Here is a 64,450-nt window from a genome sequence, read left to right on the forward strand (position 1 = left end):
ATTGCATGTCCTGTACTGAATGGAGGGGAACTAGCACCTTGTGGGATTTGGAGATTATACTTCTGTCAATGCAGTCTAAAACAGGATTTGCCATTTTTGTAGCCACATCACACTGTTGGCTGATAGTCAGATTGTGATCCATGACAATTCCAAGATCCTTCTTGCTTGTAGTATTGCTGAGCCAGGTATCCCTCATTTCGTAACTACAGTATATGTTTGGTTTCTCTCTCCTAGGCCCAGTACTTTGCACTTTCATTCTGTTGTTTTCAGACCAGTGCTGCAGCCTATCAAGATATTTTGAATTTTGTTCCTGTCTTCCGAGATTTTAGCTATTCTACCCAGTTTTGTGTCATCTGCAAATCTGATGAGCATTTCCTGCACTGACTCATCCAAATAATTAATAAAAATACAGTATTGAAGAGCACAGGGCCCAGGACTGAGCCTTGGGGTATCCCACTTGCTATCTCCTCCCAGTTGGAGAAGGAGCCACTAATCATCACCCTCTGAATATGATTCGGTAGCCAACTGTGTATCCAAGCTGACAGTTGTTCTATCCAGCCTACACCTAGTTAGCTTGCTGATCAGGATATCATGGGGCACTTTGTCAAAAGGCTTTGCTGAACTCAAGATATACAATGTCTCTACAGCATTCCCTCTGTCTATCAGGGAGGTTAGCTAATCAAAAAATGAGATCAGGTTAGTCTGGCGGGATTTGTTCTTGACAAATCTATATTGGCTTCTAGTTATTACTGCATTGTTTTCTTGGTGCTTGCATAGTGACTGCTTCATAATCTGCTCCTGAATTTTCCCTGGGATTGATATCAAGCTGATTGGCCGTAGTTCCCTTTTTTCCCATTTTTGAAGATGGGGACAAAATTAGCCCTCCTCCAATCGTCTGGCACCTCACTCATTTCTGAAGATTTCAAGAAAATAATGGACAGTGGTTCTGAGAGTTCTTCAGCCAGTTCCTTCAATACTCTTGAATGCAGTTCATCCGGCTCTTAAAATCTGAATTAATTCACAGTACTATGGTATTCCTTGACTATCTGTTTATCATTATCAGCTGCAACCTCGTCCCCCCCACCTGCACTTCACATTTATCTGGAGGGTCACAGTTTGTTCTTTGACAAAAGAATGAGCTTAAAATAGGAATGGAGCACTTTTGCCTTTTCTTTGTCATCTGTTACATTTTTCCATCTCCACTGAGTAGCTGAGCCACTTTTATCTTTTGCTATGAACATACCCAAAGAATGCTTTTTGTCTGCTTTTAGTGTCTCTAGCTAACCTCAGTTCATACTGACCTTTTGCCTTTCTAATGTCATCCCTGCAATTTCTTGCTACTTTTTTGTACTATTCTTTTATGGCCTGGGCTCTCTTTCACTTCCTATATGTGTTTTTTGTTTTGTTTTGTTGTTGTTTTCAGGTCCTCTCTAAGCTTTTTATGAAGCCACACTGGCCTTTTCCCCCCCTGTCTACAACCTGTTTTTCTTTTTCAATTTTCTAATTTTAGTTTTATATTTAGAATTTCCCGTTTTAGAACTCCCACCCTTTTTGGACTCCTTTTCCTCTTAGGATCATCTGCCACGGGACCTTACTTATCCTTTTTCTGAATTAATTAAAATTGTTTTTTTTTTAAATGCAGCGTATATATGTGGCTACGCTTTGCTTTGGTTTCTTTTGAAATCAAGAATTGTAGCAGAACATGGTCACTCTCACCCAGAGTTCCTCTTGTTGCCACTTCTTCCACCAAGTTATCTCTATCAGCTAGAATTAAGTCAACAATAGAAAGTCCTCTAGTGTCTCCATGTTTTGTAGGAGAAAATTATCAGCCAAATAAAACAAAGAATTTCTTGGAAGGGCCAAACTTGGGAGAATTTGCTTCCCAACAGATATCAGGATAACTGAAATCTCCTATCATCACTATGTCATGATTTGATTAAAAACAAATCTTTGCAATTTGTTTTTAAAAAGTTTCATCTGCATCTTCTCCTTTATTGGGCCGTTGGTAGTAGACTCCAACTACCGTGTTCCTTTTGTTTTTCACCCTCACTACTTTGATTCAGATGCTCTCAATGGGACAGCCAGTCTCTTCCTCCTGTATTTCTGTGCAGGAATGTATATTTTTGACATACAAGCATGGTAAAAAATATTGGCACCCTCACAATTCAGTCAGAAAATGCAACCATTCTCTCAGAAAATTATTGCAGTTGCAAATGTTTTGATACTCATGTGTTCATTTCTTTGGTTTGCGTTGGAACAACACAAAAACTCAGAGAAGAAAAGTCAAATCTGATACAATCCCACACAAAAACCCAAAAAATGCACTGGCCAAAATTATTGGCTCCAAAGCTCTTAGGTTTTCTTCCCAAAGCGTCAAAGACTGATGGGGTCTCTTCAAAGTTGTTCTTGGCTGTGTTGTTTGTTCCCACATGGATGAGAAGGAAAGGATACATGCCCGTGGGTTTTATGAATGATGGCACATCATTCTGTCACATCCCTAATCTGTGCTCCAGAGAGACAGCAGACCTGGTGTGTCCATGGATCTTCCCATCAGACATCAGTTTCCATCCCGCGCAGTAGGGAGTCTCCTATTACAATTACTCTTCTCTTCCTCTTTTTGTAAGATGTGGATTCAGTGTCTGAACTGAGCTGAGTTTCCGTCTCCCTTATGTACTCCTGCAAGGCCTCCTCTCTACCTTTGTCTGCTTGCTGTCTGACAGACTCCTCAAGAACTTGAAAGTGCTTCCACCAGTGAAGACAGTCTTCTCCTTCTTTGGCTTCTGTGACACTTTTCCATGGTTCTTCCTCCACTACGTTTGCTCTCTCCTCTCTCGGCATTCTCCTCCCCTGCCTTCTCTTGTTGCTTTTTCGCCTCCAGTGCCTCCATGGACTGCTGCTGCTACTCAAGAGCCCTGTCAATGTATAATTCATCTTCCCTTACAGCCTTCAGTGCAGCTGCTCACTGCTCCATTCTCTCACTTTTTCTTCTAACAATGCCAACAATTTACATGTGTTGGATGTGGATATTGTGCTACACTCAGGCACAAAGACAAACACTGCACAAGCTCTGTAGGTCTCCGCAACTGAAGCGCCTCTTCCCTCCATAATCCCCGTTACCTTTTTTTTTTTTTTTTTGCTTTCTTCTTTGTCTATTTCCTTTATTTTGTTAGCTTGAAGGTAGCTGGAAAAGTCCACTAATATAGAACTCTCTGCCTTGGTCTCCTTGGTCTCTCCTTTTCTTTTGTCCCTTCCTCCAGTAGACCTTTCCTTCCTACCATTCCTTCCTATCTCTCCTCCATCAAACTCCTATTAGCTGTTCCTGGCCATGAGCTCCCTGGGTCTGCCGCAGCTTTATTCCTCACCTGTGCAGTGTTAGGAGCCAGCAATCAGGACTAGATATGGGAGCAATTTAAAAAAAACCAATCATGATATTCATTAAAAATTTCTGATTAATTTAATATTAGTCCCTTTGTCAATTCCAGAGACCAAAGGGACAAATATTTCTCAATTTTTATCCGTTGCCCATAGGCAGAGAGGGAAGCCTTCCCTCTCTGCCTATGGCCTTCCCTCTCTGCCTATGGGCCCACCAAACAGCTGATCGTCACACCCATAGGCAGATAGGCCCCACACAGCTGCCTCTCTGCTGCCTTACCTTGGCCTCCACCATCACAGTGACCTCCACCCTCTGCCACCAGCTCAGCAAAGAGAAGCCTGCCATGGCGCAGGCCATCAAAGCGCAGGCTGCAACTGACAACTGCAAAGGCCGCAGCATTGCACTGATGGCGGCAGTGGCCTGGACGGCAGGCATGAAAGGTGGCTGCCATGGTAGGGAAGTGACAGGGGCAGTGGGAAGGGTCAACCTGTGGGGGTAGGGGCTCAGGGTATTTTTTAACACAGCCTCAATTTGTGGTTCATATGTTCATGGGTAGGAAATTCATGGTTCATGGTTTGTCAACTTTGATGGCCCATGAACCAGGATGAACCACCCATCTCTAATCAGGACACCCCACTTTCCTATTAAGATGAGCACACAGTAGTTGCTGTTAAGGACACCCCACTTCCTATTCAGGTGAGCACACGGCCTTTGCTAATAAGGACTCACCCCTTCTTATGGAGCTGAGCATATATGGCACGTGCTGTTAAGGACAACCCCCTTCCTCTTAAGCTAAGCACATGGCCATTGCAGGTAAGGAAACGAATGTATTCCTATTAAGATGAGCACACAGTACTTTTTGTTAAGGACACCACCACTTCCTGTTAAAGTGAGCACACTGCCCTTGCTGTTAGAGATATACCCCCTTCCTATGGAGCTGAGCACATGGCTCAGCTTAACAGGGAAAATTCTGGAACAAATTATAAAATGGCCACTATTCAAGCACTTAGAAAACAATGCAGTAATAACCAGAAGTGAACATGGATTTGGCAAGAACAAATCCTGCCAGACTAATCTGATCTCATTTTTTGATTGAGTAAACTCTCTGACAGACAGAGGGAATGCTGCAGGCATAGTATATCTTGACTTTAGCAAAACTTTTGACAAAGTGCCCGGTGATCTTCTGATCAGCAAGTTAACTAGGTGTGGGTTAGTTAGCTCAAGTCTCAGATACACAATTGGCTACAGAATTGTATTCAGAGGATAATTATTAATGGCTCCTTCTCCAATTGGAAGTATCCAGCCTTGCAATGAAATCTAGTATTTTGGAAGAGTGGATCAACATGATCCAATCTCCTTGTCTTAGTTTTAGAATAAGTGCAGCAATGACGTACTGGTGGTGACAGTAGGGGGTGGGTGGGATAACCAGGTGAGATTGAGCCTCTTGGGCTTCCTTAGTTTTCAGTAAGTGACTCAACAAAGATCAACAAAAAAGAGAGGGAAACGTGTAGTCCCTGTACGGAATCTGAAGGCAAGGGATGATGATGCCTTTATTAGACCACAAAGAATTCAAAACCAGAAGCTAGCTTTCAATCCCATGCAGATCTTCTTCAGACTACACCATAGATCTGTGGATTATTGAGAAACAAGCAAAAAAGTTCCGAAAATCAGAGCTAGCTTTCTGTGTTTTCTCAAAACTACCCAGAGACCTGTGGTGACCTACATATTGTTTATTGTTAAGTCACTTTCTCCCAGATAATTTCCCCTCTCCATCAAGAAAAGCTTTGTTCTTGGCTCTGGGATTGGACATTACTGAGCTGGCAAGAGGGGAAGCAGAGAGAGAAAGGTTTGGTGTTGTCCCCTCCTTCCCAAAACATTAAAAAGGGCAATACAGAAAGCACAAAAGATACTACATTCTTCTCATTTCTGATGTTCCCTCAAACTTTGGAGGAAATTGATAATTTACAAGGAGGATCCAAGGCATTTTATTGTCCAAAGCAAAAGACAAGAGGTGGCATTCCTCCCTTCCAAATTCAAAAGCTTGTAAGACAGACCATTGGCAATTTATTTTCAAGGCTAGTGTAAGGCAGAATTTTTCATTATCTCTGAGGTAGGGGCATACACACCACTTGCCTTTCATCTGGGAATACCAGGGAGTTCAGGCTTTCACTGCTACCTTTCCCACATCTACTTCCTCCTGAGTCACTGTGTGTACAATTTAGATGTCAGCTGATCCACAACACCCACCACAGCCTGGGAAAAAAATAATAATTTTTGGACTATCAGCTCCCAATCAGTGCCCTGGTGGCTGAGGGATGCTGGGAGTTGTATTACAGAAGAGTAACCATTCATTGCCTTTAAACCAATCACATTTTTCCTAGAAAAAAAATATAGTTGAGTGGAACATGCTCTTGTCTTGACCAAATATTTAAATTTTTCTAAAGATGCACCTAAGCTGGTAAAAAGGCAGGAAATGCTAGTTCAGGACAGGCTAATTCACATGTTTTCATTACAATTATATACTCAGCTACATGGGAGTAAATCCCTTTAAATTCAATTTAGTTTTTTTTCTGAAAATGCAGTATTGGGTTGCACTATGTGAGATATGCTAAGAATACAGATATAACCTGACTGCAAAGCCCAAATTATATCATACTTGCAACTGGAAGATGGAGACAAAATGAAACCTTCAGCTGTATCACAGCTGCATGTTCACTGTACATTTATACTTCATCACACCCAGCTTTCATTCCTTTGTGCAGATAATGGCATTTAAGATTTTAGTTCCCCAGCCTGTATTCCTAAGGATATGACCTTTAAACAGCAACAATTAAAAAAAAAAACCCTTTCCATTCACAAAATGGAAAATTCTATCTCCACAATCATATGTTGCTAACACAATGTTGCTGTACTTTTTCAATGGTAGAAAATACTTTCAATACACCTTTCTTTCCAGGATGGGGAATCTACATGATTAAACTGCAACTCCCAGCACCCCTCAACAGCATAGCCAATTGGGAGGACTCATATAAACTGTACTCCAGCAACATTTTCATGGCCACATGTTGCCCATGATGCTCACAGTTCTGCGCCTCCCTCAAATCAACTTAAAATATTCTAATCCTGTCTTTTCCCTTTAAAAGGGTCCAGGGTGGCTTACCATCATTAAAAGACAATATATAAAAACTAAATACAGTAATATGTAGATATTAAGAATCAAACAAATCCCACACTAAAAATGGTAAAGTAGAGCAACAAGGCACAACACTCCATTTAAAAACCTCTCTCAGACATGGCATAAAGTGGATGATGTCATCTGAAACAGTTATTTTTCAGGAGTCCCAACGGTTCAAAGGCTGCCTTGGCATCCCTTTTGTCCTGGAGATGCCATTGGGTACTCCAAGATGGGAGCTAGCTATAGGCTGTCACATTGGAATGGGCTTATATATCCTAAGAGGGCTTCCAAAGTGAGAGCATGGTTACACTAGGAGAATGAGTCGGTAACCGGATTGGGGTTTCTGAAATCAGGTTGAAGTCACGTGGTAGTAACATGGCCTAGAGGTGGAACGGTAGAAGCCCCAATCCAGCCATGCTGCCCTCTGAGAGCAAGGGAGGGTGAGATGGGGGGGGATCCTGGTTCACCTAACAAGGGCTCCCTCCAACCGTCCTCCTCCCACCACCACCAACCCATTCCTGCAGCTGCCTCTTTGCCCGTCCTGTGCAACATTCCCTCCCTCCCTTACTTCCATTTATTCAGTCCTCCACCTTTTCTGCAATCCAGGCAACCACCCCACATCCCTCCTGACTAGGTCAAATTATGCAGGGGATGGATAAAGTGGAGAGAGGGAAGCTCTTTTCCCTCTCACGCAATATCACCACCAGGGGACATCCACACAAATTGAGTGTTGGGAGAATGAGGACAGATAAAATAACATTTTTTACCCAGCATGTTGCTAGTCTGTGGAACTTCTTGCCACAGGATGTGATGATGGCATCTGGCCTAGATGCCTTTAAAAAGGGATTGGACAGATTCCTGGAGGAAAAGTCCATTGCAGGTTACAAGCCATGATGGGGATGCATAATCAGGCTTAGAAGGAAGGTCACTCAAAATGCCAGATGCACGGGAGGGGGACCAGGAGACAGGGATCTCCCTTGGCCTGATCCAAAAGGGTTCTTATGTTCTTATCTCATTTGCCTCCCTTCCTTATTTTCCTCTGTTTCCCTTTCTCTTCTTGTACCATTCTCTCTCTCCCTCATCAGATCTCCACTGTGATTCTTTTCTTTCCTCCCCAAATCCCATCTCTTGCTTGCCACATCGGGGGGGGGGGGAATGGAAGTGCTACTCAGGATGAACCCTCAACCATCATTCTATCTATCCAATATGTATGCAGGATGGGGGAGAAAGCTTTGATTTCTGAAAATCACCACTAAATAATTTTTATCAGCTTTCAGAAATTCAAGAGTTTCCCATCCTGTGACTTTAAATGGCTTCTGTAGAACAAAGGGGATCCAAAGGGAACTTTGAAATCTTTGGGGAGGACAATCTAAAACTTTTAATTCCTGATAAAACAGAAATGGTTTATGACATCATCAGCCTTATACAGTGCAACTTTACTAGATTTCAGTCCTCATCATGAACAATTTGTTTTGTATGCACGTTTGATACTAACTTTCCATTTACATAGGAATAAAACTTCTTTTAAAAACAAATATATCACTGCATAATTTTGCAAGCAAATTAAAAACATGTTTGTGTGCTCCCTACAAGCTAAAGTACATAGCTGGTATCTACTGTATTTTTATGTGATGTCCTTCCCACAAAAGCAGGTGCTGTATTGACATATGTAGATCCAAATATTTATTTATTTATTTAACTTCTATGTTAATATCCGCACACATTAAAATGTTTTAAGATTTACACTTTCTCTGGAAAAAAAATACTCTGCCGAGTGCTTTGCAAAGTCCACCACAGCTGGGAAATATCCTTGTTTTTATGACATTTCTGTCATATTTCCATAAGCTTGAAAACTTCTGAGATACAATTGATATTGTAGCAGTAGAAGAGCAGCTTCGGTTCCTTATAGCAGCGGTCCCCAACCTTGGGCCTCCAGATGTTCTTGGACTACAACTCCCAAAAGCCTTCACTACCACTTCTGCTGGCCAGGATTTCTGAGAGTTGAAGACCAAGAACATCTGGAGGCCCAAGGTTGGGGAACACTGCCTTATAGCACAGGTAATCAGCTCTTTAGTTTATTAACCAACCATGCACCAAATGGCAATTTGGCATTCAAACTCATCCATTAACACAATAGTCAAATCCAACAGCATTTTGCTAAAAATATTATCAGCTGAGTGATCCCAATTAGAGCACAACATAAATATTTTAAAGCAGCAATTAGTCCAGTGCAAAAATAGAATCAAGGTTAGAAAAGTTGTCAAGATTTAATTAAGGCACATCAGAAAGTTGAAGAGGGAAATTTAAAATGTTCTAGAAAGAAAGAAAGAAAGAAAGAAAGAAAGAAAGAAAGAAAGAAAGAAAGAAAGAAAGAAAGAAAGAAAGAAAGAAAGAAAGAGCTTTGCTAATAGACAATCTAATCAAGAGGATCTAGCACAGTTATTAAGAAGTATGTCTTCACTGAAATATTTTCCGGGAGTGGAGGGAACAATTACTTCAGAGGTTTCTTCAATATGAGACCTTTTTGAGCAGCTCCTACAGTATGTATTTCAACATCACTTGGGCCAGGCCACTACGCAATAAAGAATTTGCATTGAGAGTACGCCCAGTGTAAGACAACATGCCTGTAAGTTGTCTTTGCACTCATGGCTATTTTGCAAATAAAGTTCAGAATAAAAAGTACTATTCCAATTGATTATACAAATCACCCTCAATCTAAGTCATTTGCTACCAATCCTAAAAGCAATGAGAGATGCCCAGCCTTGTAACTGAACAATTAGGAGCATTTCTCTCATTTCTCATATCCAAATGGCCACAATGCTGTCCATGCCATCTATCTTTATTCCACTGAAATATCTGAATATATTAAATCAATAATGCATTACTTTAACCAAATCACATATTTTAATTGTTACATTAATTCTTTATTAAAAGCACCAAAGATTAGGCTGCTGAGAGACTCAATACAGATTAAGGAGCTTCTATACAATAGCATTCCTAGGGAATGGGCAAAGTACACAAAAAGTCCTAGTGGACCTTGGGTTTGATATCGACATTTCGTAACAAAATGAGTCCCTTATTCATTCTCTCTGTAGTGCTCTTCAATTACATCAGAATTAAAATATACTACAGTAACTGTGATATCATCCCTATACATGCGTGCTAAGTCCTCAGGAAGAGTTAGCATTGCCATCAGCCTTTCTGGATCAATCACTCCATATTCATTATTGCCAATTGCATGTCGGATGAGGTGGGTAGCTACGTTCTGGTCATAAGAGTAGATATGCTTGGCCTTCCTCTGACGTAGCAAGTTTTGCATGTAACCCAGTTTGGCTGGTTTCTTAAGAGTCACACGCGCCTTCTTGACATTCGCTTCAACCAGATGGCCTGCCACCAACTTGACTACCTCTTCATTACTCAACATGTCCCATAGACCGTCTGAAGCAATCACTAAGAATTTATCCTGCCTTCCAATTTTGTGGTAGGTGACTTCCGGCTCTGCCGTTAAATAAGGAGGTGTCTGATAGTTTGGAGGCACATACTGGTAAATGTTCAGAGCTTCTGTGCTGCAGCCATTTCCCAGCACACTCTGCTGCAGTTCCTGGCTCCACTTGAACTGGACATCTCCGAAAGCTCTTGAAGGCACAAGGATACCAAGCAACCTGTTGTTCACAATGAGTGTGCCCTCTTCTTCAGGAGGATGTTCCCTTCTCATTCTTAAGATTTCCAGCTTGTCAAACGCATTGTGATCTCGAGTAAGTGGCAGGGCGGACCACGTCCCATCTTGATTCTGAACCCCTAGAACTGCTCTGCAGTCACCACTATTTGCAATGTGCAAATGAACACTATCAACATGAGCTATGCAGGCAGTTGCCCCTGAGAAAGCCACCTGAAGAGCAATGTTTCTCATCAGTTGATTTTCAGAGGGAGCCTGAGCCTCCAATGATATGTCTGAATCCAGCCTTTTGAATGCATAGGTCAAAGCCTCTTCTATTCTAAGGCCTAGTTCCATGTCCGTGTTCAGCAAGTCTTGCCAATAAACCCTGAGCTGCTCCAAATACAGAGAAGCTACCTCTTGAAAGAAGCTGTCGTTTGGATGTTTGTGCCACTGCAGAACAGGCAGAACTGGCTTCATAGACTCCATGGCACACTCCATTTCCTCCAGTCTTTTCTGGGACAGAAGGGAAATGGCAATGTAAAAAAACAGCCTCTCACCGACGGACTGGGCGCAAGCATAACCTGCATGGCCATCAAAGACTCCAAACATCATCCCTCTGGTCTGCAAGCAAGTAGTTGCACTTCTGCGGTCTTCTGTTGGGTTGTTCGCAGCCAAGTGATTACTCTCAAATTTCAGCACAGAGCTTGGGTTTTTCCCATCAAATTCAGGGACCGTGTGGGACAATTCATTAGCCCTTAAGATGTCATTGATCTGTAATGGCGTAAGGTGGAAGGAGAAGTCTTCTTCTTCTGTTGAGGTATGTCGGAAAGCTTTTTGAACAGCAGCAATATGGTTGAGGCTGCAATTGCAGCTCGCAAGCAAAGAAAAAAAGGGGTGTTTGGCAAGCAAACGTTTCCATGCTACTTTGTCCTGGCTTGAAACACATCTAGAAAACAAACGTCCTTTCCCATGCAAAGTAGAGACGGTGCTTCTTGCTGAGACTCTAATCAAGGAGGACATTGTACCTGGCACCATAAAAATGCAAGATGCTTTAAAAAAACCTGCAAGTAAAATAAAAGTATTCATTATTATTTGCTTAAAACACTTATCTCTTGCTTTTTTTCCTCAAGAGGACCCAAAGTGACGTATAATATTAAACATAAACAATATAAAGGGAAAAACAATAAAAAACAAAACAGCAGTCCATTTTTAAGTCAGGCAGTTACTAAGAAAAGCTACTGTTAAACAAAAAATGTAGCAGTGCTTCATGTAATCCACACTATGCAGAGATAAGGAACATTCTGACATGCTACTATGCTTTGAAGCCACAGCAGCAACAGCTTCTGTAAAATCATTATAATTCAGAGTACATAAGAAGCCTGCAATTATAATCCTATTATCATTTGTACACAAAAAACAGGAGGGCAAGGAAACTCAGGCTCCTGGGCATAATCAAGTCTTCATAGGATCTGATTCTAAGCCTTTGGGCATTTTCTCCACAAGACCAACATTCATTGGTCTCCCAGTGAAAAAACTGAAAGGCTACTCTTTAGCCTTTAGGTGGCATTATTTTTGGTTCTGGCCTTTTGACTTTATCCTGTTCACCACTAGAAGGCACCCACTCCCAACTCACCGAAACTGAATTTAGTTCTCAGATTGAAAGAGGTTCCTCACATTTGAATCAGAAGAAGTAACCAATTAAGCTGATGTAAAAATTGCCAGCTGCAGAATGTGGTAGGTTGTACCCTGACATTCTGATGGTAGGACCCATTTACTTAGAAACAAGCCCCATATTTTCATGGATATTAGAGTCAAGATGCCAGCATCTTCAGGTATTTGAGAGATCTTTTTTCTTCCACTTATCAGGGAAAGAGGTCGGTCCTAAATACAACAGCCCAAATTCAGTTGAATATTTATGCTGCCATAAGTGCACTAGCCTAACCTTGAGCAGCAAACAACCACCAATTAATGAGTCCACGCTTGAATTCCTCATTATATGGCAGTTGTCTAATTCTGTGGGTGACAAAGAACTCAAGGGGCCTCATTAGTGAGACTCTATCCATTCAGTTAGATTCGGACACTGACTATATTCAAGGGGCAATGGTTGCTGCAAGGCTGTCTTAGAAATAAAGCAGGAAATAAAGAAGTTTTCCAAATGCATACTTAATATCCAATTCCTGCCAAATCCTTCACAGCAACTGTGCATTGTCCAACATAGACTGGTTTTTTAAACGTGTGAAATCATGACTACCAAACACGTAACACTTTCAGAGTAACAAATACAGTGGGGTCTTGACTTGAGAACTTAATCCGTATTGGAAGGCGGTTCTCAAGTCAAAAAGTTCTCAAGTCAAATATGCATTTCCCATAGGAATGCATTGAAAACCATTTAATCTGTATCTGCTCTTTTCCGTCCATAGAAACTAATGGGAAGCTGCTATTCCGCCTTCGACCACTAGAGGTGGATATTTTGTTTCTTTTTTTCTTAGGTCAAGAAAGGTTCAGGGAAGGCAGGGAAAAGACAGTCCAGGCAGTACAAGTACCAGGCAGTCTGAAGACTGTCTCCCAATCCACTCTCTAAACGCTGGGAGGAGTGAGGAAGCAGACAGGCACCCTTTTCACTGGCCAACAGTTAACTGAAAGTTCACTTTTTGCACTTTCCCTGCCTTCCACGTGGGTTTTTTTCAGTTCTTAACTCAAATCTAAGTACTTAAGTCAAGTCAATATTTTCCTATGAGAGCGGTTCTTAAGTCAAAATGTTCTTAACTCAAGCCGTTCTTAAGTCAAGACCCCACTGTAATGTTGTTCGTGTTATCATCACTTTTGAACTAGAGATGGAAGAGACTCTATGGATCATATACAATACTCTTTGTGTTAAACATGCTTATCTCTTGGATGAGTCCTCCAAATAATTTGTTAATTAAGTACACCAAAGTTTGCTCTTAATAAACAATTTCAGTACTTGTGTCTTCATGTTATGCTCATAATATGTAAATAGTAACTACACAATTTTGATTATGTAATTCAAGGATCCATTGCCCTGGCTTGATGTAATATGGGCTGATGTCACTCTGCAGAAGATAAGACTATCAGTGCCTGACCTACAAACAAAGCTGGATGTTCCAGTTTCCCAAAGGAAACTGAACAGTATACTGTGTGAAAGATAAAAGAACTCCAGGTTTATTCAAATGGGGGGGGGGGAAGTTCCATCCTAGCTGGTTGTTGAGGAAAGTGGGGCTTACTGGTTTTTTACAACTACACTGCATTGATTTTAGCCATGGTTTTATTTATTTATTGGATTTTTAGAAACAGCTTGTCCTCCAAATTCTCAGGAAAAGAGACTTAGAAATCTATTTCCCTGCTGGAATATCTCTTTCGGAATTTCTTTTTAAAAATTCACCAGCACTTTCCTCAAGGAAAAAGAAGAGGTAGACAGGGAAGTAAACTGGGGGTTACCTGAGGAAGAACACTAACCAGGTGCCTGTTGTGCCTTGCACAGGATGACTGCCTTCCATTTAAAGAGAAGGGCTGTGGAGACGGTATAAATAAAAATGGCCCAAGCTAACACATATACATCCCAGGGGTGAAGGCTATCCAAAAAAAATGAAAGAAAAGGGGGGAAAAAGAGAAGATAGTGGTCCTCCAGGGGAAAGAAGAAAAGCAAGAGAATGAATGCCATGGCAAAAGACACACTAGATACCAGAAAAAGTGGAAGGCAAGAACAACTGAGGCTGACTCTTCAGAGCCTTAGTAATTGCCAAGATCCAAGACAGAAGCAGGAAGAGCTGCTGCAGCTTCTTTAGCTGATCTCACACTGCCCAGTGTACAGTGGTGCCTCACTAGACAGTTACCCTGCATGACAGTTTTTTTGCTAGACATTGACTTTTTGTGATCGCTACAGTGGGAATAGGGGGAATTTTGCTGGACAATGTTTGGTCCCTGCTTCGCAAACCAATTTTCGCTAGACAACGATTTTGACAGCTCCCTCCGCACTCGCAAAACGGGTGTTTTCGGGAAATAAGCTTCGCAAGACAGCTATTTAAACAGCTGATCAGTGGTTCGCAAAGTGGCTTTCCTGTGGCTGATCTTTGCTAGACAATGATTCTTCCCCATTGGAACGCATTAAACAGGTTTCAATGCATTCCAATAGGGAAATGCTTTTCGCTAGACAATGATTTCGCTAAACAGCGATTTCAGTGGAACGGATTATCATTGTCTAGCGAAGCACCACTGTACTTTCCTCAACAGTGCTGCAATTTGAATATATAACCAGTGAGAAGTTCAGAGGAATATAGTGAACATGTGGAAGAATGAAGGGATGAAGGAAAGGACATTTGACAGCCTTAAAAATAGGTAAGGCAAAGTTAAGCATGTTTCAAAAAAGTTAGTAAGTTACCAAAACACCACCCTCCCAGCTAAAACAAAGCACATCTTGTTGCAGAGAGAAGCAGCCATGAAAAGTCACAGATTTTGTTAATGTTTGGTACAGAAAATCCCAAGAGAAGCCTTAGTTCATATGAATGGCGGGGAAAACACAATCAGATCCATTTGTGAGAGCACACGGTCTATCTGCACAACTCCCAGTTTACTCCAGCTGAATTAACCACCACATCAATGCTTCCACAGCAGATGCTGTTACATTACTGACCAGAGTTGTTGCATCAGTTGAAATCTCGGAGCACAATGGCAATTTTTTAAATGGAATGGAATGACTTGCCCTTAACTCATTTCAAACATTTATCCCAAAATAATGTCTAGGTATGTTCAGCCTATATGTCATTGTTACTAATGCCAACAGATACAGTTGTTTGGACTGAAGGCAAGAGCTGTCAACTCTCTTTTCACATGAACACCAGTTGCTCTCTGATTTTCATATGCATTTTCTCCCCTACCCAGAGCAGTGCCCAGCAGTAATCAGGAGGTTATTTTTATCAGAATTGTCTGTTGTTCTTTCAAAAAAATACATGTTTGGGGATTTTTTAAAATTATCTTCCTTCCTTCACACTTCTGCCATCCCATCTTCTTATCTCCTTCCAACATACACATCTTTCTTCCCATCTACAAAAAAGATTTAAGTAACAGAAATTATGGAACAATTTGTATTTACCTTGTTAATAATCCTTGTGTCTATTCTTTCTGTGTATAACTAATGCAAAATGTTCCCCTTAATATCCTGCTGAAAAATCAAAGTAAAGTAGTAAAAACAGAGAAAGATACAGACACTATGCTTATAAATACTTCTAGAGCAGAAGTTATTATCTCTATACACTTAACAAGAGTTGGCAGCCATGTGCCAGCTAACAGATTCATGAAGTCAGATGTTAATTCTGAAGCTTGTTTTGCTTAAAGTAAACCCATTAAAGAAAAGAATGTAACTTTTAAGTTACACCAAAATGAAGTCTCACAGAGTTCAACAGGAATTATGTAATCAAAATAAGCAGGACTAATACTGGATTTATCCCAAAATAGCCCAGACCATCTAAGGATTGCTAGATAGGTATGTGATCACCCAGGTACAAGGAAAATCCTTAGTTTTTCAAGAGATATAGAGACACAAAGAGAAAACAAAATTTTATCAGATGAGATCAGTACATGGATAAAAGTGCTGATAGTTTAAAAATGCTACAAATGCAGGAACAGGTGATACTTTTACTGGACCACTAAATAAAATTAACAAAACTAAAAATAAACAGCAAGCTTTCAATAATAATTCATCTTCCTCAGGCTGTGCACCAAGTTCTCGTAGGTAGCTCCAAAATTATATGTTTTTATTAAAGTCCCAAAGTCTCATGGCTGCTGTTCGGGGCCAGGTGTAGCATTTTAGATTGAAATACACAGTTGTAGTCTGCACTCTGCAAAATGCCCATGGGAGAGAGTATGGCTTCAATCTCCTCCTCAGCCAGCAGTTTGGAATTTATCACCCACCTGTCTAAGCAAAAGGCAGCCAAGCATTTCGACCCTCCTCCTTTCCCCCTTTTAAAACTCAAAAAGTTTCTATTTGGCTAGGGAAAACAAGATGACCAGAAGCATGGCAAGTCTCCATCAGAGTGCAGTCTTCCAGCTTCAGCTCATTAAAGGCAATAATGGAAACAGAAAAGGGCCCAGATTTTCTTCAACAACTATTTAATTTTAAGAGAAAGAAGAGTCCAAAAGGGAGAAGAATGATGAATCATGTCCCCTGCTGTGCTGCTCAACTGAAAGGCTGGCAACACAGGTGGTTGCATAGGTAAAGGTAAAGGTTCCCCATGAAATTTAGTCCAGTGTCTGACTCTAGGGCATGGTGCTCATCCCTGTTTCCAAGCTATAGAGCTAGTGTTTGTCCCAAGACAATCTTCCGTGGTCACGTGGTCAGGACGGAACACTGTTACCATCCCACCGAGGTGGTACCTATTTATCTACTAGCATTTACATGCTTTTGAACTGCTAGGTTGGCAGGAGTTGGGACTAGCGATGGGAGCTCACTCCGTCGCATGGATTCGATCTTACGACTGCAGGTCTTCTGACCTTGCAGCACAGAGGCTTCTGCAGTTTAACCCGCAGCGCAACCACGTCCCTTAGAGGTTGCATAGTCACCTCTAAAATCTCTCTTTATAGCACTGTGGTACTGAGAATCACAATAAGGGACACAGTTCTGGCAAGGGTGGCAACCTCCCTTATCATCATTACCACCTTCTCACAGATAGGAATAGAAGGACATTTCATCTGGTTCATTTTTAATTAGAATTTTCAAATGCTTGCAAATTCTCCATCAGTTCAATAGAAAGAAATGGAGGACTTAAATATTCAAGTATGGCAAAAACTCAGATATATTTGCAAGTCCAGTACAAGGGGTTTGAATGTTTAAAAGACTTATATTCTGGTATACTTGATAACATTCCTCTTTTGTGGTTCTAAATTAGAGCTGCCATCTCTTTTTTTCCTTCAAACTCAATTTTTTAACATGAGAAATAACATACTAGAAATAGCTGCACCAACTGAACTGCACCAGCACTGAAGCTGAGATTTTCATTCCATTTGTTTCTTACAAGAACTTACAAAAATTCGCAAATTATTTCATAAAACATACAGAAAGTGCCAAAGAGTTTAGACATTTTGAGTGTGGGAGAAAGTAAAACTGACATTATTTGTCCCTCCATATCGCAATGTACCTGTTACACCCCACACTTCTGCAAATATTAATTTAGGAGAAAAGAAAGGCTCTTTCCAGTCACAAGTTCACATTGGCCCACAACAGATCTCATTGTTTGGCACTGCCAAAAGAAATTCATGCTATTTAAATTCCCTAAATTCAAAGAGAATATTGCACTTCACAAGTACATTCCCTTGTCAACAGCAACCTACATTTCGCATTGTTTGTATAATAAGTTAGCTGAGGTAATGTTATTTGAGAACTTCATAGAAGTGGCTTTCCCCGTGACTGAAACTGAACTGGGTCAGAATCTGTTTACTTTTCCCTCACAGTATTGTAGCTAAAGAGCTATCGATAATTTTGACTAAATCAAAGTGCCAGTTAAACTTCCTAAAAGAAAATGAGAGAGGAAAATGAAGGGAAGCATTAAACAGCTCAACATGAGAGAACCCAACTTTTATGACATGGATTAAAGAGCAGCCAGTCCCCTACACATCCTTTCATAGCCTTCCCTCCCCTATATAGCTCTGTGTAGATATAATATGAAAACTGGCTTTTCATCATAATGAAGCCTACAAATAGAACAAACAGGCAATATTTACAACCTCCTTCACTCACATACAGTACATTAGATAAAAACACTGTATTTTAGAGTGCAACCCCACCTCTTTCAGGTCCGCTTTTCAACAGTGGAAGGTCACTTGTGCGTTCTGGCTGCTGAAAGTATTGGCATTTCCTCCATTCTGTTAGAGGCTTCCCCTGTTAAATAAATATACAGTTAAGTTAAGCCGGCACATTGGAACAGACTTACAGCAATCCTCATAGTGCTTTCATGGCAAGTGACTGGCTTTACCAGTTCCCCAGTGAGCTTCCATGGCTGAGCGGCGATCTGACCCCTGGTCTCCACAGTCCCGGTCTGTCACTCAATCCACTACTACACCTCACTGGGTACCTTCAAATAAATATATACATAACCCAAATAAATAAAATACAATACAATAAAACTCCAGGCTGGCTCCTAAGAATGCAGTTTGGGAGTCTACAAATTGGAAACTCTTGACAATCAGGATGAAACCGTCTGAACCACCTCCTGTCAAATTTTTTTTTTAAACAGAGGCTGCAGTCAGCACAACGGTGACAGCCACCTTGGAATTGCATTATAGTAAAATGGGGGAAGGAATACTGCAAACGAGCCAACAGGATCTCCCTCCAAGCCGAACTATTTCACCTGTGGACTTCTAGCGCCTCGATTCTCTGACCTGGGAAGCCACAAAACCCGGCCAGGCGGCTTGTTCCTCCCCCTCCAACCGCGCGACCTCTTTCCTTCCCGTCGCAGATCGAATAAGGGAGGCAAGCGCCACCATCACGCCACAGCCGGCCAGAGAGAGGGAAGAACCCCAGCTCGACTCCTCCCCCCAAGCGCGCAGCTATTGGCTGCCGCGAGGGGTGTGCCGGGGCGCCCGAGGAAGCCATTGGTCGGCGTGGGCGGGGCCGCGACGCTCCCCGGCCGGCCACGCCGCGCTCACGCCGGAATGCTCGGAACGGGGTGCGGGTGCAGAAAGAAGCGGGCGGGCGCGGCAAACGCTGTGCGGCTCCCCCCCTCCCCTCGCCTCGCCTCTGAAAGCCATGACTCCTACACGCTCCGAATTAAAGTTTTTACCCGCCCGGGGGCTCTTGGCGAAAAACGGCGCGATCTGAACAAAAACACTAAATAAGAGCGGGTTTACTCAGGAGAAAGAGGGCACGGGGTGCTCCACTTAAGGGCAGCAGCCCCAAAGACACGTGTCGAAGGGAGCGAGCCTCTCCGAAGGCCGCTTCCAGGAAGACGCTGCCGACGCCGGCTCAGGCAAACGGGGCACACAGACACAACCCACACCGCGATTTAGCCACAATGGCGCTAACCGAGGATCCCGAGAAAGGCCTTTTGCCCGGCTGGGATCTTGTGTGTGTGTCACAGTCAGTCAGTCAGTCAGCCATCCATCCAGCAGGCAGCCGCCGTGCCGAAGGCCTGCCCGCCTCCGCTGTCCTCGCTTCACCTCGTCCTCGGGTGGCTCAGCCTCAGGGCCTAGCGGTGGCCCGGCTCTCCCCGGCCTCCCGCCCCGCGCAGGTTCGGGAGCGGCAGGAAGGGTCCTCCTCGCCCCCCCCCCCGTCATTCCCTCTCGCTCCGCACGACGAGGCCTCTCTGCCAAAGAAGGGTGGTGGGCTCTTTTTCCCGCCTCAAGAGGCTCGTCCTCTAAAATGAGAAGCTCAAGGGCTTCCCTTCCCTTGGGTCATTTGCTTCAGCTATTTTTATTCTGCACCTTTCTCACGAGGGCCCAAAATGGCTTACCGTCTTATAAACACACAAAAACTGGAAGGAGAGAGGAAAACAAACATAACAGCCCAACGACTAGGCAGCCCATCCCTGAGAAAAAGCACGCCTGAAGGAAAAAAAAATTCCTATTTTTGAGGGGCCTACTGGTCCACAAAGGAGAGAGGAGGCTTGTCAATTAAACAAGACTTTTCTTCAAGACTAAAACAAAGAACCTGGTGATATAGTTTGTGAATCTAGTATTGGAATTAGGGTACAGATTTGAATTAGACCGAGGAAGGCAAGAGCAAAAAAGGAAAAGAAGAAAAAAAATTCATTCAGCCCCTGGCCTATCGGGGGCAAAACTTGCAGCTGAACCTACCTCACAGGGTTGTAGGGGGGATAGGAGTAGGGGTGGTTAATTTATCTTTGTCAGCAGGAAATGTGAGATGGTAAGGATACAAGAACAGCAGGTTTATTATGACACACACTTCACAGTGCACTTTATCTGATGCAACATGAAACGTTTTTGGTTTTATCCTCATTTGCAGAATAGTCCTCACAGATACAAAGGCTTTTTATGAAATGTAAAATTTGGGGGAAAGTATGAGAAAGTATGTTGGTTCTCTTTGTGGTGGAAAATCCCCACTTAGAAATCTGTAGGTTTACAACAACAGTCTAACAAACTTAAGAGAGTGGGTTTTTCCATTACACTCATTAACATCCCTTTTTCCCCTTCTGTTTTTCATTCATTTGCATGTCCTTTGCTTAAGACTGTACTTCTTCAGTTTCCTGTTACTAACTTTTCCCTGTAGTACGGACTGCATGCTGTTCGTGAATTTGACCAAACTCCGGGAGGCAGTGGAAGACAGGAGGGCCCGGCGTGCTCTGATCCATGGGGTCACGAAGAGTCGGACACAACATAAGGACTAGAAAACAACAAAGGACAAGCAAGTGAATGAAAAACAGAAGGAGGAAGAGAAAAAGGGATGTTAATGGGTGTAATGGAAAAACCCAATCTCTTAAGTTTGTTAGACTGCTGTTGTAAACCTACAGATTTCTAAGTGGGGATTTTCCACCACAAAGACAACCAACATACTTTCTCATCTTTCCCCCAAATTTTACATTTTAGGGCTCTCTCTCTCTCTCAAATTACTCCTATGCTTAAGAAACTTTCAGGAGCTCCATAGTTTAATCACTCTTTTTGATGTGTTGCTTTTCCCAAGGAAAGATATGCATTCCTATTGCAGCTGACACAAGTCTTGTGATGTACTGATATTGCGATTAACCAAAGGCAAACAGAAGATAGTAAAGGTAAAGGCTCCCCTTGACCTTGAGTGCAGTCGTGTCCAACTCTAGGGCGTGGTGCTCATCCCTGTTTCCAAGCCATAGAGCTAACGTTTTGTCCAAAGACAGTTTCCGTGGTCACGTGGCCAGCACAACTAGACACGGAACGCCATTATCTTCCCACTGAGGTGGTACCTATTTATCTACAGTACTTGCATTTGCATGCTTTTGGACAGCTAGGTTGGAAGGAGATATTGTGCAGTTAATAAGTAATTGTTGTTGTTTAGTCGTTTAGTCGTGTCCGACTCTTTGTGACCCCATGGACCATAGCACGCCAAGCCCTCCTGTCTTCCACTGCCTCCCGGAGTTTGGTCAAATTCATGTTGGTAGCTTCGATGATGGTGTCCAACCATCTCATCCTCTGTCGTCCCCTTCTCCTCCTGCCTTCACACTTTCCTAACATCAAGGTCTTTTCCAAGGAGTCTTTTCTTCTCATGAGATGGCCAAAGTATTGGAGCCTCAGATTCATGATCTGTCCTTCCAGTGAGCACTCAGGGTTGATTTCCTTCAAAATGGATAGGTTTGTTCTCCTTGCAGTCCAGGGGACTCTCAAGAGTCTCCTCCAGCGCCACAATTCAAAAGCATCAATTCTTTGGCAGTCAGCTTTCTTTATGGTCCAGCTCTCACTTCCGTACATCACTACAGGAAAAAAACATAGCTTTGACTATTTGGACTTTTGTTGGCAAGGTGATGTCTTTGCTTTTTATAATTCCTCTGTGTATTCTTGCCACTTCTTCTTGATGTCTTCTGCTTCTGTGAGGTCTCTCCTATTTTTGTCCATCATGTTCATCTTTGCACAAAATATTCCTTTAATATCTCCGATTTTCCTGAACAGATTTCTGGTTTTTCTTTTCTTATTATTTTCCTCTTTTTCTTTGTATTGTTCATTTAAGAAAGCCCTCTTGTCTCTCCTTGCTATCCTTTGGAAGTCTGCTTTCAATTTTCTGTAACTTTCCCTCTCTCCCTTGCATTTTATTTCCCTTCTATTCTCTGCTATTTGTAAGGCCTCATTGGACAGCCACTTTGCTTTCTTGCATTTCTTTTTCTTTGGGATGGTTTTTGTTGCTGCCTCCTGTACAAGGTTACGAGCCTCTATCCAAAGTTCTTCAGGCACTCTGTCCACCAAATTGAGTTCCTTAAATCTGTTCTTCACCTCCACCTTGTATTCATAAGGGATTTGGTTTAGATTATACCTGACTAGCTCAGTGGTTTTTCCTACTCTCTTCAGTTTAATTTTGAATTTTGCTATAAGAAGCTGGTGATTAGAGCCACAATCAGCTCCAGGTCTTGTTTTTGCTGACTGTATAGAGCTTCTCTGTCTTAGGGTGCAGAGAATATAATCAATCTGATTACAGTATTGCCCATCTGGTGATTTCCATGTGTAGAGTCGCCTCTTGTGTTGTTGGAAAAGAGTGTTTGTGATGACCAGTGTTTGTTTTTGTGATTACTTAATTACTTAATTAATTATAATTATATTATTGCCTAAATGTATATTCATTTGGTAAGGGCAATTTAAGTGCTCAGGAGAGTCATCCCACATCATATTATGCTCCATAATCCTGGAGTATGCTCTCCAAAATAAGTTCTCTTTTTTTGAGAGAAAAATTCAAAAGAAACATGTTTCACAGGCTGGTGTCATGTCACCTAAATAAGGGAGCAGAAGAGAAATCGTGTTCGCATCTCCAGCCCCACCAACTGTTGCGCAGGCTTCCCATTGTTGTCTGTCCAGTTTTGCAACTGGGGGGGGGAGCATAAGACGACCCTGCCAGAGTAGAAGGGACACGTTATTTCCTTTCCACTCTTGTGTTTAAGTAACAGGATGCTAGTTACAATTTTAAATAGACTTTCAAGAAATTATTACAATTCTGGTCAGGTCACAACCTCTAGACTGTATTGTATTCTCGAAGGCTTTCATGGCCAGGATCCAGTGGTGGTTGTAGGTTTTTCTGGCTGTTTGGCTGTGTTCTGGAGAACATGGCCAAACAGCCCAAAAAACCTACAGCAACTTTCAAGATATTATTAAAAATGGCACTGTTGAAAGAAGCCTTATGAGACATTCTCCCCCTCAGGGAGCAGTTTTGATTCTTGGCTGAGTGGAGGGGAATCATGGAAGGGAGTCGCTATTACCTATTCAGTTATTTCATCATTTAGGTATTAGTTTGAGTTCATTATTGTTTATTTTCCTTTTTATTTGGATGGAGGGGGGTTGTGTTTACTTTTGGGTTATTGTATGTTGTGTTTTTTGTGTATTTGGCTGCCCAGAGTAGTGGATTCTCACTAAATGGGGTGGTATAAAATGTATTGAATAAATAATATGGTGACAGTTCTAATTCTGGTATATTATAATCAAGTACTCCAAACAATGATCCATTATTTTCTTTCAAGATTGTAAAAGAACAATAATCATGTCAGGTCACATCAAGTCAGTTCTGACTTATGGTGACCCTTTTCAGGGTTTTCCAGGTAGAGAAAATACTCAGAAGGTTTATCATTTCGTTCTTCTGGAGGTATCCTGGGATTGTGCAGCTTGCCGAAGGCAACACAAAGTGGCTCCACTCGTAGGAGGCACAGTGGGGAACTCAAAACTCCCAACTTCTGGCTCTACAGCCAGATACCTAAACCGCTGAGTTAAAAATCAAAATTCAAGGAAAAACACAAATTTGTAATGTAAGAAGATCAACCATTAATTTAAAAAAATCCATAATTTTCTTTCAAAGGTGAAAGAAAATTACAGATATGGAACATAAATAACATCCTTCATCTTTCTGTACAATTAAAATTGCTCTGCATAATAATTCCCTGTGTGGAACATATGTGACTGCTGCATACCATTCATTGAAACAAAAGAGGGCCATGTGGTCAATGCAAAATAAAATATAAATGCAAGAATAGGTGATACCTTTTAGACTACTAAAAATCATCATACAATACATAAGCTTTTGTGGATGAACACTACTTTGTCAAGTTTGTAACAATGTGAAGAACTTAAGAGTTCAAAAATTCTTGGCAAGATGGATTTCTGCAGGCACATTTTTCTTAAATGTACCTTAGGAGAGGTGCAGTAGGCAGTATAGTTGTTGTTTTAAAGTTACAGCTGAGGCAGCTGTGGATTGGATAAACACCATTTAGTTATGTGTCTGCCCCGAACAGATAGTAGGTATGAATAAAGTACACCATAAGAAAGTCTTCAGAAGATAAGAGAACTAAGCATCATAAAGGTGGGATTGGTTTTTTTCTGCCTGGAAGTTGATCTTTGATCATACGAAATATCTCATCAGCACAAACAACCTTTGAACACTTATAAGCATATACTTTCACTCATAATGCTTTAATCACAAAAGTTATAACAGCATAGCTGTCTGATTGGTACAATGTCTCTAATGCTGCTTCATATAAAGCTCAAAGTGACTAAATTCCAGAAGAACAAAATAGCCCTCTTGGATCAGAGCAAATGGTTATTGGGTCCAGCGTCCTGATTATGCTACTGAACAACCAGCCTCCAGGATGCCCAGGGCAGGCCTAGGAGACTTTTGTTGCCTGAAGTAAAGGACAAAACAATACCAACCTTGTGGGTCCTTCAATAGTGGCAACTATAGAGCGTGCACGCCCCCAAGGGTGGCAAGGTCAGTTTATGGCATGCTGGAACACACCGTTCTGTGTTCCAAAAAGAGACACAGTGTTTTGATCTTGCTATCTGTTGACTTTATGCTGAACCATTGTACATCATTGCCTTGATACTCCGCTGGACTGGACTGACCCTGCTTCCATCTACATGCAAAACTGATTCCTTTTTAAACTATATCTTGATTGTTGCCAGGCAGTAGAATCGCCAAGTTTCAAAACTGTCCTCTTCTTTGTCTTGGATCCCTGTTTAGCTCCCTGCTTTTTAGGTCAAACTGATAAGAATCCTTTGTCTACTCAGTTCCTGACCAGTACAGGTAAGCTGGCATGCCTGGCCCTATTCCTTGGCCCGAGAGGGCTATCGTATTTCCCCCAGAGTCACTTTGTATCATGAGAAATACAACAGCTGACTGGTTCACGCGGGTTGAGGGGGTGATGCTTTTCAATGCTCCTCTACTCTGGTTTAGTCCAATACAGAGGGATGGTTCTTCCTTCAATTGTTGCTATGTAGCTAATTCCTGCCCCTTCACGGACTGCTGCCTTGTCATGGCGAAGGGGCTTGAGTAATTCAGAGAAGCTATGGGCTATGTCATGCAGGGACACTCAAGACGGACAGGTCATAGTGGAGAGTTCTGACTAAATGTGATCCACCTGGAGCACAATGTCATTAATGTTTAGATGAATGAAATTCAACTTATTCCCAAATAAATTGTGTAGAAAAACTGTAGCCTTATAGTGGAAATCCTACACATCAAGGCAGAAGCTACGTGAATTCAGTGGGACAAGATGGTTGGACAGGCTTTGCTGCAATGAGAACATTCAGGATTATAACTCCTAAATATCAGTGACTGTAATATATATACATTTCTTTGGTCTGTGACAGGAATGGTAGCAACCTCATCTTTCAAAGTATTCCCCCCCCCCGAGAAGATAATGAGGGCTTAGCATGCCCACTTGTCACTGTACAGACCATTATGGCACGAGAGATAGAAAACCTTGGTGGGGAGTCAGATTACAATAGAGTATTGTGGAAAAAAGAACGAATAATTGGCTGGCTGGTTAGCTGACCAGAACCTTGAAAAGGAGCAGTTCAACAATGCAACATTTTGTTTCAGATCTCACTGGAACATCTGAGACTGTACTGAAGTGCATATGTATATAGAAGGGAAAAAGAATCCCATTTACTACCCGCCGAGAGGAAACGGTCTGAACACTCCTGTCCGAGTGTAGCACATCAATCAGTATGGATCCATGGTGGCTGCTGTGCTTTGTCAGTAATCCATGGATGATGCTTTGACTTCCACAACTGAATCAGCCTGCAGTTACTGACAAATGATCAGTAGAATTGTTGTTATTTCAGGGACATTGTTATTCCAAGTTTACTGAGTGACAACATGAGATGGATTGATTCCAAAAGTAACCATGGCTTTGGGTTTGCAAGACCCGAGTTGGAATATTAATGATAGGACCTCTTGGGAATCATTCAGTCATGGGGGTTGCGGTAAGTCTGACACTTCTTTCTGTCCACTGAGGCTCTGGAATCTTCATAATGGAAATTAGTTTGTTTACATAGAATATCTGGCCAGATTTATGGGGGGTGGGAACTTTTTTGTTTTTCTTCTCATTTTTGTACCTTCTAACTTGAAGAAAGGTTCTGAATGTCGTGATCATGAGTTATGTGGTTTAAGCTTTAAAGCATGTAATGTGAATGGGTTATGTAGTCATGAGAGATGTAACATGGAGTCAGAATGGTTCTTTGTAAAGAAGATTTGAAGGACTTTGGAATGTGTTTTTCTGAAAAAGCTGTGAGAATGTTTTCCTGTGGAGAGTACAGTGTGGGACGAGATAAGGAGACGGCTATGAAGAATCAACAGCCATGAAGACTCAACATTCTGGCCTAATTGAGAGAAGAAAAACAACACCTGGACTGTTTCATGGGAAAGAGGGGTGGAGAAAGGTGTTGTTGTTGTTTAGTCGTTCAGTCGCATCCGACTCTTTGTGACCCCATGGACCAGAGCATGCCAGGCCCTCCTGTGTTCCACTGCCTCACGGAATTGGGTCAAATTCATGTTGGTTGCTTCGATGACACTGTCCAGCCATCTCGTCCTCTGTCGTCCCCTTATCCTCCTGCCTTCACACTTTCCCAACATCAGGATCTTTTCCAGGGAGAAAGGTGTTACAGCCCCTAAATTCTAATTGGTTAACAACTGAATCGATAATGAAGGAGGGAGGAGATTGTGAAAGTAGAAAAATGGAGATTGTATTATATGAATAATTCCTTTTTAAATCCTTTGAACTATTTAGGTACAAGAATGAAGGTTTAAGTCTGATGAAGGATTTGGACTATTATTGCTAAGAACGTAGTGATCAGGAGAAAGGAAGAGGGGGGCGTAGCCTCCAAAAAAAGCCACCCAGGCTTTTAGATGTTTTTATGGAGTTGGGAATAGTTATTTTATTCTAACTGCATTGATCTTTGGATATGTACTAAATGCTATACTTGAGCAACAAACTGAATTTCTATGAAACTTAATTTTTTCAATAAATTTTTTAATCTTAAAACTGGGGACTGGTCTCTTGAACAGCAAATAGGTAGGCCTAATTCCAGCCAGTGGAAAGGCCACAAGATTGCAACTAGACAGAGTCCTACCTCACTGAGCTGTTGTGAGTTCTAAGGAATCACAAAGCCCAGGTGCCTGTACTTGTAAAGTACTAAGTAACGTGCTAAGTGAGCACAAAGTGTTCTTTTTAGATCGCACTTGCTGGAAGGGATTTATGCTATGCTCTGCTGGAGCTTGAAGGACTCGACCCAGCGAAGGAGGAGGTAGATAAAGGCCTGGAGGCTCTCTGACCGAACAAGCAGCACTCCCTAATGGGACCGTGTTTGTGACACTGAAAAACCAAAAGCCTTGCTTTATGATATTTTAATGATTCTAATAAAGATACTACACAAATGTGCATGTTGGTCAATACTTGAGTTTCTCTTCTGGTTCAAAACATGAACATGGAGACCTATGCTTGGACCCAAAATGCTTCTGCGTGATACGATTTGGAGCACATTTGGGATGGTGGAGAAAGTTTTATTATCACCATCTGCTTCATATTTAATGCACTTTTAGAAATCCATTTAAAATGTGTTGAGAAAAAAATCATACCCACTGACTACAAATACCCCCTGTAACAGCAACCAGGGATCTTGATGTAACCCTCCAGGGATCACTTAGAAATTCCTTCCATTCTTATGGTTGTCCGGCATCACAGTTTTCAGCACATCTCCACAGAAATAGTTCCCTCAAACACTTGTGCTTCCCGGGATTGCCGGATTAACAGCAACGCCTGCACTGAGCTGTCTGGGTCAGAACCTGAGAACCAGCCTTGAAATGTCTCCATGTCAGTTCAATGGAAGCCTCAATGATGACCCACACGTGTTTGTTTGTTTGTTTTTTGCCCTGCTGCTGCTGGGGCTTTTCCTGGTACTCCACTATCTGCTTAGATCAAAAGTGCAAAGAACCCAAGTCAATGGACCCATCAGCTTGCTTACCAAGCGTCCTTCCTCCTTGCTTTTCTGGTTTAATATTCTGAATAATCCCAAAACACATTCAAACATGATCCTACCGGCATGGTGCCAGTTGCTCGACTGGGAGAAGTGTCCAGCCTTTGTAGCTATCTCTCTCACACAAAACCAGACTTCATCATCCTCCCCAGCCACTCACTACTGTATGTACTTTGTCTCTCCATCTGGAGACCCAGGAAAGAACAGTAATAACCTGACGATTCAGTTAACCTCGAAAACCCACCAAACTAGGTGCCCCCCCTTTCACACGTCTATTTGTACATCAACAAACGGGAACCTTGGAAAATCAGCAACAAAGATTCTTGAGGTAAGAAGCAACTCCCACAGATCATACCTTACTTCCAATACAAGTATGCCTGACATGTTGTAATGCACACGTAGCTCTGAGTATCTTTTCTTCTAAATCAGCCTGTAAGGACTGCATCGTAAGTCCTCAATAAATGCAAACATCCCCTGGATTTCTGCACCAAATGAACATCGCAGCGACTATCCGTTCCAGTTACATTTTCCGCCTCCACCACTAAGAAGGCATCTCCATAAAGGAGGCTAAGTTCGCTTTTTTCACGGCCACAGCCTGGAATACTATATAAACGCGGCATAGTCCAAAATTACGACAAGGCGTGTTGCGCCAAGGATCCTCTTGCCTAGGCTCCGCACCCGTGGCAACAACAGCAACTGTAAACCGCTACACGTGTAGGGATAAGACGGGAGGCGAGGGCGGAAGAGCCAAATCCCACCCCCCCAGAACCGGAGGAGACCCTCGAAATGAAGAAGCCCCTCCGCCCAAATCAAAAGCGAGTTCTGCCTGCGCAGGCGCGTCTGAGACCGGCGCGGCGCCCTCTTCAGGAAGGCTCGGGGAGATGCAGGGGGAACGGCCTCGGCTTGGAGGCGCATCATGGCGGCGGCGGCGGGTCGAGTCAGCCTGAAAGAGCAGCGCTATGACCGGCAGCTCAGGTCAGCTCGAGGGACGAGGCGGGGAAGCCGTAGACGACGAGGGAGGGGAGGGGAGGCCTCTCTCTTTCGGCTTTTCAGCGCCAGGAGGGAGGAGGGTCGGGACTCCGATGGGTCGGTGGGAGAGAGATTTTTGCAGCCTCCGTTGTGTGGCTTTCCCTCGACGGTTGCCTAGTAACGACCCGGGCCTTGTCCCGAAGGGTCTCCCCCCTCCCCCCCACGGCGGGTATTTACTGGGCCGCCCCCTCCCCCCCTCCCCTCAGGTGGCTCCTCCTGTTCGTGGGCCTCCTCGGTCAACGGCTTGTGGCTTGTGGGAATAAACGGCTCCAGAGTAGGCCCAGTGAGTGAATCAGGGGAGACTTCGGTCAGTCGACTCCTCTGTGAATTCCATTGATCCAAATGGGCCTACTCGGGTTGGGAACTTACTTTACCCACAGGATATGGGCTGGTGGCTCAAAGCCCCACCGGTCACTTTCCAAAGACACTTGAGGCCTACCGTGGTAAGAGAGATACTGAGACTCTTTTTTTTTAAAATCTCCAAGGAGGAACTCGGTAGGGTTGCAAGTCATCGGTTTCTGTATTTTTTCATTTATAGTATATAAATTTTATACGGTGTTGGTGGTCCGAAGGAATATGCGTTAGGAGGAATACTGACGGTCCAGAGTTCTTGCTAGCGTGCCAGAAGGTTAGAGATTAATAATCTGTGCTAGGTAGGCAGCAGTTTGACTTCATAAACATAAAGGGCGCTAACATTTATACAACTGCAGTTGTTAAATTTAATGATGTTGTAGTTCAAGGAGCTACTGTACAAGGCTTGACCAATACTGCAGAGATCAGCGTTGCCCCATGAGATAAGAAGCTGGATCAGACATTTACAGTATGGGTTCTCTGTCTCACTTACTAGTTGTTATAACTTGTTGGATCTCACAGGTTTTTGCAGGGGAGGGATGCAGACATCATTTAATTTCATTCACTATTGTTTGGCAGGAGGGCAGGATATAAAATGGTTTGTTATGTAAAAAGTACCCAACATCTTCAAAATGGTATACACATATTGGCCCAAGTTCTGTTGCTTAGTGTAGTAAATTGCACTAGAGTAGGCACATTGCATTAACGGGGATTTGGCGACTCAACCCCTCTGAAAGTTCGGTCGATTCAAATGGGTCTAACTTGCAGAGGAGTTGACTCACCAACTCCTCACTGATTCAGCGGGCTGACATGCTACATTAAAAAATGAACATCAAGCTTTGAAAAGTAGGACAATCTGTCTGAAAGATAAAAAGAAATTACTGCAATGGGAAACTTGTGGCTGTAGTTTCCATCATCCCCGACCATCAGCTAGCTAGCTATATTGGCTAGGATTGGTAACAACCGCCAGATGTCCACAAGTTTATACCCCTGGTGCATGGAGAAGGTTAACAACACTTTATGGATTGGTTCCTGAGGTTTCTTGTTTTCATCTCTCTTCATCCCTTTCTGCTTTTTTGATGTAAGCCTACAAGGAAGTGCTGTCTTGTTTTTATTAATTATAAGTGAGATGCTCTCAGAGCAATTTAGTTTATAGAAAAAATGAAATACTCAGAATAAACGTCTTGCTCTGTGGTAATTAGCTGGTGATTGGGTTTAGTTTCGTAGTAAGAAGAGCTTTGCTGCTTTCAGCCTGCCTATCTTTTTTGGGTCATGTTGACTGGCTGTGTATCAGGTTTTTATCCTGTCCCACTCCTAAGAGTTTAGGGTGTCCAGGTGATATACATGCTTTACTCTTTATTCTTCATCATAACAGTCTATATGGTATGGTAGAGTGGCTTAAGGTCACTTAGTAAGCATTGTCTCTGAGGAGGGAGATGAATATTACTGTCTGCACTCATGTCAGCACTTTAAATTAGGAGTAGAGAATCTGTGTCCTTCTAGATGTCCTTGGACTGCAACTCCCAGTTAGCTTTAGTTGGTTTTGCTGATAGTGAGGGATGACAGGAGTTGCAGTCCAATAGCATCCGGAGACACCCATGTTGTCCATCCCTATTACTCGCTAGAACCATTGAGTCTTGTTATCTCTTCAAGAGTGCTCTTTTCCTTTCATCTTCAAATTTCTTTCCTGTCCAAGCTGTATGAGCTTTGCTGTTAGAAACTGATAAACAGATTCTTCCAGAGACACATGCCATGTCTGTTAAGACAATTTGTAAAGCCTATGATTACATTTGATTACCATACTGGTCAGGGTCTGCAGAAACTCTATATGAAATAAGCAAACATATGTTACCTTTTAATAACTTTTCACTTCAAAGCTGACATTTCATACATTTTAACCTCCAATTATGTTTTAAGATCTTCAGTTGTAAAGACCTCCATATCTATAAAGAGAAGCAGCACTCAATAGTCATGTCCACATAATAATTTAATGTGTCTTTCCGCTCCTCCAAATGAATCTAGAGTATTATATTCATGTTTATACTTTGATTTTACAGATTGTGGGGTGATCATGGACAAGAAGCTTTAGAATCTGCTCATGTTTGTGTGATAAATGCAACTGCCACAGGAACAGAAATCCTCAAAAACTTAGTTCTACCAGGTATAAATAAAAAACCAAAACTATAACTTTATTTAGTGTGAAAATTGTAATCTACTATGAGTGCCATCTTTTTCTTTTGTCTTTAAGGTGTAGGTTCATTTACAATTATAGATGGAAATCAAGTCACCGGTGAAGATGTTGGAAATAGGTAATGTGTTTTTTTATGAAGTTGGTGATATTTTCATGAATATTGACACTAAGAACTGTAGCAAGGGGAGGGAAAGAAATAAACTAGAAATGGGAAGATGGGCCCTCCTTAGCTGTGCAATTCAAGGCTTAAGTGACAAACCACAGTTAACACAGACTATATCTTACCAGGATGTATGAATGTTTTGTAGCTTCATAATTGCTTGGATACGGTTGAAGTGAAATGAATCTGGCCCCTTAGAAGGTTAAAACAATCTATTTGGTGCAAACTTTGGTAAACTCTAGCCCCTCCAGCAGATAGTGACTTGCAGTCTGCAAAAGCTTATGCTAAATAATTTTTAAGATGCTACAACACTCCTTGTTATTTTTGTTACTAGAGACTAACATGTCTGTTACTCTTGAACATTTTGAGGCAGACTATATGTGGGATGTGGTGGCACTGCGGGTTAAACCGCAGAAGCCTCTGTGCTGCAAGCTCAGAAGACAGCAGTTGTAAGATTGCATGCACGCGACGGAGTGAGCACCCGTCGCTTGTCCCAGCTCCTGCCAACCTAGCAGTTTGAAAGCGTGTAAAAATGCAAGTAGATAAATAGGTACCACCACAGTGAGAAGGTAACGGTGTTCCGTGTCTAGTCGCGCTGGCCACGTGACCACGGAAACTTGTCTTCAGACAAACGCTGGCTCTACGGCTTGCAGACGGGGATGAGCACCGCACCCTAGAGTTGGACACGACTGGACTAAATGTCAAGGGGAACCTTTACCTATGTGTCAATTGATTTCCAAGAATCAAAAATAACAATTAAAAAGTCTTAATGAATCTAGAAATGTTGCTGTATGAGAGAGGAAATGTGGATAGAATACTGTTACTGGGTTGTATTTCATATAATATATAAAATAATATAAATATAATAATATGTTGTATATAATAATAATATATAAAATAATATGTCTGAATATTTTTTTGTATTTTTGCAGTTCAGTTCCCAGAATTCTCTCAAGAATTCCAGGATTTAGAGCCAAGAAACAAAAATCAGCACACCTGGTGCCGCCCTCCCTGGGTTTTCAAGCAATTTATCTCAAAAGGCTACTCCAGCTTTCCTCTTGAACAGGTTTCCTCTGTTTCTTCTGGTTGATTTGTAGAAGAAGAAGTTGCTGTTGCTTCCTGGTAGATATTGTCTCACTGAACATTAGACTCTGTAGAAAATACCTTCCAAAAAAACTGAGTCTACCAGGAAGCACTGCAATAGCTGAGGTGGGGTGGGGTGGGGGAATGAAGCCTATACCTGTGCTGATTTTTGTTTCTGAGCTAGAATTCTGGGAATTGAAGTCTGAAAAATCCCATCCTTTTTAATGTATATAACATATTTCAACTGACTGAAAATGTGAAGGAATTGTTTCTGTTTTCTAGTTTTTTCCTGCAAAAAAGCAATATTGGCCAGGTAAGGAAATATTAGATGTTACTGAAAAATATGATCATATTCATAGAAATACATTAAAATACATATACATACATATAAATACATGTTAGCCTCCCAGAGTAATGCCTTGGCACAAGATGAGCAGGGTATAAATGTAATGAGTAAAACATTTAAAATAAATAAAATAAAAACACTTCTTTTCTTTCATAGTAAAAGCATATATTTGGTACAGCATCTGAGATTAATGATGCAATCCTATACAGGTCTCCTCATTCTTCAGACACATTAAGTTCAAGGGGCTTTATTTCTGTCCAATCTAAATAGATCAATTGCTGTAATATGTCTTCAGTGTAAATAAGCAGTTGCATCTTATGTAATTGCAAGTGAAAACTTCACAGATCTATTCAAATGCATAGAATGGTGAACTGGGGCAGATTTCTTGAATATGTGCTAACAAGAGGAAAAGGGAAAGCTCCAAATCAAGAATCAATGCAGTTCTGGAGAAGAGGACAATAAAAGAAGAAGAATAATAAAGATAGAGCATTACTGCAAGAGGTCCCAACTGGGGTGGTGGGAAGCACAGTCTATTTATGTTTTATGTTGTAGTTTAAGAAAAAAACAAAAAAAAAAGAATGTTGAATTCTGAGTTGTTTCATTAAAATTAACTTCTATGCACTGCACTTTTGGCTTTTAGCATGTGCATGCTAGGGTGTTCTTCATAACATATTTTCCCCTTCTGACAAGGAGCCTTATGGTGCAGTAGTTAAACTGCAGTACTGCAGTCAAAACTCTGCTCACCACCCAGGTTCAATCACAGGAAGTTGGCTTGACGTAGACTCAGCCTTCTGACTTTCCAAGGTTGGTAAATTGAGTACCCAGCTTCTGGATGAGAAGGGTGGGCCATATATAGCCTGAATAATTAAATTGTAAACTACCCAGAAAGTGCTTTAAGCGCTGTGGTGCGGTACCTAAGCAGCATACTTTTTTTTTTTTATAATGCTAGTAATAATTACATGTCACAAGTCAATTCTGACTTATGGTGACTCTTTCAGTGGTTTTCTAAGTATAGAGTACTGTACTCAGTAGTGGTTTACCCTTCCCTTCTTCTGGGGGTAGTCTGGGATTGGCAAGGATACACAGGCTGGTTCTTCTCCTAGTAGATACAGTGGGGAATTGAAATCCTAAACTCTGACTTCACAACCAGATATCTCACTAAGGTCTCCAACTGTTAAATGATTATGCATGTGCCTGTGTTCATGGATGACATTTCTTTATGCACATTTTTTCTCCCTAAAATCTATAGGAGCTTCTGTTTTCACATTCCTTGCTTTTAGCCCAAAACATGATATATCACCCTAAATCAGTCTGTGTCTTATGTTTTCAATTGAGAAGATACCACCCTTCTTAAGAGTCCATGGGGCTCCTCCTCTTCTTTATTATGATAATTCCATTTGAGTTGTTCATAAAAAGTAAGCTATCTTAAATGACATAAAAACAAAACTGAGTTTAGAACTAGACGATGCAGCACAATTTTGGGACTATTTTCACAAATAGTCAGCAGTAATCAGCAGTGTTTACTTCCAGTTAACTGTACATTTCTCTGATTATTTTTAAATAGAATCGGGCCCAGTGTGCAACTGAACAGTTGCAAGAACTGAACAATGATGTCTCAGGAAACTTTGTGGAAGAGGTTTGTGTCAAATACATGTATATACGTAAGCATGTGAGCCTGTTAGAAAAAGTATAAGAGTCAACATCGATCCCTACACTAGTAACCTATTTCTAGAATATTGCATCGCTGACTCCCAGTGCAGGCTGTTTTCACCACCAGTTGAAAACTTGCTTGTTTGTAATTTTTCTGCTAACAAAAATAGCCAATTACTGCAGTGATTTTAAAAGTTTAGTGAAGCGTCTTACTGTTTTATCATTGTGTCATTTATTATTTTATTTAATGAATTTAAATATTGAAATATTATGAATTGTGTTAGGATTTTTAGCATGCAAAACAATGAAGAAATAATTTAATAAAATAGTAATAGGAAAAAACAAAGAAACAATTATTTGACTAGCTAGCTGTAGTATAGTATCTTTTTTCTTCTTCCCAATCCATCGTAAAGACAGACTGCCCTATCATGTCATTACTTCATAATGTCAACAGTTACTCCTGTCATTATTTTACTGTACAGCACAGTATGTACTGTGTTAATTGACACTGCAAGTTAATGTGCATTCATTGCAAGAGTAAGCAGTTGTTAATGAAATTTTAAAAGGGAGGAGGAAGTGTGCCTACCAGGAGAAGAGCCACCTCAAATGTCATGATCACACTTCATACTATTTATCAAATTTCATCAAAGCTGATAGAGCACATTCTTTGTTGAAGAGTCTTCATTGATATATGGCAGGGGATGTTTCACAAGTTAATATGACCTTGTTTGTAGATACAAACGGAGGGAAAGTTTGCATTCAGATTATTTCTGTTTTTGTACATAAGTCTGCAGTTCATGAAGAATTCTGTTACACTCAACCTCATTAGTTGAAGAAACACTAACTTTTAATCTATTTGTGTTTTCTGCTCTGATATGCTTTCTCAAGAATCCCGATAAACTTCTAGACAATGATCCTTCATTCTTTTGTCGGTTTAATGCAGTGATTGCAACTCAGCTCCCAGAGAGGTAAGTGGGAGCTGATTTTCATGTTATTGTTTTCATTATAATAAAAAAATAAGTTTTATTTTAAGGTGTATTCTGTGAAACATGTCAGTTATGGGTGGGATATATTTCATTTTTGTTTTTAACCTTTAATGATTGTAGTCAGTCGGTTTTCCTTTTTGACAAGAACACTATTTTAACATGTTGTATTCTTGCCCAGTTCAGGCATGGGAAGCCTTTGGCCTGGCAAATGTTTTGGATGATGGCTCATTTAATCTCTTACCATTTATCCCTTCTGAGTGAGAGTTTGGGGAATTGAAATCCAAAATTTCTAGGGTGACAGAAGTTCCCTTCTGACTCTTGCCATAGTAGTGTGATCAAGAAAATGTACTGCTTAGTTTGAAGTTGACTGCAAAAGCAACGGATCTAAAACGCAGAGGTTCCTTTAGCTGGGGAAGCTCTTCATGTATGCTAGAACCTTGATTTTCCCACCACTGGGCTCATGTGGAGAGCTCTCTTGGGTCGAAGAAGGTCTCTTTTGGCTTGTTGCCTTTCATAACCACAACATGACTGAGGAGATAGCCATTTCCCCTTCTTTGTGTATTAAGTAAATGTATAAAACACACCTGAATAGAGCTTTGGAACCTGTCCTGGGAACTCAGGTAAAGGAGTAGAGCAGTCATTGTAAAAGAGTAGAGATAGAATATGCAGGTGAGCAATGATGATCTAAAAATATGTTTTAGAGCAAAATGGCTGGGCTGGTGGTGGAGCTGAAGATTTGTTTCAACTGTAGTTTTCTGCTTTAAATACATTTTGCCACCTTCCATCATACATACATATGTACAGTGGTGCCTCACACAACGATGTTAATTGGTTCCGAAAAAATCAACGTTGTGTGAAACATCGTTTTGTGAAACACCATTTCCCATAGTGTTTTCTCCATTGGAAACCATTAGACAGACCATCCAGTGGTTTCCAATGGAGAAAATTCAAAAAATCATCATAAATTAACGAAGTGTCAGAACAACACCAAAATCAGTTTACATAGGTTTCAAGAGGTGGGCTAACCATTGCAATAATTTAAAACAGCTTCCAAACATTGTAAGACACTTTTACAGGAGCGAAAAGGGAGATCGTTGTGTGAAAATCCCCCATAGGAAACATCGTTGTGTGAGGCGGCAAATTTAACAGAAAAAGGCATCGTTGTGTGAATTCATCGTTGTGTGAGGCACCCGTTATGCGAGGCACCACTGTACTACTTTGCAGCGGTGAAGCAGCAAGCTACATTCCCAGTTATCCACTTGTCATCATATGCCATGGGGCAAACTATACAAGATGCAAGCTTTGCATTTAGAAAATGAAAAACATGTTCCCTCCAGAGGTAGATTTCTTCAAGCTGCTGTTTCTGTACAATTAATTTTCAAACGAAGCCTGTTTTTTTTACTTCATGATGACCAATTATCAAGCAAAACCAATTAATTTACAACTTAGGGAGCTGCAAAAAGCCATGTTAGGATAATCAAAATCCTGTACCTCTCAAGGAAGCTCTGCTTCTGATTAGAGAGCTGGCCTCCCATCTGACCTTTACTTTTATCTTCATCAATTTTTTGCCATGTTCCTCCATACATACCATCTTCCATTTTAACCACTGTTAATAAACTTACTAATTTACTGTTTTTATTAGGAATTTGTGAATTGCATTCAGATAATTGGCAAACTCAATTCATCAACTTTATTTTATAATTTATTTATTTAAAATATTTTTACCCTTCTTAAAAAGGGTTCAAGGCAGCTTACATCATTAAAAAACATTAAAGCTAATGACAGTAAGTATACAAATACTTGTGGTTGAGAGGGTGGTGGCCGATCAGCTCCAGGCTCACCTGGACGAAACAGATGCCCTGGATCCATTTCAGTCGGGCTTCAGGCCGCGCCACGGTACTGAGACGGCATTGGTCGCCCTGTACGATGACCTGCTGAGGGAGGCCGACAGTGGCAAAATCTCCCTGCTGGTCCTCCTCGACATCTCGGCGGCCTTTGATACCGTCGACCACGGTATCCTCCTGGGGAGGCTCTCTGAGTTGGGAATTGGTGGCTTGGCACTTGCCTGGCTCCGTTCCTTCTTGGGGGACCGTCCCCAGAGAGTTCAGCTTGGGGAGAGCGTCTCGGCCCCATGGAGTCTCAATTGTGGGGTTCCACAGGGGTCGATTATCTCCCCAATGCTGTTTAACATCTATATGAGGCCGCTGGGTGGGGTCATTAGGGGATGTGGGGCTTCGTGTCATCAATATGCCGATGACACCCAGCTCTATATCTCCTTTTCACCAACTGCAGGTGATGCTGTCCTTTCCCTTCAGCGTTGCCTGGGGGCCGTACTGCAATGGATGCAGGAGAATGGACTGAGGCTGAATCCGGATAAGACGGAAGTTCTGAGGGTGGGTGCCCCCGTGGTAGGTGGCTTGGGTGGCTCTCTCACATTTGGGGGGACCACCTTGGCCGCGAAGAGTGGGGTCTGCAGCCTCGGCATATATTTGGACCCGACGCTCACCATGGAATCTCAGGTGGCGTCGGTAGTCCGCACCGCATTTTTCCATCTTTGGCGGATTGCCCGGCTGCGACCCTATCTTGACATGGGGGTGCTCACTACCTTGGTGCATGCGCTCGTAATCTCAAGATTAGATCACTGTAACGCGCTCTACGTGGGGCTGCCTTTGAGGCTGACACGGAAACTTCAGGTGGTGCAGAATGCAGCGGCCAGGCTCCTTACAGGACTGAGAAAATATCAACACATCTCTCCAATGCTGGCCACATTGCATTGGCTGCCCATCTGTTTCCGTGTCAACTTCAAAGTTTTAATGCTTACTTATAAGGCCCTAAACGGTTTAGGACCTCGATATTTGGCGGAACGCCTCCTCCCACCAAGGTCTACCTGGATCACCTGCGCGAGTCAGGAGGTGAGGCTGAGGAGCCTGACGCCAAGAGAGGCCCGGAAGGAGAAGACACGAAACCGGGCCTTCTCGGCGGTGGCTCCTCGCCTCTGGAACAATCTCCCTCCGGCGATTCGCGCGGCCCCCACGCTGGGCACCTTTAAAACCCAATTAAAAACATGGCTGTTTATTCAGGCCTTCCCTCCAGCCAACTCTTGATTTTTTTCTTACTTTTCCTTTTTATCTTTACTGCTGTCTTGTTCGATTATTATGTATTTGTCTGTTTTATTATTTGATTTTATATTTGGAAGCCGCCTAGAGTGGTCCGGTGGGCCAGATAGGCGGGGTATAAATTAAATAAAATAAATAAATAAATACTAGAAAGAGTCAAATACTACACTACAACACAGTAAACAAAAACAATAGCAAAAACACATTCAGGGCCACCAGTAAGGGACCACAATCTGTTTAACAACCCCACTCAGGAAACCCACCACGGAGGGAAAGAATTGGTTCCATACAGTTACCTGTTTTGTTTTGTTATTTGTAAAATTATGTTCCATCCTCCATCTTGTTTTGGAACAGAGGAAGCAGTTTTCTAGTGGAAGGTGCACTTGGTGTAGCTGCTGTTCTATACTTTGTACTAAGGTATTTCATGATAAAAGAGGAATTCAATCCGAAGATGTTCTGCTTCCACAACGGATTATGGAAGCATGAGAATGGCCTTTTTAACTTAATTACTGTATAGCACTATGAGAGCATGTGGAATAGTGGTAATGGTGATCTTCCTACCGTTGTCCTTCCTTTGTATCTTACTCTATCTCTGTATTTTTCAGTACATTACTTCGACTAGCTGAAGTTCTCTGGAATTATAATATTCCATTACTAGTTTGTAGGACTTATGGATTAATAGGCTACATGAGAATTGTTATCAAAGAACACCCAGGTAAGAGTGTTTGATAATTTTAAAATCTCCTTTACCTATAAGTTGTAACTTAATAATTTTAGTAGTGAAGTTATGTGTAAAATGACCCTATTTTAAATTCACATGGCTGGTTTCAATTAAGTATTTTGAATGTACAAATGAGAAAAATATACCTAGAAATAGTTATGATCTGCATACAAATGCACACAATGTTACATTTATTTTGTAGAATGTAAGATAAGAATCTGGTTCCATTTGTAAATTCAGCTTGGCACTACTTCTCATTATATGCCATTTCCCAGTGATATTCCAATGTATGTAACCATTTCAGAATGTAATATCACACAGGTATGAAATGTACAGTTTACAAATTCAGAGACAATTGTTTCATGTCATTTTCACTTTTAGTTTGAACTAAAGTTTGTAATGTTTCAATAGTTATAGAATCTCACCCTGATAATGCATTGGATGATTTGAGATTGGACAATCCATTTCCGGAACTGAGGGAGCATGTTCAGTCTTACGATTTGGATAATATGGAAAAAAAGGTTGGTATGAAACTGCAACTGTGCTTGGCAGAATGCATGCCAGCTTCAGAAACAGTTCACAAATTTATTCTAGAAAAACTGGATTGCAAAAAGATTCCTTAAAACTGAGAAATTTTCCATAGGTCCACCTATTATCTATATAGAACCTGATTTTATTATCCTGAAGGATTTGATGAGTCTCCTGTAAAAATTTGTGTGATAAACCTTGAGTTTATCTAGGAAGCACCTATTACTCCCGTTTCTTCTAGGAAAAATTTCCTGAGCATGCTTTTTTGAACAAAATCCTTTGTTGCGGACTTGCCTTCTCTGTAGATTTCCTATATAACCTCTATATGACCCTTTCATGCAGCAATGCCAGCCCCCCCAAATATGGCTGCACATTAGAGGCTATCAATATACATTATTAATGCAGGATTCGCAAAGTCATCTCCACACAGTTAAAAATGGAGATATTGTGTTTCCTTGGATCTGTCACATTAAGGGAATGAATTATACTGCAGACATCTCAGTGACTGCTCTTGAAGGCAATTCTGTTCATTTACCTGTTTTTGTTGGATTTTGAATGTATGTGGTATATTGAGTTTGTACAGCAACACAGCTTCATTGCTTTGGATTTTTCTTTTGCTATACTTTAATTTTGCATTTGCAGGAACACAGCCACATTCCATGGATTGTGATTGTAGCCAAGTATCTAGAAAAATGGTATAATGAGGTATGTGGTGTAATCCTACCTATGACGTGGTGTAATCCTAGCTATATTATCAACTTTGTTTACAGAACTCAGAATTATGTATTCCTTTAGAGAATTTTTTGTATGTTTTAGTGCAAAGGCTGTAGCCTTCCACATTGTTAGGCTGCTTAAATTCCATTGGAATCAAGAGTGAATGTTGTATCTAATTAGATTGGGTGTAATGTCGGCTGGATATTTTTGACTGCAAACAAACTTGGGTGTGAGGGTTCAGTAGTTTTCTCCAACTCTTTTTCAAAGAATGCACCCTCCTTGGTTTAGAAATAAGGGTAACATTTATTGGGGTATTCAACAACAGTCCAGTGTCAACAAGAGCATTCCAAACTTTCTCTCCCTTCGACAACAGGTCGTCCACTTTGAAAGGGTTCTTACCTTGGCTATTCCAGGGTCCGGGCCACTCCGGTGGAGTATCAGGGTTCAGTAGTAATCCCTCCTTCCAGTAGGGGGATAGTGTTTTCCTCTCAGACGTCCACCCAGTCATACTCCCTGGGGGGTTCCCCCATCTCCTATGGGACTCCAGGAATTCTCTCTGCTGATTCTCCCAAATTCTCCATTCTAACCTCTCCGTTCTCTTTCCACTCTCTCTCTTTCCTGTTTCAACTTCCTCCTCCATTCCTTAGTTTCTCGCTCACCCCAGTAAGATGGTTTAAGTTCACGCCTCCTCCGTGCATCTGCTTCTTCCTTAGGGACACACAGTTTTTCCGTCTTTCCTGTCCATGGATCTTCTACCCAGATCCACTCCCAGCCTACTGGCAACTCTCCTTCCCCCTTTCTTATATACCCCAACCCCGCCTTCACTACTTCCCACCTTCCCCCCGCCCCGCGCCCGCCAAGGTAGTTCCGGGTTCTGTAATCACTAGTTGTTTCAAATGTCCCTCCAAATTCCCCGGGTCATGTCCAGGAAGTCTTGTCTTCCGGGGTGAGGGAACTGGTGGGATCTGGCTCTCTTTCCCAGTGGTTGGTGGGAGGAAGGGCACTCCTGAGAGAGGGATCTCTCTCTCCCTCCTTCTTCCATTGGGGCTGAGATACTCATATTCAGGTAATGGAAGTTCTGTACATACTTCCTGTATCCCTGTTCAGACCTTGCTCTGTGCATGCAAATTACTTGTGCTCCAGTTATATCTCTGTGATGGGACAGACAAACACAAAAGCAGATACTGTATTCTGAGGGGTGCTCTGTGTATAGGAGCTGTACCCATCAGTAATGATATTTTGCTTTTGTTTTCAATATAAATTATCTTTGTAAAATGTAAGATCCTGCCTTTGTTTTAAGCTTAATACAGTATTAGTGATGGGTTTTATGCTTTTTATATGTGGTAAGCCAGTTCAGTGTTTTGCTTAAAGCAGAAAAGTGGCTTGTATGTGTGTGTCTAATTAGCTATCTTTCATCTCAATGAGATTGAAAAGAATTTCAGGTTTGGTACAGATTTTGTGATGCTTAGAGTAGACCCATTGGCATTGATGGGGCAAATCAGTCACCACTCCCTTGTCCCATTGATTTCAGTGTATCTGTTCTGAGCACGACTAGTCAACTCATTATGCCTAGGCAGTTTATTCTTCTTTGTATATTTATTTAAAGTAATTTTATACTGATTTTAACTTGTGCCTCAGTGAGAAAAGCTACGAGTGGCTTATGTTTAATCAGTGAAAGAGATGTTACTGTTGTGTGGTTAGTCAGAGCCTCATACAAAGTCTAGAATTGCCCCAAATCACAATTTCTGCTATGAATTCCTAAAACACAGATGTAAATCTTGTAGTCCTTGCTGCTTGAACTACTATGTTCACCTGTTTGCTTTTAGTTTGAATTGGTTTTATCAAGTTAAAAGTACATAATTTTTTCCCTTTAGAACAGTGGTCAGATACCTAAGAACTACAAAGAAAAGGAAGCCTTCAGAGAGATGATTAGGCAAGGTAATGTGTGGCTTCATCTATATTATGTTTAAAGTCACATGTAAAAGTCATAAAAGTATATATTTTGTTTTAATATGTGCTATTATTAAAGTGCTTCATAAATGGAGTATATTTATCTGGCTGCAGAGCCAGAGGTTGGGAGTTTGATTTCCTATTATTCGTCCCAGGAGAAGGTCCAGTCTGTGTAGCCTTGGGCAAGTTGCACAGCCCAAGGGCAACCCTGGAAGAAGGGAACAGTAAAGCACTTCTGAGTACTCTGTACCTAAAAAAATTGTGGAAAGGCTCACATAAGTCTGAATTGATTTGGTGGCTCCCATTTTGTGCCAATTACAAAGTAAATCTATAAAACGATCTACTGACAGATGCAAATATAGTAATCAGAACAATCCCTACCAACACACTGAAGGAAATAAATGAGTTCAGGTATAGCACAGCTACCATAAAAAACATGGAGCGTGGTTACAAGCAGCAAAAAACCAAAAAAAACAAAACAAAAAAACCTCCTGGCACTCTAGAATGGAAAGTTTGGCTGGCAGAGAAAGAAACAAATTATGTGCAGACATTAGCAACTTAAAACATTTTAAGATGCAAAAATTAAAATTAAAAAAGTGAAAGCCAGACTATGTGAAATATATGACCTAGAAAGGAAAACGTTGAAATTATGGAAGAATTAAAACAATGGGTAACAGCTACAGCAAAGAAAACAAAGACGCAATATAAGAAACAACAATTTGAAAATAAACAGAGAGCAGCTGAGAAATATTGATGGAATGCATGATAATAATTCAACAGAGGCATGGCTAAAATTGGGGACCATTAAGAAAGAAATCGAAGGCTTGATTTTTGCTGCACAAGAACAAGCACTTCAAACCATTGTGATACAAGCTAAGATCCAAGGAATTAGTGCTAATAGCAAGTGTTGATTCTGCCAAGAAAAAGATCAAAATGTGTCACAACTCATTTGTGAATGTTCAAAGATTGCACAAACAGATTACAAAGTTAGACATGATTAGAGTGGCAAAGTTAATGTGCTGGTCATTATGCTAAAATATAAGTTGCCAACCTCCAAAAACTTGTGGGAACATTAGATAGAGGAGGTCAGAAAATGAGGAAGTCAAGGTCTTGTGGGATTTCCAGATCCAAACGGACAGACACCCTGAACATAACACAAAAGACATTGTAGTAATAATGAATAAATGTCTGGATAATTGACACTGCAATTCCAGGGGATGCCAGAGATGAGATGAAGAATTGGAAAATTAACAAAATATGAACATCTGGTAATTGAAACATATTGTGGAACAATATGGAGAAATTTCACACAGTTGCAGATCTCAGAAATAGCACCATTGAACTATATAAAACAGCAATATTCAGAACAGCATACATGTTGTGCTGATATTTAACAGATACTTAGGTTTTTGGTTAAAACTTTTATCTGTTATGTAATACCAGTCAATGTTTTTAGAGTTTTGATTGACTATGCCTGATGTTTATTAATAATAATTCATAATAATAATAATTACTTGGTGGCCAACAACAACTATTATTCAAAAATACAAAACACAGTCTTTGCTTATATATACAGTGGTGCCACGCATAGCGACGTTAATCCATTCCGGATTAATCGTCGCTATCCGGAAACATTGCAATGTGGGTGGGAAAACCCCATAGAAACGCATTAAACTTTGTTTAATGCGTTCCTATGGGGCGAAAACTCACCGTTATGCGAAGATCCTACATAGCCCTCAGTAAGCGAGGAAATCACGTGAAAATGGTTGTGGCGGCCATTTTGGAACCGCCGATCAGCTGTTTTAGAAACATCGCAATGCGAAGATCGGTAAGCAAAACGCTTACCGATCATCGCAATGCGATGTTTTGCCCATTAAAACATCACAATGCGATCGCATTAGCAATCTCAAAAAATAGATCGCTATGCGGATTCATCATTAAACGGTGCACTCGTTATGTGAGGCACCACTGTAACGGATATAGGTGTCAACATTGTTTTTGTTACTGTAGTAGCATGTCAGAATTCATTTGGAAGAAACCACATAATGTGCCGAAGGATTTTAAAAACAAATAGTTTAAAAGTTCTGTTTTTTCATTTAATAATTTCTAATTAGGAATCTTAAAGAATGAAAATGGAGGACCTGAAGATGAAGAAAACTTTGAAGAAGCAATTAAAAATGTGAACACAGCTGTGACTGCTACTAAGGTAAAATGTGGTTCGTCTTTAAACATCCTTCAGCTAGATAAAGTAGTTCCTCCTTTGGAAAAGGTGCTAAAATGTAAATATTTGTTTTCATTACAGATACCAATTTGTATTGAAGAAATTTTCAGTGATGACCACTGTAATAATCTCTCACAGCAGGTAATAAATAAATTGCTGATATCTAATAATGTGTTTCTCTGAATAGAAGAACTAAGTGTAGTGTTTTTGTTTATTCTTAGAGTCCACCCTTTTGGATCTTGGCTCGAGCTGTAAAAGAATTTGTAGCAAAAGAAGGTCAAGGAAATTTACCTGTTAGGGGCACAATTCCAGATATGATAGCAGATTCTAGCAAATTTATCAAATTGCAAAATATGTAAGTATTCTTTACAATTTAGTATTTTATACACAAACATTGAATTGGCTGTTTTGTTTTTTTCATTCCTAACCAGCTGTGTATTTTAGTCAGGCTTATCACTATGCAAACTAAAAGTTAAGGCATCCCATGCCTGTAGGGCACTTGCTATCCCATGCACAGAAATATCTTCCATGGATATACCCTGAAGTAAGTGTTTATAGGATTCAAGCTTTAGAATACTGCCCATAGGCTGTTTATTCCAACTACTGCTTAAGAAGAAAATAATTTCCACATTGTGTCTGTGTTCACATTGCTGATAAGACACACACAGAGAGAAAGAGAGATTGCAGTATTGATCATTTTCATTGAGTTGGCTCTAAACTTGTGTACATAGAAGTTTACTGTTTCAGCAGGGAGAAGGCAGGTAGACCTTCCCTAACAATGCGGAAAATGGAAAAAGAGGCTCCAGCAGGACATTTCCACTGAATCCCAGTTCCCTCCACAAGGAGGGGAGGCCTTGAGAAGGGGCACGTTGACATCCAGCTCAGCAGCAATTTTTCACACGCCTGTTTTATACAAACTCCTTATGTGCACAAAACATATATAAAGCCCAAAAAATGGCGTGTAGACAGCCACCTGGCAGATACTGAGTTTTTCCATGTATAAGGTGATACTTTTGTCTAAAATCTTTACTCTAAAAATTGAGGGTCATCTTATACATGGACATAAGTTGAGGAGAGAACAAAACATACCTTGCTTCTGCAAGCAGGCTGCCTTCAATTTTGAGGCTTAGCTTCCTTCAGTCATGAGCTTTATGGAACTGATGTTAGCTGATGGTGAACAAACCAATTGGAGCACACCTCATTGGAGGTGGAGCTGTAAGTAGTGCTCAGATGCAACAGGGACTCATAATGTCTGAGCGTTCTGAGCCCAGAGGCTGAATACTCAAAGCTAAGTTAAGATTTCTTAATTTGGGGTTTAAAAAATGGGGGGGGGTTGTCTTATACATGAGGGCATCTTATATGTATTCCTGCATCAGCAGTGGGTTGGAATTGATGGCCTTATAGGCCCCTTTCAGCGTCACCATTATGTATTTTGGTACACAAAAGGCAGGATGCTGTTTACCAATGGAGAGCATAACACCTCTGCATATGAAGCATTCTGGTAGCATCTGGCTTGCAAGTCAGAGGGCACCCCATTGGTCTGTCTGCTTGCAGATAATTTGTTAATTTCCTCTTTTACAAGTGGTGGGAAATGAGGAATTGCAGAGAATGGACTCTTCTAAGCATGGATAAGTACCAGCAGGATACTGGCTGTAAATATGAGGGAGTTATTGCAAGTATTGTCTTCTCAACTCATTTGGTGCTAGAGATGGGCACAAACTGAAAAACAGGTGATTTACGATGGTTCATGGCTACCCACAAACCATGAATGATCACAAAGTCCTCAAAAACTGAACCAGTTTGCGATTCGTTTTTTGAGTTCATGCCGGGTGGGCTACTTCTGCTTGGTCCTGCACCCTCTGCTGCCACTGCAGGCTGCCAGTGCCCTATTTGGAGGCAGTGGCTGGCTTCTGGCAAGGAAGTTGGACCCGCTGCCTTTGCGTCTGCATCTGTCTCCCAGCTGATTAGGTGGCTGCATTGCACAGATGCAGTGGGCCTGGCTTCCCTGCCACTTCCTCTGAAGATGGTACTGGCGGCTTGTGGTGGCAGAGGAAGTAGCGGAGGTTGCAGGAGTCGGTCCGGGCAGCAAGAGCAGATCGGGAGGTGACCCGGGGGGAGGGGCAGGCAGGCCATCTCTTTTTGCCAATGTAAAATGAAGTGCCAAGCAGAAAAAAGTTCAGCACTTCATTCTGCTTCAGCAAAACAGGATCCCCAAACCACTAACTGGGCTGGGCTTGTTGTTTTTTCTGGTTTGTGCCCATGTCTGTTTGCTACTGCTAAGCTGTAATAGGAGTATAAATATCATTGTGGAACAAGACTATAGATTCTTAAATATACAGTAGTTTACTAAAGGTTTTTTGTCTTCCTTTTTTAAAAAAGTTATCGTGACAAAGCCAAGAAAGACGCTGAAGCTGTGGCTAACTATGCTGCTAAGTTGCTACAATCAATAGGCAAGGTGAGGTTTAAAATAATGTTTTGCATCTTTCTTAACTGAGAAATAAAAGCTTGAGTAACTGGTATGTAGTAATTCAATTCAGAGAGTTCCTATGTTTGCTCACAAATTTATGCGTGATCATCTTGCAAGTGCCTTTGTTAAAACCTAGCCAGTTAGCATACCATTCTCTTCCTTTCAGTGAAGAGGGAAACTGAGCTTTGGGGCTCACTTCCTCCACTCACAATCAGGTCACTGCTCTAGTAAGGGTGGTGTAGCCTGCTGATGGAGAACCACACATAATTAGTTTTTTGGGTGGTTGGGAAAGCTGTGCAGGGGGTAACAGTTTGATTGCGGCTAGAGGTCTTGAACTGCATCCTCCTACCTGCATGTTACATGAGAAATACATACATGAACTGCTTTACTTTCATTCTCATTCTCCACCTTTGTGACTGAGGTTCCCTCTCAGCTGGGCACTCACATCTGTTTCCTCCCTGCGCACAGTGATTGTGTTAGGTTCCAGTTGTGGCGCAGGGGGGAGTCACGCATGCACGCAGGGGGCAGTTGCATGAGAGGTGGAGTCCCATCCAGCAGGGTTGAAAATTAGAGGGTATGTTGATTGTGGCCAATTACAGCCACTTTCATCAAGCCTCAATTAAATTCTTCTTAAATTCCTCCTATTCCTGTAATGCCTCTTTCTTTATTATAATTCTTTTCTAAGTGTTTCTTTCCTGTACTAGAGCAGGTCATCTATTTATTAGCTGAGGCTTTGCCATCAGAAACGCTAACAAATGATACTCCATTGTATTTTCTTCATTTGTCACAAGAAATAGAATGGGTTCTGAGCTAAGAATTTCTAGGTTGTTAATAATGCACCATTTGGTACAGGCACTTGGACCTCTAGCAAGTTATGTGTATATTTTTGTAGTTGTCCCAGCCCTTCTAATAGGGATATCATTGACCTCTCAAAACTATAACAGTAAAAACATAATTCATCATTTTTCCACAAAATTAAGGAATATATGTGGGCACACATACTGAATTAGTACATAGCAATGAGAATTGACTTGAACACACAGAATTGTGAGAGATGGTCTTACAGTTTTTAATGTAGTTTTATTTTCACTTGACTTTGGATGCATTTGACTCTGTTGATAAAAGGTTAAATGAGTGTTAGTTGCTAGGAATATATACAAAACTACTGTGTTAGAAACATGTATATGAACCTGGGGGAAATGGCATTGTATTTTATAGGCACCGGAATCCGTTTCTCACAGAGAGCTGAAACTTCTTTGTAAGTATTTTTCTTCTTTCTTATGATGGAAATATTTTTTCTACATTATTACTGTGCAGCGAAAGGTCATTATCAATGAATTTTTAACATGTATTAAATTCCATAAATCTTACAAATGGGTATTTAAGCTGCCTTCTGATGTGATCTAGCAATTGTTTTATCATGAAGCTGCCTGTGTGCCTAAAGGCTTTTCTTAACTATCCTCATGAAAAAAGCTATAACATTTATTTTGAGTTTGCGTGGATTTGCTGGTTTCATTCTAGTGAATGAAGTAGTCCTGTGTTTGTTGAAGCATTATATATTGAGAGATTCTCTGAATTTGGAACAGGATTGTTTTCTCTCTTCTGAAATTTTGTGAATGTACTCTTTCAAAAGTTAGTGAGATTTATTGTGTTCAGTTTTAACTAATATTAACTAGACAATAGTTCAGGAAAAAGAGTCAGTAGCAAGCCTTTGGATAACATATTTTATTGTGAACCTCTGGGTGGTTTACAATGATGCATGTAAACCAAGAAAGAATAAATATACAAATACAAATTGACAAACAATAAAATAAATTTGTCAGTAAAACTACTAAACTACCGTAGCTAGCCTATTATGAGTAGACATATGTCTAGAAGGGCGGGATAAAAATCTAATAAATAAAAATAAATAAATAAATAAATAAATAAATACATTTTTTAGATAAATAAACATTAGACATCACTGGTAAAATCACTAATAAAAGGCAGCTTTAAATAGTTCTATTTTCACTACTTAAAAACTCAAATTAAAGCACCTGGTGAACCTTTACTGGAAGTTTATTCTAGAGGTGTAGGGCTACAAATGAAAAAGCCCGGTTCCTGATGTTTGCACTTTTGGCCTCCCTTGTTGTTACTGTTTTCAACATCCTAGACTGCGAAGAGCTGGTGGGATGGGTAACTTTTGTAGGTGATGAGCTGCACCTTGAATTGGGCACAGAAACCAACAGGAAACCAATGGAGGTGTGCCAAGACTGGAGATATATAGTTATATCTTTTGGTACCTGAGATCAGTCTGGCTGCTGCGTTTTGGATCTGCATTGAAAGAAACACAATACATGTAGCTCATTTTTATTGTATGAGAATATTCTAATTTTTTAATGAGTGATCAATAAAAAATATAGGGAGCTTTAGTAACAGCCAGGGCTTATCTTTTTGGGACTAAGTTAAAATGATTTTTAAGAAATTGGTAATTTTGATTTTAAAAATACCCTTGCATTAAGTTCTATATTCTCTGCTGCCCCCTTCACAACTATCCGGCACTCTCTTTATAGGTAGCAACTCAGCATTTCTTCGAGTAGTGCGGTGTAGATCTCTTTTGGAAGAGTATGGACTGAATACTGCAAACAAAGATGAGATAAGTAAGGATATATTTAGTTATCTATATGTTTTCACCTGTGCACCATAATATGAATATTAAAGCCTTGCTACATCGGGAAAGAAATTAGTCATACTGCTGCTTTTTACATTTCTTAATATGTAGGTCAAAGTTACTAATTCCAGAAATATCAGTGAGCCCCAGACCAAGATCTTCATATATTTGCATCTTTGCTGGATTACATATAGTATAGCAAGAATAGTTCAGCAATGATGAGGGGAGCAAAAGATTCTTGGATTCCTGTACCTAAATTTCAGTTGTATCTGTAGATGATAAAGTCAAGAAACCATCAGTCTTCTGCTAAAACAGCGTTGAAGCAAGGATAAACAACTCCCAAAAGGTCTTGCTGCTGCAGGACAGCAAGAAGTTACTTGGACAACACTTTTCTTTTTTATATACCTTAATTACAAAGGTACAGCACCAGCAAACTATTGTCCTAATACTTTTATCTCATAATGTTGCCTCAAAACTTCTTCAAGCAACAAGTACACCTGGAACTCATCACATGTTTCCTTATCTATGTAGGCTTGTAAAATGGTGATCAGCAGCTGTTAACATATTTCCCTCCAGAAAGGGTGATCAGGTTCCAGAGGTCTGTGGGCCAAACATACCCCCTCTAGACCTCTTAAACACCCCCCAGGCCACACAATGTATTTTTAAAAGATGAAGACAGTCTCTCTTCTGTCTAAGGGGCTTAGGGGGCAATTTTGCCATGTTTTGGCAAAATTGGGTAAAGGGATGGAAGTCATGGTAACATTGCACAGCGGCACAGCTACCCAGTGGGGGCTGCCTTCTGCCTCTGTATGTTCCATTGGACCCACCCCAACCCTGCCACATTGCTCACCAGGCTCAAATACTTTATTGCTTTGACCACTTTGGTCATCTAACTTCCACCAATTTAAAACATAATTGCCAATAATAATATATACACAAGCATGGTGCCAGCTGAACAAACACAATGCCAGCAGATTAAAAAGTACAAATACAAAACAAAATAGGAAAGAATTAAATGTAGACACAATTTCAATTTTAAAAAGCCAAATCATTTCATGTGGGTCTTCAGATGAGGTATGAGGTATTCCCACATGCTCACCAGAGTTCTTGGTTATGTTGTTTAAAGTTTTCATTAAAAGTAGAAGAGGGTCCAAAAGGGTATTGTGGGACTATGGGGCCATAGAAAACTGCTCGACCGCTCAGTGGTTTAGGTATCTGCAGAGCCAGAGGTTGGAAATTCAATTCCCCACTATGCCTCTTTGACAGGAGTTGGAATCAATGATCCAGAGTCCCTTCAAGCTCTGCAGTTCTAAGATGATGATGATGATGATATGCACACTGCATTTTGCTCACCTGCATGTTTTGCTGAGTTAGGAAGTGGTAAAAGTGTTTTAGGTTCACATGATCTTTCTTGAATCAGTGAAGTATTCTTCTCCAGAGTATTGTTAAACAAATAACAGATTATCTTTATTTTCCTTTAAAGTTTCCCATATGGATAACCCAGATAGTGAGATGGTGCTGTACTTAATGTTACGAGCTGTGGATAAATTCTTTAAACATCATGGTAGATACCCAGGTAATTTTTTTCAGTATTGCCCAGTACAACAATAGAAACAAAAGCAGAATACTATAAGCTTAATAGTATTCCTTGCTTAAATGTTTGTAATTATGTAGATCAATTGTTATGACAGAGTTATAGTTTATATTTGTAGCGTATGCACTCATTTGTTTATATATCTGACAAATCAAATTGAAAGGTTTATTAAGCATTGCAGTTGCATGGGGAAAGGTGGCTTTGTTCACATTACTGTAGTTAATTTTTTTCCCTTAGGCAAAATCCACAAAACAAAACAAAACAAAAACAAGACAAGATAAAAGAAGACAAAAGCATATTGTTCCTTAAAGACTATTATATTTTAATATGACCTTTTGTGGACATGTCCACTTCATCAGAGATATGAAAACAGAATGAAATATTGAATTAAATAGCACTTTCATACTAAACATCAATTGGCTCTTGAATGTATGTTACATTTACATGCAGTAATTTATTTTATTTTATTTTATTTATTGTACTTATACGTATCCCACCCATCTGGTCAGTCGACCACTCTGGGCGGCTAGCAACAGACAAAAATAAAACAATTTAAAATATAACAATAGTATACAGCATCGGTAATCAATTGCTCAAGATGGAAAAGAAAAAAGAAAAGATAAATTAAATAGTGGCTGGAGGGAAGGCCTACTTAAACAGCCAGATTTTCAGTTGGCTTTTGAAAATACCCAGCGAAGGGGCCATACGGATCTCAGGGGGGAGTTTATTCCAAAGGCGAGGAGCCACTGCCGAGAAGGTACGGTTTCTTGGTTTTTCTTTCTGGGCCTCCCTCAGCGTTAGGCTCCTCAACCTCGCCTCCTGACTTGATCAGGTGATACAGGTAGATTTTGGTCGGAGTAGATGTTCTGCCAAATATTGAGGCACTAAACAGTTTAGGGCTTTGTACGTAAGTATTAAAACTTTGAAATCAACACAAAACCGAACAGGCAGCCAATGCAAAGCAGCCAGAGTGGGAGATATATGATGGTATTTTCTCACCCCACAGAATTTATGGCTTCTGTTGTTTTAGGGCTCTTCTGTAAAAATTCCTCAGGAGACAGAAAACAGAAACCAAGCCTGAGCAAAGATGAAAGAGAAGAGAGGGGTGGGTGGAGGTTGAAGATTCACTTAAAACTCAAGATGGAGCGAAAAAGAGAATATTAATTAAGTGAAAGAAGATGGCAGAGGAATCATGTTAATGTAGGGAATAGTGACAGTTTTTTCCTTTGAGCCTTGTGATGAGAGATGGGCTTGGTAGTTGTGAAGAAAATAACAGAGGCAGTAGAGGCAGCAGAAGTATTACATTTTTATTTATATTCAGTCCTATTATATGGGGGTCATGCATGTAAACTTTATCTCAGCTGTTTCCCTCTACTCTTGATTTGTAATGATTTTGTTCTAAAATAGTGTCTTTCCACAGAGTTTCCTGATAGACTGAAATAATTGGAGACAGGTATCTGTGCTTTGTGGTTTCTGATGTCAGATTTGTGACCCTCAGTCTGTTGCTGTAGACATTGTCTTGTTTGTCCTATGTAGAGTGAAGAGAGTTATTGTTCTAAAATACTATCTTTTTCTCTCCATCCTGAATTTTAAGTGAATCCCAATCTTCAACCTACAGCGGCACTCTTCTCTCTCCCTCCCCCATTTTTGCCCGGTCCTGGTGCCTATTTCTGTCTCCTCAGGAATTTTTACAACAGAGCCCTAAAACAACAGGAGCCCTGACTTACTGAGTGTAAATTTAACATACATCCAAGAGCCAATCAGTATTTAATATGAAACTTATATTTCATTCAACATTTTTCCATATGTCTGACAAAGTGGATGTCTCCACAAAAGCTCACATTAAAATATTATAGTTAGTCTTTAAGGTTCCACATGTTTTTGTCTTGTTTTGCTTTGGGGTTTCTTTTTTTGTTTGTTTATTTGGATTGTGCCTGATATACTTGCACAAACTAATATGACTACTTCCAAATTTTATGTACTTTCAGTGAAATGTAAGCACTGTTCTTAATTTTTAAAAATTGTTTTCAGGGGTATATAATTACCAAGTGGAGGATGATATTGGAAAACTAAAGTCATGCCTTAATAGTTTTCTTCAGGAATATGGATTACCAGTAACAGTGAAGGATGATTATGTTCATGAATTGTAAGTGTAATACACATTAAATACTATTTTTCTATATGTTTATATTAGACCATAAATATTAATATTAATTTTTTTTCTGTGTAGTTGTCGTTATGGAGCTGCTGAGCCACATACCATTGCAGCATTTTTGGGAGGTAAGAGTACAATTGAATGAATGAATGAATACTTTATTACGGTCAAAGACCAGTAAAACCAAATCAATATAAAATAGATACAGTGGTGCCCTGCATAGCGAGGTTAATCCGTTCTGGATTAACCCTCGCTATGCGGAATCGTCGCTAAACGGGTAGGGAAAAGGTATTGAAACGCATTAAACTTAGTTTAATGCGTTCCAATACCTTGCTTACTTACCCGTTCAGCGAGGATTCCCCTTGCCGGCAGCCATTTTCGCACCCTCGCTAAGCGAGGGCAGGGCGTGAAAACGGGTGCCGGCAGCCATTTCCGGGCTTCCGGCGGCCATTTTGGAGCCGCCGAACAGCTGTTCGGCGGTTCCAAAATGGCCGCCGCAATACCCGATCTTCGCAATGCGGGTTTTCCCCATTGCGAAGATCAGGTATGTTTCCGTATAGCGATCCCAAAAAAGGGATCGCTATACGGAAGCATCGTTATACGGTGCACTCGCTAAGTGAGGCACCACTGTACATATAATTATAGCTTGGTGAGATCAGTCAGGGTAATAAAATTCCAATAAAACATGATAAAACAACCCTTCTTTCCAGTTAATAACATCATGTATCCTTAATATAAATAAAACCTCAATCAGTGTTACATTAAAAACATATCCATCTAAAATCACCTACCCAAACATTTGATTACGAATAACCATTGCTGCTGCACAGAATTTGGCCACTTGTCTCGTAATATAAGGGGTGTTGTCAGAGAGTAGCAGTTGGACATAATCCTCTGATCTCCCGGGAGATTTACAAATAATAGATGATAAAAGCTCCATACGGAGATCCCGATAGCAAGTACAGAAAAGGAGAACATGACCAACTGATTCAACTTTCTCACTGTTACAAGGGCAGAGACAATCTGCTGTAGGCAAACCTCGAAATTTTGCCTCCCAAAGCTCGGAAGGAAATACATTGAGCCTAGCTAGCGTAAAAGCCCTTATGGCTTTAGGTGACATAGTGCTGGCTAAATACGAGGAGATGGCCCCCAGTTGCTCCAAGGGAAATCTTAATGCTAATTAAGCTATTTAAATCTATTGTTTTTACAGGTTCATGTCAAACTATATGGTTATTGTATATAAAAAGATTATTACAACATTGGGTCTCTTTTGCACTATAATTAAATTTTGCACTAGTACAAGTTTGAGCACTTATGGATGCATTTTTTAAATTCCTAAATCCAGTAATAATTCTCAACAAGAGTAGACATATTGAATGAATTATATTTGCGGATATCATTGATTCAATGTTGACTTAACCAAGTTCTGTTCATTCAGTGCACTTATTCTAGTTGGGAATAACAATTGAATGTAGTCCAAACTACTTCATTTTAAAAACTGATTAATTCCCAAATATATACATTTTTATTCATTTAAGAAATACAAAAATTTGTACTGTATATTTCTGTACATATTTTGGTGTATGCAATGAGGGGTAGTATGGAGGTAATCATATCAGTTAAGATCAGCTATAATTGAGTTTCTTTTGAAAATAGTGAGTTCTGTATGCACAATAAAGCCTCCCAAAACTACCAGATTGTGGAGGGGGGACCCTGAAATTTATGGTTATTTGCCCTATAATATCTTGTCATAAAATTCAAACTTTATTTCTTTTTCACTGTTCTCCCACTGTTTTAACAGGAGCTGCTGCCCAAGAGGTTGTGAAAATTATTACAAAACAGTTTGTCATTTTTAATAATACCTACATTTACAATGGCATGTCTCAGACCTCAGCAACATTTAAGCTGTAAACTAAACAGAATACATTATTTGAAAGTGTATTTACTTTTGACTTGCATTTTTTCCCTGTAAATTGTTATCTGTTATGATTAAATATTATTTTGAATTATAATAAAAACTTTATCCAACATTTTAATTAAATGCACTGGGACATGGAACATGCATACTTTTAAAAGTGTGAAGAGATTTTACGTGTCATCACTGTTTCTTCGTATTATTTTTTTGGTAAAAGCACTTCTGTACTTTACTCAGATCAGTAGTACACCAACATGATTTAAGAAAATGTTATCTATATTAAATATATGACTACTTGAAGCAAATGTGCAACAACTAAATAGGTTCTGTTGTTTTTCAGAACTTGCCTTCTTCCCCTGTGTGAACATAATTTTGCTGGGGGCAAATCTGGATTCAGTCCCTGTATCACAGGCGTCGTCGCCTGGTGCCAGTCCGTGGGCTTCCTTTAACTGGGCCATGGACACGGATCTCCGCCCCCCCCCGCACGCACGCCCGGGGGGTGTCGTAGTTGCGGAGGGGTGTGTCATGCTTGTGCGCATGCACACAAGCACAACACACCCACCCACAAGCGTGACACAGCCACCCACTCTCAAAATCTGCCTGGCTTCTAATTTTAGCCCAACCCGGAGTGGGAGCAGCGGAGGCACCTACTTGGCAAGTGCAGGGCTTCCTCCCCGCCTCGTAGGGGCTGGGTCCTGCCTGCCACCCCTGAAGCACCTACGCATCCAGAGGGGGAGCCCTCTCCCTGCCCGGCAATCTTCTCCCTCAGGGGTTTGGCGCCACCGGGGCTTCTGCTTTTAGGTCTCTCTCCCCCTCCCCCCCCACTCTTCACGGGTCACCTGGCAAGGCTGCTGCTGTCACCTCATCCTCTGCGGCTGAGGTCGAGGAGGGACCCCGCTCGCAACCTGGCCATGCGCTTCTTCCCCCTTCCTGGTGCTCCTCTGCTCCCTGCCCAGACGTGCCGCAGGAGGAGGTGATGCTGAGAGAACAGCCTTCTCACACACGCTCCTCTCCCCCGGTCTCCTTTGCAGCCTGCTACGGAGAGCTCGTGCCCATCCATCCGTCCATCTTGGTGGTCTGTTGCTCATTCCCTCCCTCCCTCTTCCTTTCCTTTTTGTTTGTTCCTTGTTCCTTGGTGGCTGCGCTCCTTCGGTCCTGGCAGCGGTGGCAAACAAGTAGCAGCAGGGAAGGGTCTAAACCAGTAAGAATTACATTTGTCCCTACCAGCTAGTAACATGCAGAGCCTGATATTTAATCCTAAAAAGGATTTAGTCCCTGTGTTAGAAAAGCTTCCCTTCTCCTGGCTTAGGGCTTCTTATGTTCTGACCCAAAATGAATCAAATTTTGGCACAGTCAATTTTGTTTGAGAAAGTTGTGAGAATTGTGAAGTTTGGAATAATCTGAATTTCCAGCTTTAATATTTGCAATTAAAGAGAAGCTACATGATGAGATGTTGATTATTTTCTGATGTGCATTTGTGATAAAATGTTTCCATTACCCACATAAATATTTCTAAAATAAGATACCTAGTGAATATGAAGAGATATGTGAGCCATAATCTATTAATCATGAATCAAGAGTGTGATTCATAGCCGAATGAGGACATACCTGATCATTGTATCAAACGAATCAAAACAATTCTAAAAAGAGCCTGCCATTCATAATTATGCTGTGGATATTAAATATATACTCAAAGTGAAAGCTAAGTGTGATGGCCTTTTTGGAGATTAAGCTTTAATTGCAACAAATTCTGCTTGCAGCATATGAGATCAAACCAATGAAATGTATTTGTAAATGAAAAAATGTAAAGCTCATCTATATTTTTCAGTATTTTTGGTATCTAGTAGAACAGAACAAAGCCTATTTTATATTTGTTTCTTCCACGTAGGCAGAACACAACATATTTCAAAATGTATTGTTATTGTCACACAGTAGTTGAAAAGAACATGTGTAGCACCAAAGACTGAAAGGGAGTACTTTTGCTTCTGTGTGAGTAGAATTCCGTCTTTGGGCCCTGATGTAGTTTAGCTGTATGTAGGACCCGCCACGTACCACAAAGAGCTCTACCATCCAATACTCCACTATTCCTTTCCACTCCCCAGTATATGACTTCTGAATCCCCCATCCCCTTCTGCCTAATGGCAGGACCAAATGCAGACTGAAAGAGGAAAAAAGGAAATTCAGTTTTTAAGCAAGGAACATCTTACTCCATCACATCCAATTGAAGAGACGGTGGTCTTCTCACCCCTTTCCTATTAGAGGCTGGATGTCATTGTGGCCATTCTGACCATGCATGCAACAACTCTAAACAATGATACTGTGTTGTATCCAGACCAATAATTTATTATTCTTCCCGCACTGCTTTTTCCATTCATTTTACCTTTTACCTGTATGACCAGTGGTAACAATCTGTCACAGATTGCTACAAATACCATCTCGATCTGCAGCTCTTGGAAACTTCCGTTTAAAATTTATAAGGGTCCAACCCTTGGATCTCTATCCTTCAGGATCAAGAGAAAGAGAGCTTTTTTTCTTATGTCCAAATGGGAATGCCACCAGTTTGATGTTTTCTTGATAAATCAGCAATACTGATCATGTGAGCCCTGTCTCAGTAATTCACCTCTTGTGTGATGAGGCAGAATCAGTAGAAAATCAGTATGGTGTCAAGCCTGTGATTATTCTTGTGGATATCCTACATTTGGAGAGGTGGGAGATGGAACTTTGATAGTGGCAGTCAAGACTGCTTTTGGGATGAACTGTGGAGCTGTTGAAAAAGAATGCAAAAGAGAAAATGTAGATGAGAAATGTAAACTTGTCTGGAAAGCATTTGAGAATTTTTGTACAGTAGTTAAAATATTCTGCTGTGTCCCCTTGTTGACCATAGACACTGGAATATACAGTAATACTATGAATTTCCAAAACACTAGATTTATTCACATGATATTTTAAAGTTCATGAAATTAATATTCGATGTTTTCCTCCACCACTGTTATTTAATCTCTGCCCACCCACTCCCGAAATAAATAGATGGACGAAGGTGTTTGAGTTAACAAGGGCCACACTATTGTTTTTAACCTCCACACTCTCATCCTGCAGAGGGGCCTGGGCATCATGTGGATCCCTGGAGCAGGCTCTAGGGGTATCTCTTACCCCCTCTCCAATCCTAAGCAGGTGGGTCCCAAGCCCCTGGTCAGAGCTGTCCCCTGAACAGTTCGTACCCAGATGGCCACAGACTAGGAAGAAAAACATTTCTGAACAACATAATTTTTTTTTCTAATTGTGGTTACTAAGGAAGGAGATTAACCGAATACAATCTAATGCATGCTAGGAATGAAATACACAGATTAATCATGCAGAGTGAGCAAATGTTTCAGAAATAAAAAATTTCTGTTTCATTTCCAACAACTACAGCCACAGCTCCATCAGAAAGGGGGCACTCAGAAAAGGATCCCCACAAATGCTACTCTTTCCCATCTGTGTGGGAAGTCTGTTCTTGAAATCCAGCTTACATCTGGCTGCCCCCTAACAAACCCATTTATCTCCATTAAAAACCAACAGCAACCTCTCAAAAGTCCCACATCAACTGCCCTGCCAGACCTCACCACCTTAAACCTACACTAACCGGGCAACACCTCAATGTAGTTTCCAGAGCTATAGAAAAAACAGGAAGCAAACCTGTCCGTTGATAACAGAGTACGTCTCTACAAACTATGAACCTGAATGGCTGAGAAACTCCATGGTTAAGCCTGGATGAAAGGTAAATGTAAGTAATTTTGAAAAGCCAAGGTGTCTCTAACTCATTCTGCTCCCAATGGCTGTTGAGGCAGGAAAGCAGCAAGTGGGCAAAGACCAACTGTCAAGAACTTACAGCACTGTTGCTCCAGCAACCATGTGACCTCAGAGGTCATGTGACACCTTCTCTCATTATGTCCTCAGCGGTATGTCAAAAGTTATTTAAATGTCTCTCACACTCAAGCCCAACCAGGCTGCTTGCAAGAGTGACATAAAAGTCTTGTCCTGTGGATCATAAATAGTTCTGCATGGGCTACTGCCAGGCTGTTTTGTTTTTGTTTTTATTATAGGCTCATAAATGATAAGTACTATCTCCAAATGAGCATCCATTAACTATCTTAGTTAATGATGTGAAGCTGTTTACCTGCTCCTACAAAAGAAACTGGTGGTTTAAAGTGTTTGGATATACGTGTAGTGACTATAGAACAAGAGTTTTTAATGAGTCATTTGCTTAATGTTTTAATAAAAATATACATGGTAGTCTTTACTAGAGCAAGGAAAAGGTGGGAGACATGCAGTTGGATTCTGGGGAAGATATGGAGCCAGGGAAGCACTGTTCTGCCTATATAGAGGGAGTTGCTGTGACATGAATGTGGACATGTATACTTTAAAGGATAACCTTTGACTAATCCAACCTGGTTGGCTGAGGGAGTTCTTTATAAGCAGGGGTAAACAAATTGTGGGTAAATAAACTATTTAAGATATGTATTCTCGAAGGCTTTCACTGCCGAGATCCGATGGTTGTTTTAAGTATTTCAAGCCTATTTGGCATTGTTCTGGAGGTTTTCTTCCTAACATTTCACCAGTCTCTATGGCTCACTTCTTCAGAGGACAAGAGTTAGAACTCTGGAACACAGAGTTTTAACTCCTGTCCTTTGAAGATACCGGCCACAGAGACTGGTGAAACGTTAGGAAGAAAAACCTCCAGAACATGGCCAAACAGCTTGAAAAACCTAAAAGAACTATTCAAGAGAGATCAGATTGGCAACCTGGCATTGGCAATAAAAAGCTGCAGTGGAGATTGAAGATAGATGACAGAGGACATAGAGATAGAATTACAGGGATGTAATTCTGCTTTTGAATTTGTACTGTACTCTGACAACACATTTAGAGAGTCATTTGCTCATTCATCCAAATGATAGTATCAACAAATAGATTATCAACAATACCCAACAGGCCAACGATGCAGTAGTACCAGCTGAAAATTTAGATCAAACACTGAACAACAAAGCAAGTGGAGAAAGTAAGGGATGCATTGTAGAAAATATTCAGAAAACTAAGTCCATGATAAGTACAAAGCAAGTTGCTGAAGAAATGGAGTTAAAGATCCATAATGAAAATGTGGAGTGTGTTACCGGGTATAACTGCTTTGGATTCTACAGTATTTGAATTAGCAATGAGCTTTTTTTAAATAACTTTTCACACAGGGCTCCTATTAAAAAAATCAAAGCATCTGAAAAATACTAAGGCAAATAAAAGTAAAGAAATCATAAAATATACAATGCAGCAAGCTAGAATACTTTGGTCATTACTAAGAGGTGCAGATTGTTACAGCTGATTGTTCAAGGTAAAATAAATGGGAAAAGAAGTACTGTATAGGAAAGAGAATTTATTGGTTGAAGAATTTCAGGAAGCAGGTTTGGATGCAACACAACATTATTTTTCAGGGCTTGTTTCATTGGAAGACAAAACTGCCATGGATAGACTAGCAACAATAAAGAGGTTGTTCAACTTACTTTAAATGGGTAAACTCTCACTGACATCTTATTAACCTTTAACAAAATGATTTTTTGGAAGAATAAATTGTTATCCGGTTCTCTAAAAGGGAAAGCTCTTAAAAATGAGAGAACTGAGACATGAAGGCTTTCTATTGAAGTTTGTTTATTGCAAAAATAGAGACGCTGCTGCAGGAGCGGGAGAAAGCAATTCACCTACTTAAGGTGATAATGGGTTTCTCCAAAGAACAAAGGAACTGGTACAATCTCTTATAGCCTGTCCCTTCAGGGCGATTGGGGTGGGCTCACAATCTCCTTAAAAGGTCATTAAGTTAGTTAGCAATAATTCATTGGATTAGTGAAAACACATTTTAAACATGCGCAGAACAATTAAACAGATCACTTTCCCTAAATCGTCTTTTGTTAACCTCAGCATTCCATTCTTATCTATTGTAAGCATGTTGCTTCTCAAGAAGCGTTAGTCCTTGAGCTGCGAAGAAAGAAAGGGGGAGGGGGTCGGGCCTGCTTTTACGAGGCTAGATAATCTCTCTTCTGAATAAGTTTTTCTAACGGCCTGTTTCAAGTGAGAACAATAGCCTGCTTTTACGAGGCTTCTGCCTAATTGAATAAGTCAAACATTTTACTACTATCAAAGTCACAGACTAACAAGTGTGTTGGGGAAAATAATGTCAGTTTACGCTTTCTGTTCATCTGAATACTATATATCGGAATAATAAATTTGAAGGGTTCAGTTAAGTTCCAGAACAATTTCTGAGTGTAAGGCCAGAATGTCAGCCCACCTCTGCCAGCAGAAAACAGAAAAATATTTTGGTGTCATTATTAAAGTCTGAACTGAAGTTAGATATTCTTTTGGGATCTGCTGCTAAACTCATTAGGTGACCTTGGCTCAGGCTGATCTACAGTATTTGATGGGCATGCTGTATAGAAAAAATAAAGAGAAAAACCACAGTACACAAACGTGTGTTGAGCGCATTGGATGAAAGGTGGCTGATAAAATGGAACTAATATATTTAATTCTTGAAACATATATTGAGTATAGTGTGAAAGCATGGGGTATGATGAAAACAAACCATATTCCTTTGTGAAAATTTGAAATTAAAATGTAATAATATATTTAAAATACATATAAATATATTTAGAAATATATATTTAAAGTGTAGGAATATATTTATAGATCTATGGGCAGAATTCATTGATTTTATATTGAATAAGGAGGAAGGGATGTACATCTTTGGAAGAGTCAATGTCATATTGGAAGGAGAATGAGGCTCCATAGAGAAAGAAAAATGGTTTGTAACTCCCAAATAGTCCTGGGGCCAGGAACATTACTGTATTTGTATAGACTCCTTGTTATGTGTTATTAGATTTTTTTTATTTTTCTATGATTTTGCTTATATTTTCAATAATAATAAAAATGTTAAGAGGAAACACTAGACCTGTTCCAGTGAGTTTTCTGACTGGGGAAGGGTTTTTAATACAGTATATACCTCCCTATACTGTTTGTACATGGCTAAGTTGTAGTGCAGCTCTCCCCATCCCCGGGGTTTGGAGTTTGCATGGCATATTGAAAAGTCCATTAAAGAGACATCCTCACAGGCAAAAATGGCGTCCTGACAATTGAGGTGGGTGGGAGATATCTGCCTTACACCTCAAGGTGCTGAAAGAAGAACCAGATCTGAAAGAACAAGAATCTACAGTGGACTTTTTTGAGGGAACTTCTGAAGACGATTCTAGCTACTGAAAACTTGCCTAAAGATGGGAAAGTTGGCTATTTTGGACTACAACTCCCAGAACAGCCCCCACCATCCTGGCCTGTGGAATGTTCTGGGAGTTATAGTCCAAAAAGGAACTCTTCTTGGCTTCCAGAATAGTCTTCTTTGGGCCCTAAGAGTCTTTCCTGCTTTTGCTATCACAACTACCGCTATAGAAACTTAAACTGCGCTAATCCTAAATCTAATTTCTCTCGTTCAATTCCGTGTGAAAAATGTCCAGCCTTCAACCCGCTTATACTTCTTGACCCCAGAAGGTGTCTCCTTTCTCTCCCCCCGAGCCGCTGTGGTCACAGAAATATGTATTCAGCTGGGAGAGGGATGAGGGAAAAACCAGAAAATTTCCCCCCGATTTAACTTGCCACAGGCGCTGAAGTAAACGATGACAGAAGACTGGCGGGGGGGCGGGGGGAGAAGAGGAGGGGGGGAAAGGCGGGGAAGCCACTGAGGCGACGACGCTTTTTTACGGATGGAGGAGCTGCGGCCGGCCGGACCGCCCCCGTTTCCCGCCCATTTGGTCCGTTTCTTCGGGCCACGAACGAGTGACCCTTGAGTTTCCCGTTGTGGCCCATGAGCCACTAAAATATAATTAATTATACATGGGGCAGAGCAGATAAATTAGGCGTTCATGAGTACTATTTCCCCACCGAGCTCAGTTTTCTCTGCCTAGCGTGGTGTCTAATACTGAAGTGAGGTGTCAGTTCTATATCACTGTTCACTTCTCTGACACGGGTCTCCTGAGCTGGCCATTTATTTTATTTTATTTATAAGCTATCTTTCTCCCTATAGACGACCCAAGGGAGCTCACGACAATCAAAACGATATAAGATTTTACAGATTTTAAAAAGCCATAACGAAACTCTTATTCAAACACAATTTAAAGCAGTTTTAAAAACATTTAGTGCCGTTCCGGAAGAAAAGAGAATGAGAGGACGGTGTTTACTGACACATGAGACGTTCATACATGGTGTGTAGACTTAAGTATTCTGATTTAAAAAAAAAAACATTGGTTTATGTGTGTGTCCTGCAGTTCTGTATGTCTCTTCCTCTGAGGAAATCAAGGCAACATGTTTTCCCCCCACACACACACCTTATTTTCAAAACGATCTTGCGAGGTGGGTGAGGGAAAGAAAAGGGCGACAGACACCTGGTCACAGGAGAGAGCCTCGTGGCCCAGGGTTCT

At 40.8% G+C, this 64,450-nt stretch overlaps 2 protein-coding genes across 10 annotated transcripts; one reads left to right on the forward strand and one right to left on the reverse strand.

The window, feature by feature from the left end:
* Nucleotides 1–9,429: 9,429 nt before the first annotated feature.
* On the reverse strand, nt 9,430–18,873 carry PDP2 (pyruvate dehydrogenase phosphatase catalytic subunit 2). 9 transcript variants are annotated; one of them, XM_078380396.1, is made up of 5 exons: nt 18,564–18,743; nt 18,189–18,287; nt 18,001–18,094; nt 15,314–15,379; nt 9,430–11,267 (listed from the first exon to the last, which is right to left on the reverse strand). In XM_078380396.1, exon 5 carries the CDS (start codon nt 11,239–11,241, stop codon nt 9,625–9,627), a length of 1,617 nt encoding a protein of 538 aa, XP_078236522.1. In that variant the 5' UTR covers nt 11,242–11,267; nt 15,314–15,379; nt 18,001–18,094; nt 18,189–18,287; nt 18,564–18,743; the 3' UTR covers nt 9,430–9,624. The 9 variants fall into 9 exon arrangements, 8 of the variants coding, with proteins under 8 accessions (XP_078236522.1, XP_078236523.1, XP_078236524.1 ...); XM_078380397.1 differs by having other exon boundaries at nt 15,314–15,382; XM_078380398.1 differs by having other exon boundaries at nt 18,595–18,738.
* A 10,102-nt stretch (nt 18,874–28,975) lies between these two features.
* Nucleotides 28,976–56,096, forward strand: NAE1 (NEDD8 activating enzyme E1 subunit 1). The gene is made up of 20 exons (XM_020814383.3): nt 28,976–29,118; nt 31,581–31,684; nt 31,772–31,832; nt 33,240–33,270; nt 34,868–34,939; nt 35,842–35,921; nt 39,661–39,770; nt 40,188–40,297; nt 40,947–41,009; nt 42,893–42,956; nt 45,083–45,174; nt 45,271–45,330; nt 45,411–45,544; nt 47,569–47,644; nt 48,875–48,914; nt 50,209–50,295; nt 51,790–51,882; nt 53,932–54,046; nt 54,131–54,180; nt 55,857–56,096. The coding sequence occupies exons 1-20, from the start codon at nt 29,060–29,062 to the stop codon at nt 55,964–55,966; spliced, it is 1,611 nt and encodes a 536-aa protein (XP_020670042.3). The 5' UTR covers nt 28,976–29,059; the 3' UTR covers nt 55,967–56,096.
* The last annotated feature ends 8,354 nt before the right edge of the window (nt 56,097–64,450 follow it).

Source organism: Pogona vitticeps, chromosome 10 (assembly GCF_051106095.1).
Source record: "Pogona vitticeps strain Pit_001003342236 chromosome 10, PviZW2.1, whole genome shotgun sequence".
NCBI classification, from domain to species: domain Eukaryota; kingdom Metazoa; phylum Chordata; class Lepidosauria; order Squamata; family Agamidae; genus Pogona; species Pogona vitticeps.

What these genes read in the sequence shown, in the direction of transcription:
- PDP2 (XM_020814385.3), bottom strand. Translation starts at nt 11,241, where the DNA reads ATGGTGCCAGGTACAATGTCCTCCTTGATTAGAGTCTCAGCAAGAAGC.
- NAE1 (XM_020814383.3), top strand. Translation starts at nt 29,060, where the DNA reads ATGGCGGCGGCGGCGGGTCGAGTCAGCCTGAAAGAGCAGCGCTATGAC. An exon ending in TGTTATCAAAGAACACCCAG is followed by an intron (nt 39,771 to 40,187) that starts GTAAGAGTGTTT and finishes ATGTTTCAATAG; the next exon opens with TTATAGAATCTCACCCTGAT. An exon ending in CAGCTGTGACTGCTACTAAG is followed by an intron (nt 45,175 to 45,270) that starts GTAAAATGTGGT and finishes TTTTCATTACAG; the next exon opens with ATACCAATTTGTATTGAAGA.